This window comes from Sorghum bicolor, chromosome 1 (assembly GCF_000003195.3).
Source record: "Sorghum bicolor cultivar BTx623 chromosome 1, Sorghum_bicolor_NCBIv3, whole genome shotgun sequence".
Lineage (NCBI taxonomy): Eukaryota > Viridiplantae > Streptophyta > Magnoliopsida > Poales > Poaceae > Sorghum > Sorghum bicolor.
This window is the reverse complement of record NC_012870.2, coordinates 64,752,842-64,818,607: the sequence shown is the minus strand read 5'-3', so window position 1 is coordinate 64,818,607 and position 65,766 is coordinate 64,752,842. Positions and strand designations below refer to the sequence as shown.

At 42.5% G+C, this 65,766-nt stretch overlaps 5 protein-coding genes and 1 long non-coding RNA gene across 9 annotated transcripts; 2 read left to right on the top strand and 4 right to left on the bottom strand.

The window, feature by feature from the left end:
* On the top strand, positions 10,758-15,328 carry LOC8080488 (transmembrane protein 64). The gene is made up of 5 exons (XM_021450741.1): positions 10,758-11,139; positions 12,440-12,707; positions 13,393-13,629; positions 13,743-13,960; positions 14,514-15,328. Exons 1-5 carry the CDS (start codon positions 11,093-11,095, stop codon positions 14,776-14,778), a joined length of 1,035 nt encoding a protein of 344 aa, XP_021306416.1. The 5' UTR covers positions 10,758-11,092; the 3' UTR covers positions 14,779-15,328.
* On the bottom strand, positions 16,594-19,721 carry LOC8080487 (IQ domain-containing protein IQM2). Its single transcript, XM_002465169.2, has 8 exons — positions 19,562-19,721; positions 18,750-19,396; positions 18,532-18,620; positions 18,344-18,434; positions 18,100-18,246; positions 17,913-18,005; positions 17,700-17,801; positions 16,594-17,594 (listed from the first exon to the last, which is right to left on the bottom strand). The coding sequence occupies exons 2-8, from the start codon at positions 19,359-19,361 to the stop codon at positions 17,004-17,006; spliced, it is 1,725 nt and encodes a 574-aa protein (XP_002465214.1). The 5' UTR covers positions 19,362-19,396; positions 19,562-19,721; the 3' UTR covers positions 16,594-17,003.
* On the bottom strand, positions 31,869-35,194 carry LOC110431866. Of its 3 annotated transcripts, none has more exons than XR_002449340.1 (4): positions 33,927-35,194; positions 32,559-33,790; positions 32,338-32,423; positions 31,869-32,220 (listed from the first exon to the last, which is right to left on the bottom strand). It is a non-coding gene; the product is annotated as an uncharacterized LOC110431866 (long non-coding RNA). The 3 variants fall into 3 exon arrangements; XR_002449341.1 differs by having other exon boundaries at positions 32,559-32,669; XR_002449339.1 differs by having other exon boundaries at positions 32,559-35,194.
* LOC8080764 (serine/arginine-rich SC35-like splicing factor SCL33) lies at positions 39,756-43,128 on the bottom strand. Of its 2 annotated transcripts, none has more exons than XM_021453929.1 (6): positions 42,994-43,128; positions 41,771-41,922; positions 41,188-41,265; positions 40,459-40,623; positions 40,221-40,349; positions 39,756-40,112 (listed from the first exon to the last, which is right to left on the bottom strand). In XM_021453929.1, the coding sequence occupies exons 2-6, from the start codon at positions 41,914-41,916 to the stop codon at positions 39,989-39,991; spliced, it is 642 nt and encodes a 213-aa protein (XP_021309604.1). In that variant the 5' UTR covers positions 41,917-41,922; positions 42,994-43,128; the 3' UTR covers positions 39,756-39,988. The 2 variants fall into 2 exon arrangements, with proteins under 2 accessions (XP_021309604.1, XP_002465213.1); XM_002465168.2 differs by having other exon boundaries at positions 42,881-43,107.
* Positions 51,343-56,658, top strand: LOC8080486 (glucan endo-1,3-beta-glucosidase 1). Its single transcript, XM_002467747.2, has 5 exons — positions 51,343-51,701; positions 54,121-54,250; positions 54,822-55,730; positions 55,828-55,855; positions 55,973-56,658. The coding sequence occupies exons 2-5, from the start codon at positions 54,184-54,186 to the stop codon at positions 56,328-56,330; spliced, it is 1,362 nt and encodes a 453-aa protein (XP_002467792.2). The 5' UTR covers positions 51,343-51,701; positions 54,121-54,183; the 3' UTR covers positions 56,331-56,658.
* Positions 56,591-61,979, bottom strand: LOC8080485 (probable polyamine transporter At3g13620). Its single transcript, XM_002465167.2, has 2 exons — positions 60,881-61,979; positions 56,591-57,320 (listed from the first exon to the last, which is right to left on the bottom strand). Exons 1-2 carry the CDS (start codon positions 61,917-61,919, stop codon positions 56,752-56,754), a joined length of 1,608 nt encoding a protein of 535 aa, XP_002465212.1. The 5' UTR covers positions 61,920-61,979; the 3' UTR covers positions 56,591-56,751.

Sequence of the window (65,766 nt, the reverse complement as noted above, 5' to 3'; positions counted from 1 at the left end):
TCCGTCCATTTTGAAGCCTAACGGCAGTTAAGTGACCTGGCAATAGACTTGAATGTCCCTGGGCTACTTGGTCTCGACAACAAAATTTTCTTGTCCCCAGTGCCACTGACTGCCAATTTTAGATACCGCCATGAAAGAGCCCATCAAAATACTGTGTGCCACTAACTGCCTATTTTGGAAACTAAAAACCCGTCGCTGCTAGAACATGACCATGTTCATCACGAATTACCACTCTAGTAGCACCTTGTCGACTTTCCATCTTGAAAGCGCCATCCACATTGATCTTCACAAAGCCAGCAGGATGTGGCTTCCATTTCATAATTTGTGTATTGTCCTTGTTTCTTGTCATAGATTCACTAGAGATAATTAGATCCGAAGATAATTCTCTCACCCACCTGCAAACCTGAATCAGATTTATTTTTGTTTCACCATGGCGTCTTCCATTGTGCACTGTCCAAACTACCCATATTCCACGCAAAACGGGGCCACAGTTTGCAGCAGGGCAAAAAAAATTATCTAGTAAATCAAAGCACCAGCAGGGCAAAACGAAGTGATTTTTTTTTAAACTAAACATGCCCTTGTCTCGTCGGCAACATGGAGAAAACACGCGTACCGCGTGCGTGCGCGCGCCCGAGCGGAAACAGACAAACCAGCAGGAAAAAGCAGCCAGATAAGGGTACGGGCGAGAGCAACCGGACGCATAGGCACGGCCGCACGGGCACCGTTCCGCCTCGGTTCTCAGCTCTCACCCGGCAGCAGGCACACCACAGTTGCGAGCTGAGCAGCGAGCCGCCGCGGTTGTCGCGCAGGCGCACAGCAACGGGTTCCTGGCGCCACCAGCAGCCTGGTCAGCCTCGTCGAGGAACAGGTCCTCAGGCACGCGGCACGCGCCGTGGGCACACACGACCGCCGCACCCAGCGCGAGCGCGGAGAAGATGAGCGAGCCCACAGACGTGAAGAACACGACGAACGCGGACGCGGCGACAAGGCCATCCAGCACCTCGCGGTCGGAGAAGGTGCGGCCGAACGCGGCGACGGGAGGCGCGTCGGCAGGGCGGAGCATGTAGAGGAGGCACCACGCCGCCAGCAGCACGGCCAGCGAGAACGGGTGCGCCAGGAGGGACGCGGCCACGCACAGCGCGGTGACCGCGGCGTAGTTGACGCGGAAGTAGGCGCAGGTTCTTCTGGAGGCGGGAGGTGGCCTCGGCCAGGGTGTCTGGGCGGGAGAGCGCGGAGCAGTCCGCCAGCTCGGACCACAGGCAGGCGGAATCGGGCGGTTGCTGCAGCGCGAGTGAAAACAGGGCAGAGCGACTCGAAGGGCGGCAATAAGGACATTGTGTTACCTGGGACCCATTTGTCAGACACTGTAAACGGAAGAAAATGAACGGAACGAGGACGGAATGGCACACGGGTATAGCCGAAGATAAAGTTGGACATAGCGGTGCGAAACAACTTTTTAATGGCTTCCTGGTTTGGTCGATCTTTCATAATGGCATACAGGTAAAAGGCTCTTGAATCTATGAAAGTATTTTAGTTGAAGAGCCAAGCAGAGGTGTCTGTTAGATAGCTTTTCGAGGCTGTTAGATTTGGTTGCCTAGTGGTTAAGGTTGTTGCTTGGCAACTAACCTGTTGATAGGTAGCAAACCAAATAATACTATATAATTAACATCTCTATACAGTCTTCTTTAAGTAATTGGCACCTTAATTAACGACACAGAAACCATCTAGGCTCATAGTGGGGGGTGTCCTAACACACCTAACTCTATAAGGTGGAACTAAACTCTTAATGCAGCATTAATAAATTTACATATCAACCACCATGGGCCAAATAACTTTGATGTAAAACAAGGTTTTTTCTATCTTAAGTGAAATTATTTTGAGCTTACAATAGTTTCATGAGAATTTCGTGGGTTAAGAACATGAAGGAAAGAAAAGTTTAAGCTAATATTATCAATCTAAACAAGTTTGTCCATGATCCTGTAAGTAGGACACTTTTAGATGAGCTTTTATTTGAAAAACTTTTTGTGCATTCGTGGATAAACCCACTCGTATCTCTACTAAATGCGTAAAGGGGATAAACAATCGACTGAGTTTAAGTTCATGTTCTTATGCTGCCGAACAAACCTCACTTACAAAAAATGGCAAAAAAAAAATCCGGTACAAGCAACGAGGACTTTTCTAATATTATCTCGATATCAAAGGCAACTATTGTGTGTTTTCATATCTCCAACAACATATATTCGAAGTCTTTACTGTAGCAGCACTATATAAAGCAAAGAACAATAACTATGGCCACTATTGTATAGGAGTATAGTTTTCCAAATGTGCGGCACTGGCACTACACGATACGACACTGACACTATTAGGCAAGGTACTATCAGGCACAGTGGGCCTGCCGTGTCGTGCCGTGTAGTGCTACCGTGCCTACACTCTGGCCCAGGCACTACATTAAAGCCCTCAGATAGTGTCATGACGTGCCACAAGGCATGGCAGCCCAGTGGATTAGTGTTGTGTCTTGGCACTAAAACCACATCACCACTTCAAAAGAACATCGTCCTCATCGTCTCCAGTCATCCCGCAAAGGCGTAGCTCATCGTTGATGGTCATGGAGTGACCGATGTCCTCTTGCTCGTCCGACATCTCACTGTCGCCGACCTCCGGTCTCTCGACGACTACCAAGAAGAATGTTGTGTCGTGTGCTCGTGCTGTCAGCCGAAAAGCAAGAAGAAAAGAGGAGATCAGGAGCTACGGTTTCCATTGGAGAATGGAAAGCAAGAGAGCGCATGAGCTAAGGAGACGCAGCGAGTGAGGAGAGAGAGAGAGAGAGGGTGAAGATGCGAATGAGCTAGGATTTCAGGTCTAGGGGGAGTAGCGAGCGACGACCTATCGCGCAGATCCAACGGTTGGAGGCAGGAGAAGACCGATCCAATAGCTATAAAGTCGTGTCGCCCCCGTGCCAGCCGCTGAAGCGGACCATGCCCATATCATGGATGGCATCGCGGCCCAGGCACGGGCACGGGGCCATGTCGTACTTGGCATTGGCACTAGAGAGACCGGGCCGGGCTGTTTTTGTACCGGGCCAAATCGTCCCATGGCCATGTTGGCCCAGCAGGCTTGGCCTTTGAAAAACTATATATAGGAGCATAGCCCAGCATGCCCATTGATTCTTTAACACGGTTCTCATCTACATTGTATTGACTTGCTTGGCTAACCTCCAACTCCAGTAATTTTTAGCTATGTACAACTATGGAGACATGGAGTAAAGCAATGTTGGAGACGATCGAAGCCTTAGCTTACCACACGTGAGTAAAGCAATGTTGGAGACGATCGAAGCCTTAGCTTACCACACGTCGTATAAAATCCCAATCGCACGTAAGTTTCAATAATTTTGATGTAATTTGTAACCACACCAATGACTCCCCCCTCCCGGCCACAAATTTCCTATGTTTCTGAAAAAATTAGATCCCTTATGACATGTGTCTACAAGTCCGATATAACTTGTGTGGGTTATCTTGGGCTCTCTCTTGGGTTAATCCCCGTGCTCAAGGCATCAAAACCCAATTAGGCTTCCTACATATGTCCGGTACAGTAACCATTAATGGTGTCCTAGATTTAGCCTTGTTGGTGTCCAATGCTAGAGGCGACTCAACTAGTTCTCGGACTCTAGCATTGTGAGGATCCACTCCCCATTGTATAGTTATCCAACCAAGTTGCCTACTGTAAGCAAAGTCAACCAGTAGAGTTTGTATACATTTTTTAGATAATGGATGAAACATCCGGCTTCATCTATCCAAAGATAGAATCAGACCAATAATTACAAAACTTTCACAAAGGGCAAAAGTAAAAGCTGCGACAAAATTGCAGCCCACAAGAAGAAAAAGGAAACATTCGAAGTAAAGTTTGAAACTAAGCATGACCAATGTAACTTGACGATAACCACCCATTGGAACTAAAAAAATACAAGGCCGACGTTTCTAGGACCTGCCCCACGAGATTTAACTGCTCCCGTTGATCGTCATGCCGCTGCAAGTGTGCCCACTGTCGAAGCCAATGTGTTCCCCTGAAGAGTACCTGCAAGAAAGATTTTGGTCTGCATCTGTCAAAAACCACTTCGTTTCGGGTTATCCAAATTGCCCAACAGAGCGATACGGCTGCCGTTAATAACAATGAATTATACTTTTTAGTGCCTAATTTTGTCCATCTTAAAAACAAATCATTTATATTTGTTGGCGGTGGCAATCCAAAAATTATATGAACAGCGCGCCATAAGAATTTGGCATAAAAACAATCAAAAAAGAGATGATTAATTGTTTCTGGAAAGTGACAAAAACAACAACCTCTGTCACCACTCCAGTTACGTGTAACTAAGTTATCCTTAGTTAAAACCACTTCTTTTTTTAAATACCAAAGAAAAATTTTAATTTTTATTGGTAACTTAGTTTGCCAGATATCTTGTGACACTCGAACCTCATTGTTAATCAACGCAGCATACATAGACTTGACTGTAAAGATCCCAGACGCATTCAACCCCCAGACAAATGCATCCTTCTGGTCTACCAAGTGAAGATCCTGTACAGACGCTACAATTCTGTGCCAAGCCAATAGGTTTGCACCCACTAGATTTCGTCTAAAAGAAATATTAAATGGAGTTGAACCGAGCACTTGTGCAACAGAATCATCCTTTCTCCGTACAATATTAAACAATGAAGGAAATTTATCCTTAAGGGGTTTATTTCCCAACCAAGTATCACTCCAGAACCTGGTTTGAGATCCATCTTTAATCTTAAATGAGCCAAGTTCCAAAAAAGAATCTTTGACATTCATTAGGCTTTTCCAAAAATGCGAATCCAATGGTTTTTTAACATAACTTCCTAAAGTCTTATTTTTAATATACTTTTTTTCTTAATAATTCCTGCCACATGTCGTCCTCGTTCAAGAATTTGAATAACCACTTACTTAATAAACACTTATTTTGCGTATCCAGATTTTGAATGCCAACCCCACCTTGACTCTTTGGCTGACATAACACCTCCCACTTTGCCAACCTATATTTTCTTTTATGCTGATCATTTTGCCAATAGAATCGAGATCTGAAGCAATCTATTTTTTCTAACACACCACGTGGAACTTCGAAAAACGACATCATAAACATCGGTAAACTAGACAGCACCGAGTTTATAAGAACCAGTCGCCCTCCTACAGATAACATTTTCCCTTTCCAGCCACTCAGTCTCTTCTCAATTCTATCTTCGATAATCTTCCAATCATTATTATTTAACTTTCTAGTGTTCATAGGAAGTCCCAGATAATGGAATGGGTAATTACCGACCACACAACCAAACAGTTGCGAATAGAACTCCTCGTATTCTTTTGCTTCACCAAAGCAAAAGATTTCACTTTTATGAAAGTTTATCTTTAGGTCCGATAATTGCTCAAAGGTTGTCAATAACAGTTTCATATTGACTGCCTTCTCAATATCATGGCTCATAAAGATGACTGTGTCATCCGCATACTGAAGGATTGACAAACCATCCTCGATTAAATCAGGAATAACCCCCTCGACCTGACCTTCCTCTTTCGCTCTGGCAATTAGAATGGCTAACATGTCGACTACTATATTAAATAGTATAGGCGACATAGGATCACCTTGTCTAAGGCCTTTTTGGTCTGGAAGTAAGAACCTAATTGATCATTCACCTTAATGTTAACATTGCCTCCTTCAGTAAACCTCTGTACCCACTGACACCATTTTTGTGAAAAACCTTTTATTCTCAAAGTTTGTTGTAAAAAACTCCATTTAATCTTATCATAGGCTTTTTCAAAGTCTATTTTGAAAATCACGCCATTCTTCTTTTTTGAGTGTAGCTCGTGTATTGTTTCATGCAAAATTACCGCTCCCTCCATAATATTCCTTCCTGGCAGAAAGGCTGTCTGAGTAGGTCTAATTATTTTCTGAGCTATGGAAGTCAATCTGTTGGTTGCAACTTTAGTGAAGATTTTGAAAGATACATTCAGTAAACAAATAGGTCTGTATTGCTGAATGACTCTCGCATCCTTCTTTTTTGGCAACAAAATTATAGTTCCAAAATTAAGGCGATTCAAATGCAAATTACCTTGATGGAATTCCGAGAACAAAGCCATCAGATCATCCTTTATAACAGACCAGAAAACCTGATAAAACTATGGAGGAAAGCCATCTGGGCCGGACGCCTTATTATGTTCCATCTGGAAAATCGCAACCCGCACTTCTTCTTCCAAAAAAGGTTGGGTTAAAAACTCATTTTCTAGTTCGGAGACTTGTGGAATATCACCGGTTTGAGTCTCATCCAGCTCGATCGGAGTGATCTCTGGTGGACCAAACAAATTCTTATAATAACCAGTAATATGCGCTTTTAGTTGTGCATCACCAGTTATTAAATTAACCCCATCCTCCAACTAAAAAATTCGAGTTTTTTGATGTCTGCCATTAGCCAGTAAATGATAATATTTTGTGTTTGCATCTCCTTCTAGAAGGTGTTTTAATTTTGCTCTTTGGTACCACTTTATCTCCTCTTCCCTCAACAGCTCAGACAATCGTTCGTTGAGTACATGTTTTAAATCCACCTCCTGCTGAGTAAGGAGCATTATTTCCGCTTTTTTATCGAGGGCATCTAGTTTATTCAGAATTGTTTCTTTTTCCTTTTTATACACGCCACTGACATTTCTTGCCCATCCTCTTAGATATTGACGAAGCCTGCTTATTTTGGCTTGCCACTGTTCTATAGGCGAGCCACCGACTATTGTACTTTGCCACACACCCTTAACCATCTCACAAAATCCTTCCCTTAGCAACCAACCCAATTCTAATTTGAATTGAGGCTGATAATTTGAGGACGGATTATTTGTAGAAAATAGCAGGGGTGTGTGATCCGAAATTTCCCTAGTCAGTGCTTGAACAGTGATATGCGGAAACTTAGATTCAAAATCTGTACAAACTAGAACTCTATCTAATCTCTCAAAAGTCTGAATTGATAAATTATTTGCCCAAGTGAAATTACGCCCGGACATCTCAATCTCTCTCAAGTTTAAAGAGTCAATCACCGCATTGAATAAAAAGGGCCACCTATTATTAAAATTAGCATTATTTTTCTCTTGTGGTCGCCGTATGATATTAAAGTCACCCCCTATAATTATAGGTAAAGCTTCCTTAGAACATACATTGACTATTTCAGATAAGAACATAGATTTATGTTCTACTTGCGCCGGGCCATAAACTGAAATCAAATTAAACTTAAAGTCATCCTCTCTCCGCCTGATCTTAAAGCGAACAAAAAAATCTCCTTCCTCAATCTCCCCTATATCAAAGTTAAGAAGATTAATACCTAGTAACATACCCCCAGACCGTCCCCGTGGAGCCATACAATGCCATAAATAATCTCTGCCAGCACAGATATTATTTAAAGTGGATTGTGGAAAATTTGCTCTACCAGTTTCCGACAAGACAATGAAATCTAGGTTCTTCTCTTTTGATAACTCATTCAAAAATCTATACTTTTTACAGTCCGCAAATCCATTACAATTCCAAAAAATACTCTTCATTACGACCGCCTTTGTGATTTGCGATTCTTCTTCCTAGAGCCTTTTACAGATGATAAGGGGATTTGAAGACCCTTAGGGTCACAACCTCCATCACCTAAACCCTCTGCTATCTCCGAGCAAATTAAATTAAGTGCATCCAAATCTAGAGAATCTTCGAAAGAACAAGCTGAAGCATCGTCCAAAATCTCTTTATTCGAAGTATCAATTGTTTTAAATTCAGCTATACGTTGTAATTCTAAATTTCTTAAATTTTCTAATGAACTATGAATCTGAGCAGTATCATCCCCTAACCGAACCCCTATAGAATTGACTGAAAGTAAAAGACTAGTGTCATCCCGGGAAATAAAAGAAAGTGTAAGGGGATTTTTACCTTTATCATTAGCGATCTCCAGGTTGTGGCGCGCTTTCAACTTTGTTGCCTTCTCTACCGAGTCTTGATCTGAAGTTGCGGCCTTCCTCTTACTTGATCTCACAGGAGACACTGTCCCACCTTTCTGGCCTTTCAGCTTATTAAGCTTGGCAGAGTCATTATTTGGGTTCAAAAGCTTGGCATTCCAATCACCAGTTGGCTCGGCGGTCATCAATATCACTGGATTTGGTTCTCCAGGCTTACTGTTATTTTTTGCAGCTTCAACAGAGGGGCTATCCTGCTGACTTGTTCCACCAATACCAGCCTTCTTTGTAGGATGTGGTGCCTGATCCGCTTTTTTTTTATCTATGTCCATCAGAGTTTGTATACATATCAACACCTGTGGGTACAATTAAGGCCTTGTTTGGATGTAGTCGGATTCACATTAATCCACATGTATCGGGGCGGGTTGGAGTGAAATTTGAACTAAATTCCACCCCAATCCACTCCAACACATGTGGATTGAAGTGAATCCGACAACATCCAAACAAGGCCTAAGGGCAAAGCTAGCTCAAAACCGACCCTGGTACACACTTATCGAATACAAAGAAGTGTATACAAATACAAAAGAAAATACATGAAAAAAATAGAGGCAGGTATTAGCAAACTTTTGTGTGTTACCATGGTGCATGTGCACCATGGAAAGGGAAAGCCGCGGCTTCGCTCCTGGTGGATGCAAATCAATCGAGTAACTTGATTTGGTGTAACAATTTTTACAGCACTTGTATACTCGAATCATATCCATTCGAGACAAGATTAATTGCAATCATATGTACTTAGGCAACAACGTGAGCGTGCTTTGACCATTATCCTGTATCGATTACACACACTTTTGGGCCACGTGCATTTTGGTTCGACGCGACAGGAAGATTGGAAGTAGTAGGCCTAGGCACGTTCGTTTACAATCCATGGCTCCCAAGTCAAAACACGGCAATGGTCAAGCCGTATGGCTGCTCGCCATACTAGTCATCAGCCATGCCCATGAGGACGCCGTGCAAAGAATACTTAGACCTTGTTTAGTTTCTAAAAAATCTCAAGATTTTTCGTCAAATCAGATCTTTGAACATATACATGGAACATTAAATATAGATAAAAATAAATAATTATATAATTTACCTATAATTTACCAGACGAATCTTTTAAACCTAGTTAATCGATAATTAAATAATAATTATCAAATACAAATGAAAGTATTATAGGAGCTAAAGTCAAAATTTTGCCCCAACTAAACAAGACCTTAACCAGGAGTGACGGGATGGAGATGGAGTCAAATGGGGTAACCTGTCTAGATGGATGGCGCTGGACTTTCTAATCTTCTAGAACTGAGCAGTTACCGAGTAATTCGCTTTTCCAACTTTTCAAACATCAGAAAGATAACTCACAAGTCATAACGTCATGTTCAACTGGCTGAAAATTTAGTTGCTGTTACTGATGCTAATACTAATTTGCTATGAAAAAAATATTTCATAACTAAAAATAGTGCTAATAAATTTAAATAAGGCCTTGTTTAGTTCACCCAAAAAAACCAAAAACTTTTCAAGATTCTCTGTTACATCAAATTTTATGGCACATATACGGAACATTAAATATAGACAAAAAATAAAAAACTAATTACACAATTTATCTGTAAATCGTGAGATGAATCTTTTGAACCTAGTAGTTTATGATTTGACAATAATTGTTACATAAAAATGAAAATACTACGATATCTAAAATTTTAAAAAAATCGGAACTAAACAAAGCCTAAATTTGACCGACCACGAGAGACGTCTGCAGGCTACGTTACACGAGTACATGTACGAGTATCCGATACAATATGTATCGGATACGTGGATACACACTTTCTCAAAAGAAAACCTACTAAAATGGTATATCCGAGTATCCGTATCCGTGCATTCGACGAGTATCGGACACGGATACATGACCCTCTTAGAGTATCCGTCTAACATAATCTGCACAGATTACTTGCTTCCCTTTGAAGCAAGCAAAGTAGTAGCCCACCAACTAAACATAGATTCACCACGTGACAACTAACTTTTTTTTTTCGTTTGAATTTATCACTCAATTTTATCAGTCATGTAATTTTTCTTTCTTTCATAACAAATTAGTCAACAGTACTTTTATACAGACTTTGTTTAGTTGATGAATTTTTTTTGAGTTTGACTACTGTAGCACTTTTATTTGTATTTAAAATTATTATCCAATTATAGATTAACTATACTTAAAAAATTTATCTCACAAATTACAGATAAACAATGTAATTAGTTTTATCTATATTTAATACTTTATATATACATCTAAATATTCAATATAACGAAAAATTATGAATTTTTTGAGATTTTAAAGTAAACTAAACGAGGTCATAACTTTATCAGGCAAAGAAACGAGGCGGGTCTCTGCCGGCTGCGGTGGGCCGGTGGCGCTCGCAGCTCGCTGCATCTGACCGCGCCGGCGGGGCCCAGGTGCCAGCGCCCGGCGGCCGATGAGCTTTGGAATCCACGCGTCTCCTCTCCTCCCCTTTTGCCTCGCAAAGTCGTTCGCAACTCGCAACGCAAGCCTCTCACGACATTCGGCGATTCGAATCCCACTCCCACCCACGACCCCGCCGTGCCGTCCGCCGCTGCCACCACCAGTTCACCACCACCCGGCAGAGCAAAGCAAAAGCGCCCGCCACCGAGAGACCTCCGCCGCCCGCGCGCCTCCGCGCGTCATTGACTCCCGCCCGCGCGCCGGCGAATATTCTCATCCCGTCCGCCGCGGCCGCGGGCAGGGGCAGGGGCAGTTCCGTCCGACGCGCCGCAGGAAGCCCCCGGGGTGCAACTAACGCGGGGGGCGGTTTGGTCATTCCCCCTCAGGCTCCCCCTCCCCACTACGCAGCAGCAGGCCAGCAGGCAGCAGCGTAGTACGGCCTTTTTCTAGTTCCGTGTGCGGCTGTGCGCTCGCGCTTTTCTTCTCCTTCGTTCCACCGCGTGAAAGCTTCCAGAAACAAGGGAACCGGAGAGGCGGAGACCAAGGAAAGGAGCCGAGTCGCTTCAAATGCTCTGATCTCCGGCCGAGGGCTCTCCTCCCGGTCGATCCTCCCTCCCTCCCTCCCTCCCTCCCTCCATGGCGCGCGTCCTCCCGCTCAGCATCGAGGCGGGGGAGATGGCCAGGTACGCGCGCAGCGGGGCTGCTTCAGTTTCTTCCATCAACTTCAGAGTTCAATTACCTCTTTCCTTTTTCTCTCTCCCCCCCTGGAGATTTTGCTTCAGGCGGTAGGGATTGAGAGAATCTGGTCGGTATTTCTGTTGTTTTATTACAGTTCTTTTTCGTCTTTTTTTTTTTTGATGATGAGGTGTAGTGTAGCTGCCGCTTCGCAGGCACAGGTGGATTTCGCTTGTTTAGGAGGTTTCGTTCATCCGTCCTAAAGTCCGGTGTAGTTTGTATCGCCAGCTGCTACAGATTGCGTTCCGGGGAGGAAGATGCTCTTCTTCCTCCCTTCCTTGCGCTTGGTCGGGAATGTCCCGTGGCCCCCACCTTTGGCTTGCTCGGTGCGTTGAAGTTTCCAAGAATGGAGGCGGTAGGTGCTGCCTTCGGAGCAACGGCGGCCGCCGCCGCCGCCGACCACCCACCGGAGCTGCCGGGCGTTTGTGCCACGCCACGCGTCGCCGTGTGGTCGGTCACCACGGGTGCACGCCACGCGTGGATCTTTATCTTATTTATTAAAACGTACTGTACGGTCGTTAGGTTGATCGAATTTGGGAACATAATTATTACTGCTAGTTAACGATGTTCCAACTTCCAATCATATGTCTCCTTCCTAGAATATCTCGATTGAACCACTGGCCGTTGCACTGTACCAATCGGTGGGTGGTTTTTCGTAGACTACTTTGGATGTGGATGAGCAGATGAACGAGAGCAAGTGGATGTCTTTGACAATCTTGCTAGGCGTCAATGTTTACACTGATGGAGTTGGAATATTACGTCAAACAAAGAACAGAGTAGAACTTTTTGTGTGGGTGATTCAACTTTGTTTCACTAGGGTCGTCATATGTGACTTTGAAATAAAGAGGACAGGAAATGCAGGTATTGTTTTACTTCTAATTTTAGCCAGAGAGTACCTGCACTTCAACTTCCAAAGAGACTTCAGCTGTGTATCATTCTCGGATGGTAGAGGCTGGAACTCTGTTCCGTTATCTAAAAGAACTTCCAAAGAGACTGCAATCTAGAACCTATGTTCCCCTCATTCCAGGGCCAGGGATTTTATTGTGCATGTGTGAATACCCTTGAATTGTATATATTGCGAAATGAGATCTCATTAGTCATTAGAATAATATGTGAGCCATATGAGGTTCCCTAGTTTCGCTTCTTGGATAGATGCTACATGCTAGCACACTGGCACTGTTTTGTATGCTATTCTAGTAAATTGATATGTTAATAGTTTTCATAATGTTGCTTTTGGTTGATAAACAGAAGCGAAGAGGCAGTGACGGACATGCCAAGGTCTTCAGCAGGGGCATCATGCACAGCAATTGACCATTCTGAGCAGAACACAAAGGATGATGAATATGAGAGGCTGGTTATACGGGCTCAACATGAAACATCTGGCACGGCAATTTTATCTGAGCAAACAAAGTCAAGATCCTTCATTTGGTGGATGAAAGTTCTGCTTGGCTGCTTCCTTCTTATATTAGTGGGTTATGTCTTCGTGAAATGGGGAGTCCCCTTTGCCTTTGAGAAGGTGAACACCGATACTCTTTATTACCACTTTCGCAGGCATTCTTTTCTCTAACCTGAAAGGTCTTGTCATCCGCATAGATGAATCAGATCCTTCGGATAATGCTAGGAAACAATTAGCCAATTAGGTTTCAGAGATAAACTGAAATATGCTACTTGGAAAGCTCTTAAAGGATAGTTACAAACTCTTTGCCTGATAGCTTGCTTGCTTGATCTGGTCCCTAGGGCTCAAATCTACAAGAATATATGTTTCTTACACTGGCTCGTTACTTCAAACTATCATGATAAACAACATGCACTTAAATATCTTCCATACTATTTTCAATAAGAAACAAGTAGATTTTAGATGTATATATGCCCTAAAGCTTGTAGTTCAGAAATTGTTACTCAGTGACAAACACATGGTATCAGGGCCCATGTCTCATTGTATCATACAGAACTTGTGATTCTTCTCTTAAAAAGCAGTGGATATGTTGTGCTTTTAATTGGCAAACATCCTAGCACACTCTTATCATTCTATAAGAAGCAGTTTATATGTTGTAGTTTAAGTGAAATATAATTTGTGGCCTATGTCTTTATGAAATTATCGATTGTGCCATTCTTCTTGTATGCTATTTGTGTCCGTCCGATGCTTTCTCTCAGCATTTCCCCAATGTTGACACATAATGTACTTTGTCTGTTTGTTGTAGGTTCTCGTGCCAATCATGCAATGGGAAGCAAGTGCTTTTGGGCGTCCAGTATTAGCTGTTGTTCTTGTTGCATCTTTGGCTCTCTTTCCAGTTATTCTAGTTCCTTCTGGACCTTCTATGTGGTTAGCAGGAATGATCTTTGGATATGGTTGGGGTTTCTTGATTATAATGGTCGGGACTACTATTGGCATGGTGGTACCATACTGGATTGGCTCATTATTCCGTGAACGTCTGCATGTAAAATTTCTCAGCCTTATGTTCTGTGATGTGTAATTTAAGAGGTAGATCTTTTCTATGACAGGATTATTCCCTAATTGGCTTTTTTTCTCTACTTCTTTTAAAAAATGCAGGTATGGTTAGCAAAGTGGCCTCAGCAGATAGCATTAATAAAACTTGCAGGTGAAGGGAATTGGTTCCAGCAGTTTCGGGTTGTTGCGCTTTTCAGAATCTCGCCATTCCCATATACAATTTTTAATTATGCCGTAACTGTGACTGAAATTAAGTTCAACCCTTATCTCTGTGGTTCTGTTGCTGGAATGATACCTGAGGCCTTCATCTATATTTACAGGTTAGACATGATCTCTAATACACTGCAGATTATTGATCCATTCAACTTAGCATGGTTTTTTCATCCATCATCTAAATCTATAGCCTCTACTTGTGTGCTACTCCCTCTATTCCAAATTGTAAGTTGTTTTGGCTTTTCTAGGTAGATAGCTTTTGTTATGCATATAGATGTATGTTGTGTCTAGATACATAGTTAAATCTATGAATCTAGAAAAGCCAAAACGACTTCAATTTGGAACAGAGGAAGTAATTCTTTGCACATGATTCACATACTAAAAAAACTAGCATGCTGAGTTTCTGACCATGAATCTAGTCAATCGTTTTTTCTTATATGAGTTCACCAGTTGATGGACATCTCGCTGTACTCTTCTTATAAGCTATAATCTGACCATGTAGAAATTAGTTTATTTGAAAAAGTTTCCTGTAGGTTTTTTTGTTGACAGTAAATTCGACAGCTTGCCCAACATACTTACTTAAGTTATTGAATGCACTCATATGCTTTATCTTAAATAGGTACTTTGTGATTTGCTTATTTCGCTATGTGTTTGGTGCAGTGGGCGTTTAATACGGACATTGGCTGACATGAAGTACGGCAACTATAAAATGACACCAGTGGAAATAGCATACAACGCCATTTCCTTGGTTATCGCCATCGTCCTCACAGTCGCCTTCACGGTGTATGCCAAGAGAGCTCTGAATGACATTGAAAGTTCGGACGGTATCACTAAAGAAGATCACAGCCCAAATGGCTCAGGGGCGCGTGTGAGTCATCGTCAGGAGCGCGCCGATGCGCGTTCCATACAACTAGATGTTGTATGATGGTGTGTTGACCGGGAGGTTGCTTGGAATTGGAAGGAGGCTGGTAGGTCGGCAGGTGCAGCCCAGGTAGCTAGCTATAGGTTACAAGAGGAGGTTAAAAAAAAACAATAACACACACCCAGCTGACGTGGGTGGTCTGATTCATTTCGTGTGCTTTGCCTGCACGGCCATACTGAATCTGAAGTCACTGACCGAGCGATGCTGCTCTCAGCGATGTTTTTGTTACCGTTATGCTGTTAGTGATGGATCCATTGAACTTTACGTAGAGTGAGAAGCACCGGCTTGCAACGAGCTACCACAGCGGGCGGACATTCGAAGCAGAACCAAATCAATCTTGTCCTTGATCTGAAACTTACACTAGAGCTTCATGTTTGTTGAAGCATACTACATTGGAGTAGTACATTTTGTACATAATAACATAGCTGCTGATATAGTTAGCATTATGATCTAAGTTCGAACAGGAACCTCATGAGGTCCGTTGAGCGATGTTTGGCACAGTATTTGGGAGCTTGAATCTGTGTGTGTATATGCAGAACAAAACTTTCCCCAATTGGTTGAACCTTTTTGCTTTGCCGGAAATGCTAAATGCAGAGGAGCGAGAATAGGGAGCAGCGGGGCGAGCCAGCCCCTGCGCTTCGCAGCATTTGTTTGGGCCGGACAGCAAGCGGCGGCGGCTGCCTAGGCCGCTCAGTCCACTGGGCCAGTGGGCACGAAATGGAAAGGAAATCCACGGCGGCGTAGGCCTTGGTTTGCATTTGTGCCGTGCGCTCGCACTTTTTAGTCCCAAACCGCTTTGATAAAGCCAGTGGCACTAGGCAGCGCTTCTATTTATGAGGGCTCACAGCATATGAGGAAGCCCACGCAGCTGCGCAGTGGGCACAGGGTGAACTATTCTTTCGACATCTACTTAGGCCTTGTTTAGTTCCTCCCCCCCTCCTCTCTCTCTCTCTCTCTCTCTCTCTCAAAGAATACGCCGTGTGCCCGCTGCACCAAGCAGCATACGCCAATTTTTGGAGGGTTCTCTCTGTCAGGAGGGGCCCAACAAATGTAACACAAGGTTTTTTTTGTCAGTCCACTGAGGCCTTGTTTAGTTCCTAAATAAAAACTAATTGTACAATTTGGTCGGAATTGACGAGACGAATCTTTTGAGCCTAGTTAGTCCATAATTGGATAATATTTGTCAAATACAAATGAAAGTGCTACTATTCCTATTTTATAAAATTTTTTGGAAGTAAACAAGGCCTAAAGGAAATTTTCTTGGAGAGACCTCAATCGATGGGGTTCTTTCTCCTTGATGAGTAGGGACCCAACAATTCGGACTTTTTCTAATCAGCCGTAGAAACGATCTGTCGAATAGGGTTATCAACCCATCTAAAGAATACAGTGCCAGTGTGAACTACAGTGAGGAGCCTGGATTGAAGTTTTGTTGTTTTTTTTCAGTTCAACAACTAATGAACTGCACTACAGTAATCTTTCCTTTGATCAGTGCTTGCAGCTGGAACAAAACAACAAGAGTGAGTGCTTCATCGAGCGATACAAGTAATTCAGAACCGTCTGGAGAGACTGTCTACATTTGTTAGTCTGTCTGATGAGACTGTCTACAATTGTTAGTCCGTCTGATGAGACTCTCTTTTAAAACACTTCAGCTGTCGATGAAACACAAGCGAAACCATGCTCAAGTAATAGGTTTTTTTTCCCTCTCGGTCACGCAGAAGATCAAGAAAGTAATAGTTTAAACAATGTTCAAGAAAATTTCAGCTGCAATGCAACCGTTTGCTTAAGCAGTTTGAGAGGTTCGTTTGACTGAGACATTTCTTTCCAGATCAGAGTTTTCTGATATGATAGATAACTTAATGCCAACATACACTTGTACAAAATTCCACGCAATACATGTCAAACCATGCTTGCTTCAGTACAGCTTTTTTTAAATACATGTAAGGAATGAAAGAATTTGCATAAAACCTTTGTGGTTAACTACTAGTATCACATCCTTCAGTGAACAATGTGTATTAGTATATGTATATACTACTACCTGCCCTAATGACATCTACTACTCAAGCAGTATGTTCCATTATTTTTTTCATGGCCCCTACCTACCTACTATGCACATCTTCATCCATCGAATTGTCTGAGGATTCTTCAAAATTTCCACACCATCCATCGAATTTTCTGAGGATTCTTCAAGGAAAATTTCAGCTGCAAGCCTGCAACTGCGCACTTGAGTCTCAGTCAGCTGTGGCTGCCAGTGCAAGTGCGCCGTGCTGCAGAGGCGACCGGAACGCCTCCCTCGGCGTGGACGACGCCTCGCACCCCCTTGTCGCTGTCGCTGTCGCTGGCTGGTTGAAGCTTCGCCTAAGCGGCGATGCGAACCGGGAGGCGGCGGCGGCAGCGGCGCTGCACCTCGGCGAGAGGTTCACCTGCTCCAGTGCCTGCAGCTGGAGCTCCGACGGGTAGTCGCGGACGCACCCGATCCGGGGACCCGCCCCCGTGGTCCACTTGAACGACAGCTGCTTGCCCAGCTGGTACGACTTCATCTCCTTCTTGGAGTTGATCCGCTGCAGGATCTTCTCCCGCGGCACCGGCGCCTGCTGCTCCTCGGCCGCCTCCTGATCGACGACGCCTTCTGATGGTTCTGGCCGCGCCGTTGCAGTTTCTTGTTCGCATTTCTGGGTTTCTGTGCTGCCAGCTTCAGGAATTGCTTGGCAAGGGCCGGTTTCTTCAGGCGCAGCCGTTGTGTGGTCTCCAGTTTTCTCACTCTCTGAAGTGATTCTCCTGAGGCTGCCCCAGAACTCCTCATCCTCCTCATCTGGGCTCATCTGCAGAAAACAAGTTCACAGAAAAGAATTAACCTCACATGAACTAACTATAGAGATGAGATGTTCAGTTAACTTTCTGAATGACCAGGGTTGCGATGTGCGAACCTTAACATCGGTTAGATCAACCAAGTTGTCCCTGAGGAAGCTCTTGAACTCTTGGAAGTTCTCCTCTGTCGGCCGGTAGTGCCCGCTGTGAGGCCAAATAGCCTGTCACACAAACATAGCAGATTTGCCTCAGCATGACATCTAAGAAGTGGTAACTGAAAAAGTACAACTGAATATCTGCTCATGTTAGAATGATAGTAGATTGATAGGTACCTTCAGAGTTCCATTCTCAACAACCAATCGCCCAGCAGCAGAAGTGGCGCCTCCAGCAAGGAAGCTAGAGTGTTGAAATGTCCCCTTTTTCTTCTGCATTTGGAATTACAGGACAATGTTACACGACGAAGAGAGAATTCTAAGGTCGAGTGAACTTTTCCCAATATGATGGCATCAGAATATTTACCTGGCCAACATACAAGTTCTTAGACGTGCTAAGAACAAAGATCCACTTTGCGTCTCGCGGTCCGCAAGAAGTGTCAAGGATTCGCCCACTTTTCTTGTACAAGAACTTGCCGTCCTCGATTACAACTTCATAGTCCTCTCTTTCTTTCTGCGCAAATATAACCATGGTACATTAGCCATCTTACAGTTTTTTTTTCAGTTTGCTCAGTCGATCTCTGCGTTCTGTCTGAATACTGAATACTTACTGGACCAAGGTACTTGATGCACTGGCTGAGAAGCTTTGATCTTGAGCACTTGCCTTCAAGATTGATCTCCCTGCCTTCTCCCACATCAAGCCTGCATCGCCAAATCAAGACCATCAGCTTAAGCTATCATTGCAGCCAGCGGCTGAAACTATGAAATCCGAGTTAGAAACAGAGTTAGTCCTACTAACCAGTAGAAGAAAGGCTGCTTGCTTTCGGAGTGGAGCCAGCAATCATAGTAGTAGTGAAGGTTATGGCCGTACCGGTGCCGCGGGTCAATCTGTTCATCATAAAACAACCAAATTTCAGTTTCAAAAGTTAGTACTTGGCTGCAAAAAGATCGAGTAGAAACTAGTACAAGACTGTTTAGATTCGCAGACATGTAAAAGCAACCGAGATGCACACTCACCGCTTCGAGCCAGTGCTGCAAGGCAAGCTTCTGAGCGTTGTCGTCCTTGAGCAACCCCTTGCCAACCTTGGCGACGCGCGTCCTGGCCCTGGACCACTTGGACATGGCGGTCTCCTGCTTCTCGATGTCGAAGAAGGAGACGGAGCTGCGCTTGAGCAGCGCGAAGTCGAGCAGCTTCCACCAGCTCTGCTCCACGAGCACGGCGCAGTCGGCGAGCTGGCGCCGCGTGCGGAAGCTCTTGTACACCTTCTGCAGCCGGAGCGCCGCCGCCTCGTGCTTGGGGCTGTCCGAGGCCGCCGCCGGCTCGGCGAACCTCGCCCTGGTGGTGACCTCCCTCTCCCTGTCCCTGCAGGGCAGGGACAGCGGCCCCGGCGCGGCGGCATCGGCGGTCCGGATGGAGATCTCGGTCTCCACCTGCAGCAGCGCGGCCTGCGCGCGCTTGAAGCTGAGCGACCCCTCGATGCGCAGCTTTCCGGAGCTCAGCGACGCCCTGAGGATGGCCGGCGCCGGCTCCCCCGCGCCCGCGGCGGAGGACGTCGCCGGCGCCGGCGCTTCCTCCTGCACGTCCAGCGGGTCGTAGTCGTCGGCGGGGCACGAGAAGAGCACTCCCATGGCGACGACGACGGCGGCGACCTTGTTCGTAGCGACTGCAGGAGACCGCGTGCAACAACCGATTGAGAGAGATGGCAGGAAATGTCGCCAGGCAGAGAAGGACAACTAGTAGTACCAACTACTATACTACCAAGCAAGAAGATTGGAACGCGAGCAAGAAATGGAAAATGCAAGAGGCGAGAAAGAAGCAGCCTCCCTACCCTGTCACAATGTATGGCGCTGTTGGAGCTGGGTTCGTCTTCGCCTCCGGCCTTGTTGGTTCCTTCTTTCTACTCCTTGTTGTCAGACAGAAACAGAACAGAGAGCTGCTGAGCACTGGGTGAAGTGGTGGTGGCTAATTATGTTGTGTGAGAGGATTCGTGTGAGACAAGGCCAATATATAGACAGGGCGGGAGCAGCTGATGAGCTGGGCGGCGCCGTGGCAGGGTTGCTGGCGGTGTGGACTTTCTGCCCAAGAAAATGCGATTAGTTTTGTGGCGGTTCCACGTGTTGTCGGGGTCTCCACTAGGAAATCGGGATCGCGGTGGCGCTAGGCTGCCCCTGCCCCCGCCACGGTCCGTCAGTGGCTTTGGCTGGCAATGGCAACCGTGCCCGTCGGGCGGCAGTCCGTGTATCAAAACCAGCGACGCTGCCCAGTTTACTCTATTCGCGTCTTCTCCCGACGAAGGACTATTTAGTAATTATTATTGTTTAATTACAGATTAATTAGATAAATTATATAATTAATTATTTTTTATTTATTTATTTTTAATGTTTTATGTATGTACCATAAGATTTGATGTGATGAAAAATTTTACAAACTAAACAAAGTCGAAGTCTCGAGTGAGAAACGACAAGACTTGAAGCCCCGATGATTTCTCCCCCAATTTACCAGAGCCGACGCAACGGTTTACCTCAACAAGACTATTATGTGCTTTGCAGTTTCCATGAACTAACGTTGTTGGCTCTGTTACAGTGTAGATAGAAGAGTAATAATCCCCTATTCCCCACTTTATTAGCAAGTGAAAACTCAAATGCCCTGGCCAACTGAAAGTCAGATCACGACAAGCGTGCAGATTACAGAGAGGAGTGACGACGATGCCGACGCTCGAGAGGAAGGAGATCTAGGGACAGCCTACTATAGTAGTTTTTTTTTTCTTTTTTCTTTTCTGATATGGTCGGTCCGACGGTGCAAACCTCTGTGTCCACTTTGTTTGTAGTTTGTGCGTTGTCCAGGATGACCTGTTTACTTGGAACGCGGTGAAATCCGCGGTATCGCGCCAACCATCATTTTCTTTTTAAAAGATGAAGGGAATAAACAAAGATATGCGTTTCAACCCGTTGAGGAATATATACTTGAAAAAAAAACAAATCCTTTGCTCAATATGGCACCACCATCAGTTGAGTGAAGAGGAGGATGCATATGCATGGTTGGGGCATGAAAAAATCAAGACAATGGTCCATGTATAGAAATCTAACTTTCCGAGGAATTTCTAACAAGAGAATGGTGAAATTACGGATAACAAGACTCCCCTGAAGGTGAGAATCTTCATGTGGTTGGTTGGCAATTCAAGATAGATATCGGTGAGAATTTAAAGAAAAGACACTGGAAGGGGAACAAAAAATTGTGTTTGTGTGAGGTGAAGGAAATAACCACCTTGGCGGGTTCTATTGAAGTGGGGCGATGTTAGATACTCCCTCCATCCTAAATTATGACATTTAATTTTTTTTTTTTGACCTTAAGTTTGGCTACTTGTTTTATTCAAAAAATTTATGCACACATAGTCAAATTCAAGTCATTTTGAAGAACTTTTATTAATAAACCAAGCCATAACAAAAGAAGTAATGTTTTGCATAAATTTTTGAATCAGATGAGTGGTCAAAGTTGGTGTCAGAAAAGTCAAACGTATTTATAATTTGGGATGGATTGAGTACTTGGAGACAAGATCAAGTCAACGAAAGTTTAGCGTGAATGCAAATTGAATATAGATGGAAGTGGAGTGGAAGGGTTGATTGAAATGCATGTTTTTTTTTGCAGAATTAGAGCAAGTACAATAATTGGCTTATAACCAAGCTAATGCTAATGTAGAGGAGAGAAGAGAGAGATGAGAACTTAGCTCTCATGCAATCAACAAGCTGAGTATAGAAGCTTATGCCCTTAGTGAGACCCAATTAGTAAATGTTGTGAGTAGAAATAAAAAAGTAGAACTTTGTTAAGACTAATAAGAGACAATTGTTATATAACTTGGCTTTTGTAGCTTGACTTATAGCCAAACAACTTACCTCTATTATTGACCTTACACTTAGTTGTAGTTAGTTTCTACCTCGCCCTATCTTGGAGCTTTCTTGAACTTCGCTCTATCTTGGAGCTTTCTTGAACTTGTGCATAGTAAGCAGATATCCCCATCGATGGAGTATGTATGTTTTTAATACTTTGTAAACTTCATTTTGCTTTCTATAAAAGCAGAATCGTTCCTTCATTAAAAAAAAGAGAAAGTTAACAATCAGTTAATTATATTTGGCAACAATTATAGGAATCTTGATTGGACTAGAACATGTATTTATACACCTCGGCTCCACGAGAAATGTCATGGCCCAACAGTCGTTTCAACTTGAAGTTTTCAATAACACCCCTTGAAGTCCGAAGCTCTCACCAATTCCTCCATAGACCCTAACCTGCATGACCGCATCTTTGATACACATCACAATCTCAAAAAAAAAAAAAAACTTTGTATCACGAGCTTCACCGACCATGGCCTTGTTTAGTTCCCAAAATATTTTACAAAATTTTCTACATTTCCCATCACATCGAATCTCGTGGCATATGTATGGAGCACTAAATATAGATAAAAAATAATTAATTACACAGTTTACCTGTAATTTGCGAGACGAATCTTTTGAGCCTAGTTAGTCCATAATTGGACAATATTTGTGAAATACAAATGAAAGTGCTACTATTCATATTTTGCAAAAAAAATTAGAAGTAAACAAGGCCCATGGCACAAAATCCCAAACCTTTCTCAGCTCTTCTCTAGCAATGGATGACCTTATTGATTCAATGGAAACATTTGAATCTAGTTCTTAAAGGACAAGGACTCCAAATTCCAAGTCTCATTTCTCATGATCCCAATCTATTGAAGAAGTCAACTAGGGTCAATGTTGGTTAAGTCGATGGTTGACTTAATAAAATCCTCAAGGCTATCGCCCAAGAAATGATCTTTGGACCTATAAATGGTTTCTTACAAGCTCTATAGGGTGTATTAAAGGCTCCAATATCAATCTCCTCTCTCCACACCCAAACTTTTAAATATTTTATCTCGACCATCCGATGATCTGACGGACTGTCTGCCAGATTATTTCTCCAACGTAGCTTGTTCGTTTAAACTTATCAACCGAATCTGTCAACCATTCAACAATATTTTTCTCCCACAATAAATCAGCTATCGGTACTTTCTACCATGGCTAGCTTATCATGACCAAACGAACCTAAGTTGTTTTCCTCTCCTTTCTCTTGACCCCACCTGTCAGCTCGCAAATCGGGATCTTCCAGGTAGCTGTTTCAGCTCTCTCCCCACGCCACCACTCGTGGCTCGTGGGTCATTTGGCCTGGATTTGAACTCGTACACGTAAGTTACTTCCAGTATATATTTTAGTGCAAACAGTTGGATATACGAGATCTTTGCATCCTCCTCTTACCACGTCACCGTTTAGTTTATTTCGCTTTAGACACGTCACCGTATTTTGCTAATCATAAGAAAATAGGGTAACACACGTCAGAGGATTCGTATTGTCAACGACATTCTAGTTCGTGCGTCATTTGGCCTGGACACAGGTAGTTACAGTTGCTCTTGTTTTAGCTGAATTTTGACCTCGAACAAAACTGGTCGGTCGGTTGATCTGTCATTGTGTGTCGTGTCAAAATGGCATTGGGGCCACGAATCTCCCGACAAAATTGCTTGGTGAGCTCTCTTGGGACAGTATAATTCATCAGCTAAGACCGTTTTTTCCCCTTTTGCTCAAGTTCTGAAAGATATGGCTAATTAACCAAACTTGCCGCGCGGTATCAGCTAAGACTTTACTGTTTGTGAAAGAAGAAATGATATATAGGACAGACTCAGTGCAGTTTGATGTTTTTTTTAAAAAAAAAATTACACAGTACAACTTAGATGGTCATATGGTCATAAATACACGCACATTTCTCATATGAATTGACGATCGATTTTCGAACGTAAAATTGAAAAAACCATCTTACTCCAAATTGTGGTGAACGAGCAGATTCAATAGCTTTTAACTACATTTTAAGTCACCCAATTCACATAAATTAGGAGAGATTAATGTGGAAAATTAAACTCTCACGCGTATAGCTACACTCTAAACAACAAAAGTGTTCCATTGTACTGCAGCCCATACTCTTATCATCTATATGGGGAAGCATCAGAGATAAATGGTACTCCTCCTGTGCTAGAAAAAAGAGAGTACATTTATGACATCATATAGGTATGCTATAAAAAAATTATATAAATAATAATTCTTAATTGATACCACAAAAAATTTAATTACTATTATTTTCTATAAACCTAGCCACACTTAAGATGACCTGACCTAGGAGGAAGCTAGAAATGCTCTCCTTTTTGACCGGAGTGTGCATTTTGTTTTCTATGAAAATGGTATTCCTACTGGCCTTGTTTAAATCTCTTTTTTTTTGAATTTTGACATTATACCACATTTGTTTGTATTTGATAATTATTGTCTAACCAAGGACTAACTAGATTTAAAAGATTTGTCTCGTAAATTACAGACAACTATGCAATTATTTATTTTTTATTTATACTTAATGTTCCATGCATGTGTCACAAGATTCAATGTGATGAAAAATCTTGAATAATTTTTGGATTTTAGGGTGAACGAACAAGGCCTGCAAATGTAAATTGTTTAGAGCTTTGGCTTAGTCAGCAAGGCTAAACTTCAACGGGCAATTTTTATGAAAATATGATATTTTGGATAGGGGGTATTTTTATATTATTATGGAATTACTATTTATGATGATAGTGGCACCAAACTTAATATCATGAAATGCTCTTTTTTTGCGAGACCCACTTACAGACACAGATGCTCATATACACGAGCGCACACTCACCCCTATAAACGCATGGACGCACACCCTACCCCTATCAACACCTCCGAAGAACCGAGTTGGATCGGCAAATCTTGAGATTGATGAAGTCACCACAAGTGCCTTGTTGTCGACGGTTACGTCGCCTACCACTGAAAGTACAGCGCCGTTAAATCTTGGAATAAATCTAGAAAAATACGAGCACCAATGTCAAGTCGATGACTTGAATCCAGGTGGACAGGTTCCACTACAAGGAAACCAATCAGGTGATCTATGATCAATTTCGTTTTTTACATTGCTAGCTATTGGTGGTCAAAAGTAAAAATATTAAAACGATCCACATACATTTGTATACAGTTAATAGTTTTGTAGTTGGTTTTGCGCGGAACCATTCATGCATGTATATGTGAACCTTTTTTTTGCAGGAAAACGGATAGAGTCATAACTGAAATTACTGTTGGCTGATTTATTGTGAGAGAAAAACACTGCTGACTGGTAGAAAAAGCGGGAAAAGGTCAGTTTTAACCACCATCGCCACTTTTTTCCCTCCAGTTTCATATTAGCGCCATTTTATCATTATTCATGTTCTCTTTTTTGTGCATTGAGAATAGATGAAAAAAATTGAATTAAAGGCATATCAATTAAGCTTTCGGGGTTAGTTTTATCACTCTGGATATCTTCGCCGAGAATATATGGAAAGCAACAGTAGACTTTGTTTTCTTTAAAGTGTACTCTTTTCTTTAATTTGATAATCCACACAATTGTGCTGAAACCCTTGTCACAATTGGCTCTCTATATATTGTGGAGGTTAGAATTATTCCCTTTTTATATAAAAAAAATCTGTCATAATGGGCTTTATTTATTTAATAGAAGAATTAATTAAAAAGAGGAATCATATGGGTGTCGGTTATATCGATCGATGTTCCTTAAATGAGAACAAGCACAAGGCAGAAAGAATTGGAATATTTAGACACTCACATAAATAAGAAACCAGTTATACGTACGTACGTTGACCCCTCAACGCAAATGCCGGGCAGTGCGTAGCCACACAAGCGCAAAGAGACGAATCCAATCACCAAAACCACGGACACATCATTATACGTATACACACATAAATGCATAATTCTAGTATAATTAAGAAGATGCCATGCAAGCAAGGAATCCAAAATACGATGCATGCCCCCATAGCATATTATACGGTCTACTAAACACCCTCATTAGGAGCACGGATGATACCTTAATCCCCACATGATGGACGTGGATGCGACAATTATATGTCTAAACCAGGAACGCCAGGGTGTTTCTAACAACGCTGATCGTACATCTGTGCCATGATTTAGGCCCTGTTTAGTTGTAGATGAAAAATATTACCGTCTATCAATTGACAAATAAAACAAAAATGCTACGATACTCAGACAAGCATGGATCTCTTTTTTTTTACAACAACCATATTTTATTAACCACAGCAAGCTGCTATTAAGATAGTTACATTGGTGAGGTTTACATTGAATAGAGCCTAGTAGCGGAGCTAGAAGCTTTCATGAGCCTGGGCAATCTTCATTATGCAAAACGTATTTAGCTAGTAAACTGCAACACTCTTTTTGGATACAAAAGAAATTTTCTTTTAAAAATCGCCGACAAGCCCGACGGACTGCCCGGGGTGGCGGGGCGGTGGCTCCGCCACTGGTAGAGCCTGAATGAGGGAGCATATAAATCCACATTGAAATCTATTACAATGGAAGGCTTGTGTAGAGGTAGTGGAACTTTTTGAAGAGTTGAGCTTACAAGCTGCTTGCAATATTGAAATATGACTACGTATATGGTTTGAACGGATCATTACACCAGAAGAGGTCATGTCTGACGTATGTACGTGGCTGCTGGCGAAACTGCTGCGTACGTGCACCTACAGTACGTGAGACTCTACGGACTCAACACCTTCCATGGAAGCTTCCAATGCTACTAGTAGTACGAGAAGTTGGTAGAGGGATCATTGTTAGCCCTTGTTTAGTTCAAAAAAAAAATTACAAAATTCTTTAGATTCTCCGTCACATCGAATCTTGCGACATACGCATAAAACATTAAATATAGATAAAAAATAACTAATTATATAATTTACCTATAATTTGCGAGACGAATCCTTTGAATTTAGTTAGTCTATAATTAAATAATATTTATCAAATATCAACAAAAATGCTACAGTATTTTTATAAAATTTTTTAGAACTAAACAAGGCCTTAATTTTTTGGATGCACCGATGGATAGATCTATGCAGCCGCCAGCAGAGCACGTACACGTCGGTGCACATGAGGGACAGCAAGGTGGCAAATCTAAGATGGATGACATGCATGTCTCTTTATCTGGAAATCATGGCGCGCGAGAACGACGACAGCCGGATTTGTGGGCTCCGACATGTAATTTTGTCTGTTTATTATTGTATTATTACTAGAATTATAGTACGGTGATGCACTTTCCCTAGCGGCGGCTCTGAATCTGGGGTCGGACGGGAACCACACAGGAAAGAGCCCGTTCCACCGCTACTGATGGTCTTCATCAGCACCGTCAACTGCCTTTTTCGGTTTTCTTTATTATACACTAGCTAGGGAACGCCAGGTATATCCTAGCTAGTATCTTCGTTATCTTACGAAAAAAAGTTAAGTTATTCATGGTTGTCATGGTACGGAACACGCCAGGTACGTGCTTGTGCTTTCTAAACGACGTACAAGACGGACGGTCACACTATACGGAAATGGTGGAATTATCTTAGTGGTTTTAAGCAGTAATACTAAACGGTCACTTGTCATAATATATAGGAATTTCACTAGGAGGTATTTAGTAGAAAAAAATTAAACTAAATTTTGAATACCAAAACATTGGAAAAACTCTACCTTACTAAAAGAATTTTACTATTCTGGCTGAGTGCACTCCTACAGCGCGGATGTATGCACCGAGCTACTTTTGTATAACACAATGCATTAAGGCCCTGTTTAGATTGGAGATGAAAATTTTTTGAGTGTCACATCGAATGTGTCGGGAGGAGTTTTTAGAAACTAATAAAAAAAAATTACATAACTCGTCTGGAAACTGCAAGACAAATCTATTAAGTATAATTAATTTATCATTAGCACATGTGGATACTGTAGCAGTTAAGGCTAATCATGGACTAACTAGGCTTAAAAGATTTGTCTCGCGATTTTCAACCAAACTATGTAATTAGTTTATTTTTTATCTACATTTAATGTTCCATTTATGTGTTCAAAAATTCGATGTAATGGATGAAAAATTTTTGGGTGGGGAACTAAACAGGGCCTAAATAGTTACAAACTCACTCGATGGTAGCCACGATTTTAAATTAATTAAAGCGGTTCAAGTTAATATAAAGTTTTAATAGTACATAGTAATATGAATATGATATATTTTGATATACAAAATATATAATATCAAAACACAATATAAACTGGTAACAAAAAGTCTTACTAATGTTTTGAACGAAGGAGCAACAAATTGGGGCTCCGGTGGCTAGTTGTGGAGGCAGAATTGCTCGAAGCCCCTCCAAACAAGCTCTTAAAGTAAGGAATAAACTCTGAACTTTGTTTAAAGCAGATTACAAGGAACACTTTTATTATATTGTAGTAGTGGGCTCTAAAATCTTCCCGTAATATATGCGCCTTTTATTGAAATATTATAATATATGCAAATTTTGTTACAAGAGCAAATTAAACTTGCACGTACTATATGTTTTAGAGTATATACATGCGTCTCCCTTAACGGCGCCGGTGCCGGCCGGTGATTTATGTATTTGGAACATATATAATATGATACAGTACTAATGTATGAATGAAACTTTATGCTGGAAATTAATGGAGTGTGTCACTTTCGTGTGTGGCCTGATAATGAACAGGACCCTGGGATAAGCTAAAGCTGCACTTTCCACTAATGATTGTATCGATCAGCGTCTGACTATATAGCCCCTAGTGGCCAGTGTCCACGTCGACCGGTTGGTACGGCTAGGAAAAATATATGCTTGTTTGAAAAAAGTTTGTAAGTGGAGCAAATGATTAGAATACATGCATTGTTGTGAGGCTGGGTGGTGATGAGATGGTACGTCCGTCCATCGCCAGTTTAATTGATAGTCAGTGAACCAGTGATCATACATTGTATTTGTAGTATCGGCAAAAAGCTCATCATTATCAATCTTCCTCTAATTGGCAACTACACTATTATTATATACAGTAGTTGTGTGCATTTATTGTTTTAGAAAGCATTTGGGAAAAATACTTGTCTGCGACGCGTTTACGTTCGTATATATGGCAAATTTGAAGGTATTATTGCTATTATTTCAACTGAATATATATTTTATAATAGAATGCTTGATTTCTGAAGAACCTAGCTCAGATAACACCGGCTACGATACCTGTAGATAAAAGTCTGGTTTGTCCTCTGATAAAAGTTGAGCGTGTAGTATGGCAGTAGTAGCATATAGTATATGTACGCTATCTGTCCTAAAATAACTGTCGTTAAAATAACTGTCGTTTTAAGTTTTCATGTCGCAAGTTTGACTAGATTTATAGAAAATACGTGTAACATTTGTATCTCTAAATAAATTTATTAAAAAACTAGATTCAAAGATCTTTCTAATAATACTAATTATTTTACATAAATATTAATATTTTTAATATATATTTTAGTTAAAGCTATTTTCTCGGAAAGTGAGAACGATAGTTATTTTTTTGTGAATGACAGAGAGTGAGCCTAAATTTACTCAAGTCAAGTGTGTACTTGTAGTACGAGTTAAAACAGCAGGAGGGTAATTAAGCTTTGCCGCTGCCAGGTGATGCGGCAGGGCAGGGCAGCCGGAGTCGGCAGGGGCAGTCCAGCAAAAACGCCATGGGTTGCCATACTGGCGCGGGCGCGGCGGCGCGTACCCGTCCGTGCCGACGCGGCCACGTGATGACGGCGGGTCAGTTGGCGGTGGTCAAAACTTGCAGCAGTGCCACTGCCACCGCACAGGCAGGCAGGCACAGCACTAGCAGTACCTCTCACTAGGGACTTGTTTCACTTTTCGGAACTGTAGCAATTTCGTTTATTTGTGACAAATATTATCCAATCATGGACTAACTAGGATCAAAAGATTCATCTTTTAATTTACAGCTAAACTACGTAATTAGTTTTTGTTTTCGTTTATATTTAATGTTTCATGCATGTGTCACAAGATTCGATGTGACGGAGAATCTTGAAAACTTTTTGATTTTCAGAGTGAACTAAACAAGGCCTGGTACTCGCTGTACGGTGAGTGTACGTACACGGTACACAACATTAAATACAGGGGTCGTGACTCGTGGAATCCAAGGTAGAGCTAGCAGTTTGTTCGTAGGCTTTGTTTAGTTTCAAAATTTTTTGCAAAATATGAATAGTAATAATTTCGTTTGTATTTGATAAATATTGTCTAATCATAGACTAACTAGACTTAAAAGATTCGTCTCGTCAATTCCGACCAAACTGTGTAATTAGTTTTTATTTTCGTCTATATTTAATATTTCATGCATACGTCTAAAGATTCGATGTGACGGAAATCTGAAAAATTTTACAAAATTTTTTAGAAAGTAAACAAGGCCTTAAAAAAAACAGAACTGGATGTTAAGGTAGAGAAAAAAAAAAGAGAGAAAAAAATGAGAAATAGGCTGTAATGGAGCGCGGCTGGTGGGCGGTGGCCATGTCGGCCGTCGTGGTTGTCTTTGGATCCATGGTCTACTATGAGCAAGTATTATAGTGGGCTGTAAGCCAGCTAAATATTGAGGTAAAGGAAAGAAGAGAGGAGAAAGAGGAGAAGCAGACTGTAAACTTACAACCAGCTTAGATAAAAAACCAAAAAAAACTTTATAAAAGAGATAAGTGGGCTATCAAATGAGTTGTATTATTAATCTTGTTCTACAACATATCTTTACCTTCAGGGCAGCCCTAACGGCCTGACATGTTTACTAGCTACCAGGAATACCTGACTAACCCTAACCAAACACCCCCTCATCTACTAGCACGGACACAAATCGCTGAGCTCACACACCTCTCAAAGTCTCTAACATGTTTCCTGCTATCTGCTTTTTTATTTTGTGAATAATTTTTAGCCTCCACAGCAGTTTACGATTTACAAAGTTTATTGTGGACACTATGGGATAAGAGATATACACATCTTATTCAATAAAGCTAGTCTCAATGATTAGAGTTTCATGAACATTAAATATACTAATGTGGCACTATATTAATAAAGAGAGAAATAATAAGAGTTTTATAAAAGTAGAGAGAGTTTTATCCCCATGAAATTCTTCTGCACTATTTTTAAAATATGGATGTGTTGAAAACTGTGTCATAAAACTTACACTGATGATGGCCTAAGACCTTGTTTAGATGCAATTTTTTGTGGATTTTGTCACTGTATCACTTTTGTTTGTGTTTGATAAATATTATCTAACTAGGTAAATGCCCGTGCGTTGCTACGGGAATCTTAAAATTTTCAATACAATTTAATACAATAAAAAAATAGCAAGTTAGGAACTTAAATTTTCAACAAAGTAAGAGTATCAAAAAATAGTGGGTCCAAATGCAGACAAATAAATTTTAATTTGGCTTAGCAACATAATGTTTCGAGCCTTCAAATAAATAAGTGTATGATAGATAAGTCCTCCACAACTGTCTCTTTCATTGTCTTATGTCTGTGATGCGACTAAGATATTATAATGGGTCGAAATAAAGACAAATAAATTTTAACTTAGCTTAGCAACATAATGTTTCGAGCCTTCAAATAAATAAGTGCATGATAAATAAGTCCTCCACAACTGTCTCTTTCATTGTCTTATGTCTGTGATGTGGCTAAGATATTCTCGTACGTATAGAGGAATCATGCAACACCGTGAATTCCCATCATACGCTAATAGGCCGATCACAAATTTCTTTCGTAGTCTTTGGCCATCCCGTGCACAAAACAAACATAGATAATAAGTTGTAAATACATATAAGTTGGCCATCGTGTTGGGCCACCAAGGACATGGCCCACGCGGCCGCTAGGCTGTCTGGGCCAAAAATCTCAAGCATGGGCAATCGATCTGGCAATCATGATCGATGGACATTTTAGTTTTCATTCTCAACTGACCATTGCTACCTGATCCAAGCACTCTCAAGCATGACCATTGCTTAAGAGTGCTTGTGCATTGCTACGAGAGACTACTCATTGTGTATACATGCATTATCAGCTAAAACAATATCGATTCAATCTTATGGTGTTTTTTTACATCATCAAATGTACCAGACATATTTTCATTTAAATAAAGATCTATTGATGACATATGCTCTTTCAAAAGTATTTGTTAGGATTTGACATGAAGCAAATAAAATTGTTTAAAATAATGAGATGGGATGGCATTACCATTCTACAAATTCAGACCACAATTAAGCATTCACAGTCTAGTTATTTGATACAAATTAAATATAATGCAAAAATATTAATAGATTGAATACACACATAAAGAGAAGTTTTGCATGAAACCACACCAACGAGATGAGGGTCCGCCTGCCAAGGCTCTAAGGATGATGAGTTGTGAGTTGAGCGAATGAGGAATGAGCGTTCAATTCTTATATGCTCAGCCATAGTTTATAAAGTGGTTGTTGTCTGTCACTGGCAGCTTGCCGTGTGTCAGGCCAGCAGGTGTGGCCCGAACAGCACCGCTTGGCTGTACGCGTACTCTGGCCGGTCATCTGAAATGAAAGCTCCATTTCAACCTATATATAGTTCAGAGTTCAGAAACATTTGTTTTTGTTCAGGAAAAGGGAGAACACTCTCTTCAATCTCTACCTAGCCAATACATTCAATGCCAATATTTTTCTAAGATTTCCTACCTTTCGGTTCCTCAGTTCTAAGGGTAATGAAGAATTGGAGGTCAAGCTATCATCAACTCAGAGTTTGGTCACCATCAAGAAAGCACCTGCAACAAAACAAAACATGAAGCAAGTTATAGGAAACACATTTTTTTCATGAAGGAGCATGAATCACCCTCATAGCCCCGAAAGAAATAGTATCAAATTTGATATTTTTAAATCAAGATTCTCATATACCATACTTGAGTTGCCATAGGATGTCAGATTGAGTTCCTGGCTATTCAGAATTGCCATTGTGCCATCTATTGATGTTGGGATCCTAACATTCACCTTTGCTCTAGCTGCGCACCTCCCTGAGTATTTGAAATGTCAAAGAAACAATAATATAATGCTTACCCTTGCAACCAACAATGGAGCCTGAAGATCATGGCTGACCGACAATTTAATTCTTGAGAAGCTGCCTTCACAGAAGTGGTGAATGCAACTTTGAAAAAGGGGTCCGTTGATTACATATCGTTGGAATGATTTTCCACAGCCTTAACATTAATCCTTTGATCCAAACAAATAGAGAAAGCACAACGGCTTATTTCACCTGATTGGACAACTGACTTTTGAACTTTGGATGCAATTTTCACTCGGAATGAAACACATATAAGACACTTGGGCATCCATTCCTATAACAGAACAAAGAATCTCTTCCAAACTGCATCAACCAAGGGGAGAGTTTCTTCTGACCGGTTAAGAATAAGCTATAACATATAATTTTTTGAAACTTGGCTACCTACTGTTACAGCTCAATGTCATTGCCTTTTTTCCTGCTTGATATCCTTTTGTCCTTCAAATTACTGAGCACAACAGTGGAGCAGCATGGGCAACCTTAAACTAAAATGGTTAGGGAATTCTGTCAAGAATAGGCTACGTGACTCAGCAATGAGGTATCTTTGGGGCTGGAGGCCAATAAGGAAACTAAAGCTTCAAAGAAACACATTCAGGTATTGCCCCCTTTTCCACTGTTTTGTGGTTGATCCAAGTTTAAAATGCCTCATTACTAAGCAAAAATACTGTGATGTACATCTAGAACCTAGAACTGAAGCAGACAGTAGTAAGGCTGAAATTAACCACATTAGTTCCAGGCTTCACTAATTCACAACATCTAGAACCGGAGTGCAGGCAATGCGATGCTCACATATTACAGACCTAGGAGTATCTACTTACAGAATAGATCAGTGCACATGTAAACTATAGTAGCAGTAATTGACAGTTAAGAATGTTTATAACTCGAGATGGGCTCAATAGTGGAATCCTATCATCACCAAGTTGAGTCACCCCCATTTGGAGACAAAAAATGTGGGTAATAACACCACAACAATCTACATGAAGGAGATAAACATACTGATTGGCATATATTTGGTCAGACTCAAAATGGCAGGAATTGTCTTCATGGCTAATCCCAACAAAGAAACAGGTCACTTGCCTACAAGTAAGGACAGAGCATTGACACCTTTATAGAAGAAGCTAAATCAATCTATAGGTAAGGATGATAGAGCATTGACATCTTTATACAAGAAACTGAATAAGAAATAAATAATTTGTTGCCAAATTCACCGTACCACTTTAATTTTTCGGATGCACATATTGGGTTTGGTAGACAACTGTCTGCCATCCAAATATCTACACAAATAAGTTCTCTGTCTTTGTGCTCTCCAAATAGCTGCAGAACAAAATGAGTAACATGTTAGTTCTCTAACTATATGCAGAAAGTGCAGGATAACCAATGCATCAGGAGGCCAAGAATAGGTTACATATCAGGATGAGGGATATACAAATGGAGAGTTAATGATTTTGGTCCTTAAGTGATTCAGTATCAGAATCCAATATATATACATAAAGTCACATAATTTGACACTTGTTAGCATGGCAGTTTAGTAATGATAAGGAGACTTGCACCGCCATGTAGGAATAGGCACAATCTGCAATTCACACAAACCAAGCTTCCTGCATCGAGATCCTGCCTCGCGAACGGCCGCCGGGGCTGGGACTGGTGATCTATTGCCGACGAGGGGCAATGGCGCAGGCGAGCGAGCGAATAGGCTGGGTGACGGCGCGACGCAGCACCGCCGAACGAGTCAGAGGTGATGTTCAGCCCCCGATGTCCATCTTGTCCTTCTGTAGGTGATCTTGGACATGGTCTTCACGATGGCCGATGGCGCCGCCTCCTCCTCCACCCAATCCTCATCTGAACCCTAGCGCCGCCGCACGCCACGTCCCACCTCCACCAGTAGGCAGCAGCTTGCTCGGCTCTAGATCCCACGCTGCGACAGGGCGCCACACCACACCACATGGCGGTGGACGCGGCGCAGCAGGGCTCGCGTGCCCATCGAAGGTGCGGCGGCGGCGCGCCTCATAGCCATGACCTTCGCCCGCTCTTGTCCTCAGCCGCGTCCTCCGCGGCGGCGGCGAGGAGGGGAGGAAGTTGCCACCCAAGTCGCCCTCGTCGGCGGCGTTGTCATTCTACGGCTCGCCGACCTCGTCCAGGCTGGCCGGACTCGGCGGGCTCATCGACCCGCGTTGTATCCTATCGCCCGGCCACGTCTCCCCCATCTACCCTGATGCTGACACGGTCCCGCCGCCGCCACTCTCGCTCCCTTCTCCTCCTCCTCCGCCTGCTTCCTTCGTTGAGGATTCACCAGTTGTACGCCCCGCGGAGCAGCCGATGGTGGTGCTGCTGGCGTCGACGGCATTGCCATTGGCCACGATGGCGCCGCCGCCGCCAATGGTGGCCATGCGCGAGGAAGCGGAAGCGGCGACTCTGGATCTGAGGCTTGGTGGTTTGCGCGGTGCGCGTTGGTTGCGTCCCTGCATGTGGGGCCCACCTGTCGGCGCGAAGGAGTCCGGGCGATGCTTGGTCGCGGGCGGAGCGAAGGAGTCTGTGGACGATTGTTGTTTGTATGTTTTAGTTGTAGAGATTATGGACTAACTAGCTAGGCTCAAAAGATTCGTCTTGCAAATTACAGATAAATTATGTAATTAGTTATTTCTTTTATTTTTATTTAATGCTGTGGCGCAAGATTTGATATGATGAAAAATCTAAAAAAAATGTGTAAAATCTTTTAGAATTAAACAAGTCCTTAAAACAAGTCTACAAATCCCGGACCGTTTTGCATGTATTGACCTTTGACCGCCGGTCTTGTTTAGTTCCAAAAAATTTTGCAAAATAGGAATAGTACCACTTTTGTTTGTATTTGACAAATATTATCCAATCATGTACTAACTAGACTTAAAAGATTCGTCTCGTCAATTCCGACCAAACTGTGCAATTAGTTTTTATTTTCGTTTATATTTAATACTTCATGCATGCGTCTAAAGATTTGATGTGACGGAGAATTTAAAAAATTTTGCAAATTTTTTTGGGAACTAAACAAGGAAAGCGAAATGAGCATAAATGCTAGCGAAACCATTTTGGTGAAAAAGTCAAGGATTGCACTGACTTGTTCACTTTGAGAGTTTATGAGCTGAATCTATCAGTATTTATTGTTTTTTTCTCACAATAAATTAGTCAGTAATATTTTTTGCTATAGCTTATCAGCCAATCGAACATATGGCGTGGGCGCTTATGCGCGCGCTAGTATTCGCAATCACCAACTGCGTGCCGTTTGATTTGATCTTAATCTGCTTCATTAGTTAGCCATAAGATTGATTGAGATCGGGTGTTCCAGCACGGAGTACGCGCCGTGGTCGCCAGCTGCACACCGTACCGTACCCACCCACGACCGATCCAGCTGCTTACTATAGTAGTATACTACCTCTCCTATATAATTTAATTTAATTTAATTTCAGGTGATCCTCCTTCGGTTGACCGCCGGTGCTGGTTGTCGCCACTCAGTGCTCGATCTACTGCTCTACTACCATTAGTGGTCTTAATAGCCAGTGAGACAGCTAGCATATTAGGGTTTCCATATGGGCCTTGTTTAGTTTCTAAAAATTTTTGCAAAATTTTTCAGATTTCCATTCACATCAAATCTTTAGACGCATGTATGAAGTATTAAATATAGACGAAAATAAAAACTAATTGCATATTTTGGTCGGAATTGACGAGACGAATCTTTTAAGTCTAGTTAGTACATGATTAGATAATATTTGTCAAATACAAACGAAAGTGATACTATTTCTATTTTGCAAAAAATTTTGAAACTAAACAAGGCCATAGTCAGCGTGTGACCAGCCGGTGGACCGAGTGTCGGAGTGTGAACTGGTGTTTCGATCCAAGACCACTCCTACCTGCTACATACTCTCTCTATATCCATAAAACAAGTTATTTTGGACAATGACACGGTCTCCCAAGTCTAACTTTGATTTCTTATTTTTATAAAAATATTTATCAAAAAGTGCTATAGATATATTTTTATCAAAGTATTTTTCAAGACAAATCTATTCGTGTGGTTTTCGTATTTTCAAGCTCAGCAGCTTAAAAGTTATTTATGATTTATATTCCTAATGTTTGACCCAAACCTTGTTCAAAACGACTTGTTTTATGGGTATGGAGGGAGTACAACATTATTTTCTAAAAGCAAGTATAATAGTAGGCTGTAAGCCGACTAAATGCTGAGGTGGAGGAAGAGAAAAGAAGAGAAAATAGAAGCAGCCTTCTCGGACACAAGAACCAAAAAAGTTTATAGAAAAATAAATGAATCATGTATTGTTAGTGATGAGCTAACCATTATATAAGTGGGCTATAAAAAGGCTATAAAAAAACCTTATTAAAACTTATTTTATTATTAAAGGTACTTTACTAATAATTTATTTATTTTATAATTTACATATAATTTTTTAATAAAATGAACGGTCAAATACAAAGTATGAAAGTCAAAAACATCCTTTTTTTTAAAAAAAGGGGAGTAGACATCTAATCGTATGTTGCTCAGCCATGACGTACCGTACCAGTACCAGTACACTGACCAGTGACCACCGATAGATATGATGTAGACCCGGTAGATTTGATAGTAACCTCGTCCTGCTTAGGCTTTATTAGTTCTATTTTTTTGGTTTTATGTAATGTATCACTTTCGTTTTTATTTGAAAACTATTATCTAATTATAAACTAACTAGATTTAAAAGATTTATCTCATGATTTACAAGTAATTATAGCTAGACGTAAAATATTCATTTTGCGTTTATAGGCAAATCGTGCAATTAGTTTTTGTTTTTATCTAGATTTAGTGTATATGCCGTAAAATTTGATATAATGAAAAATTTTATTTTTTTTATTTTTAACAAATCAGAAAATCTCGTGGCCCGACCGGCCGGCCCCGTTTCCTACGCCTACACCTACGCGGTTCTAACACGTACTGTACTCTGCTCCTACGGCGCACGCGCGCGCACACACACGACAGAGAGAGACAGACACACTCGCCGTGCGCCGACCGGCCACTTGTGGCAGCAGAGGGAGCGACCCACGTAGTACTACGATGTAATAAACCATGCATGGGACCCACCGCGGACTAGCTAGATCCATCGATTAATCGCATATCATACAATTAATTAGTTCGTTCTCCTCAAAAGTAATAATCTTAATCTTATATTCCTATATATATGGATCGGCTCCCTGTTCTGACCCAAAAACAAATTACTATAATATAAATAATCCATCCACGCTTAACCGGAGCAGTTGAGGTTTTGGATAAGCGTCGATGGAGACGCTGATGGCCCAACTAACCGAAGCCTTTCCGAGTTGAAAACAAGCTCAGACTAGAATTAACCAGCCAGTGAGACAATAAGAGAGCTCGCCGTCCTACCAGCCAGCTACCCTCAAAATTTCCATTCTTTTGTCAAGTACGTACAAGTAGTAGTGGGCATTTCCCTCGCTCATCTCGATCCGTAAAACATTGAAGGTCAACACGGTTTGTATGCAGAAGGTGTATAAATAGCGTTTACTCCTTGACCTCGCAATGGGCCTTGTTTAGTTCACCCCGAAATCCAAAAAGTTTTCAAGATTTTCTGTCACATCGAATCTTACGGCACATGCATGAAGCATTAAATATAGACGAAAATAAAAATTAATCACACAGTTTAACTGTAAATCGCGAGACGAATCTTTTGACCTTAGTTAGTTTATGATTGGACAATATTTACCACAAACAAATAATCCGAAAAATTTTCGGTTTTCGGAACTAAACAAGGCCCAAGACCGACGATCTGAGCACGCAGGGCCCCAGTCGAGCCAAGACCCAATGGCCACAAGCACCAGCAGGTCGCCTCTCGTCTTGTTGTATGACTACAAGGGGAACCAATGCCTCTTTAGCTAAAGGGTCAAAGTGACTCACTCCACGAGTCTGGTCTGAACTCGACCAACGACGGGCCAAACTCTTCGTTGCGTGTTCGTTTATCTGAACAGTTGTGGTTAAAAGTATTTTTTATTGATTTGCTGCGAGAGAGAAAAAACATTGTTAAATAACTGATAACGAATAGACTCATAATTCATGCCCCGGTATAATTTTTTTGCAGCTGTCGTCCGATTTTCCACAACGGAAACCCGCATGGTTCTTGACGTCCAAGCAAGCCCAATTTGCAGTCGTCTTCAGTTTTGCTCCCTCTGGCAGGGCAACGACGCGTCATGTTGAAGCAATTCACCCAGTCATTGCTGGGCTATTTTCTCCCAATCCGCTCTTCACGTTGCCCCAGACTCAGGCATGTTTGGTTCCCGACCAGGCAAAGCCGTTGGCAATTTTGAGCACCTGAATTCACCTACCTGGGCAAGAGCATCCCGGGCTCCCGGCGGCTGGGGCGCCATCCGAACACAACAGCCCCTAAGCCTCTACTATACGCAAGATGAGTTCAAAACTCTATTTGTCCAGCTACAATTTCAAAACCGTGGGACAAATACCTATGATATTCATGTTTTCAAAGAATTAGTTTCCGCTGAATAAATAGCAAAAAATTTTTTCAAAGAAACCGTTGCTAGATTACCAGCCTGTTATGGCACAGCCTGTTCGTTTGGCTGATAAGCCAAATAATGTTTGCTGATTTGTTGTGAAAAAGAACATTGCTGAATGGCTAGGGTATTCAATAGACTATTCGTTAATTTGTTGTAAAAGAAAAATACTGCTAAATGAAGCTCAAACGGCATGCACTTCGTTCCCTCACAAAAATACTAGTATCTTGAAGTGGATCCCAGTCTCAGTGATGGGTTCTCAGCCCTGCGCCTTCCGTTCCATCAGCTTCAGAACAAGGAGCCTACTTCTGGGCTCAGTGGGCAAAGTACATCACAACTCACTAGGGCACCATCACAAGGATAAATAAACCATACAAAATCAAACATGCAACTACAAACTACATAGCAACACTTGAGCACTAGTTTATATTACTGTAATTCAGAATCAGAAGGGAAATGAGGAACAGCAATACGGACCGAGAAGCTCACCAGCTCCAAAGAGACATGCGACTGGATGAACACTGCCATATCAGTTGCAGAAAAAAAAACTTCATGTCATATGGGCACCTGTGCAGTGGTTCAACAGGTCAAACATCAAGGTTCGTTGGTTCACAATCCACTTCACTCATCATAGATGTCGGAATACAAAATACATCATACATGTTCAAAACTCCTAGAGTACACGAGGGTGCTGACAAAAATAATCTGGAAGATATGCGGTTCAGCATAACAGCGACTAGATAGTCACACAGAGCCCTGAGATCTCTGCCTGCGAGGAGACCTGCTAACACTGGGGCTCACACTCCTTGATCTGCTGTCAGCAGGTGAACGCGACATAGATCTCTCTCGAGGTCGAGGAGACGGGGACCTGTCAAGAAGGTAGGAAGGTGGGCCAATCAATTGAACTGGGACATTAACATTACAAGCACATGGAGTTTTCACCAGCACATAGGAGGCGGATGGATGTAAGTCGTACCTTGAATAGTGCTTTCGCTTAGGTGCTGGCGAGTGGCTTGGGCTGTGCGACCTTGATCTACCCCTAGGAGAATCACTGTAACCAGGTGACCTTGAGCGCAACCTCCGATCATAAGAACGGCTTCTGCCACTACAGAAGTAACAAAATGCATGAGTAAATTAGCTTTTGCCTCCTAAAATGCTATTAGCACACGCACAGATGCACAGTTATAGAATGGGTATCATAAGGGGACTAGTACCTCATTCTTTCCCTGGCCCTCATGTCAGAAGGCTTCTTCCTGTTTTCCTCTGCAAAAACAACAGTAATTTCCCTTCCAAGCAGCATCTGCCCATCCATATGGTACTTCGCATCAGAAGCATCCTCAGGATCAAAGTATTGGATGAACCCAAATCCTTTAGGTTCCCTGAAACAGAAAGCAAATTTTAGTATTTTTACTAAAAAAATTGCAATGGTTCAGAATCATTAATGAGAACCCCTGCATAAACAATCAAATCAAGATGCTGCGAACTCTTACTTCCAAGAATGGTGATACACACAAATCAATTCCAATTGATACACAAATCAATCTCAAAGGTAAAGCAGGCACTAAGCTGCTGACCTTGCACTCATCAGTGTTTAGATACACTTGAAACTCTTCATAACTTGCATATCTCTTTAAACCTCTATTTCTTCCTTTTCTTCAATAGTACTCTTAAGACTTGCGTCTTCAAAAAAGTTATTTTCACTGTTAAACTCAGGGGGTGGGTAAAGCAATCCAGTGTAAACCAAAGGAAACAGAGCATAATAATTTAAAAAATCTGTAAAGAACATATTTAATAACATGTTAAAAGCAAGCAACACCAATCATAAGCCTGTTCTGGAGCAAATAATACTTTAGTGTACTAAGCTCAGGTAGTCAGGTAGAGATCGCCAAGTTGCACGTAGTGGGCAAACGCCCACTTACAATAATTAAGACGAGGTGCCTTACCGAGTGTAGTAATCCTTTGGCAGATATATGTCTTTAACGCGGCCAAATTTTCCAAATGGTCTACGAAGGTCATCAGGCCTGCAGTTGTGATAACAGCCAAGTTACAGTTCTCTAGTGTCAAAGAATAATCCATTGTCATCATTGTATGCAATAGGAAGCACCTCATAAACATGGAAAACAAAGGACTTGCAACCAAAAAACTCAGTCAAATCAGGGAAGGGAGAGGTACGCTTCATTGAGACAAATTACGAAGTAGAACACATTGCAAATCCCTCAGAATAGCTAGACAGAACTGTATATATTTTCAATTTCTATCTGTCCTGTACGGGAGCTACATTCCATGGGACTAATTTGAAAAACAAAAAAGATCATGCTTTTTTTATTTGCAATAACAAAAAAGATGCTAGAAGTCTTAATAAAAATTAAGAATTCAATCCTCACACGCCTGCTAATTCTATTCCCTTTGACAAATACCAATATTACAATGAATTACCTATTTTCTCTTAACCAGTTCCATAACTATTGACAGCAGCACCAAAGAAAATCCATTCTCCTACTGATCCAGGAGCAGGGGCAATCTTACCTACAATCCCGACGAAGATTCCTCACCAAAAGACTAGTTGGGAGGTCCCTACCACGGCCTCCATAACGACCACGAGGACTTGGGCTGCGAGTTCTTCTCCTGTAACCTCTTGGCGGCGAAGGACTGTAATCGTAGCTTCTTCCCATGTTGTTCTAAGCATCCAAGAGAAAATAATAAGATCCATTAGAAATGGCACAATAGCAATTCCGTTTCATCAAAATCATGCATTTACATTTCAGACCATCTTCAAACAAAAAAGAATCAAGGCCATGCAGAAAATATATCTACTCAAACAGGCACCAACGTATAAAGTTCTTCATAAGTAGGCTGCACTAAAAGTGAATTGCACAACAAGCGAAACAAAACAAAAGACATTCTGTTATAAACAGCTTGCTTCTTTAGTTGTTTATATATATATATATATATATATATGCAAGGAATCCAACTCCATCCCGTATCTAGAATCATGTGACCAATAGAATCAGTTTTAGAAACTGTTGATTAAGACGCGCTCATGCACATGTCATCTATCATGAACTTAATGCAGTACTACAATCCATAAACATAGGAACAAACAGGTAGCTGTAGATCTGTATGAGCAAATACAACTAATAATGTCTTAAGTGTTGTGCATATTTTGTTTGATGCAGATAGTAAGCACACCAAAGATAGCAAAGTTTTCCTATCTTTACTTCTCACAATTCTACTACGATATTCTACCAGCACGCATCTACCGCCGTCCATCCCACCCTCCCCCAGAGGGAAGTAACAGCTTCAACACGCACACGGCCCTCCACCAAGGCTGTCGCCCCACAAACGACCAATCCCAAAAAAAAAAAAAAACTGAAGAGCTTCCCCTCCCCCTCTGCGCAATGAATGAAACCACTCAATCCGCTCGCCACTTTCAAAATTGTGAGCGGAACACGCCCCTCAGGCCTCAGCCCGAGGCCGACAACGCTCCACCTTCCGCGACGCGATAACGAACTAGGGTTCCTCGACAGGGGGAAAACGACCGAATCGAATTAGACAAAACGCACGCCGAACATCATCCAACCGCGCGCCAGATTCGAAGCGGGGAATGACCACGGGGGAGTACACGGCAGCGCTCACCTCGGCGGAGCAAATCAGACGAGGCTAGGCCTGTCGTGGCGGCAAACAATCAGCAATCAAGGGCGGCGTCCGTAATCCCCTCTTCCCCTCTCTGGAATCGGAGGGAGGCGTACCTCTTTTTGTCTAGGGCACGGGGAGCGGCGGCGGCGGCGGCCGGACGGGTCCGTGGTCTCCTGTCTCCGGAAGCTTCCGAGGTCCGAATGCGACGGGTGTGTGAAGAAAGACAAGGAGCGCGGGGTGGGCGGGGCCGTGAGGTTTTTATTGGAGAAGGGAAACGACGATTGGATTCGGGCCGGTGCAAGAGTTGGGCTGCGGATGTGGAGGGCCACGTTGTTGGGCTATATACTCGTTTGGGCTCGGCGTGGGCCTATAGATCATGGGATCAGGCCCAAAGTTGGGTCAAGGTCTCTGGAATTGTTTTCTTCTTCCCTTGCCAAATGACTCTAAGAGGAAAAAAATGAATTTCAAATATCTATCTGATTCCAAATGTATGTTGCCTCGAACGACGACGCGACTCCAATATAATGATTTGACTGAGATTTTTAAACAGTATACTATTTTATATATACTGAAAGCTGAGTATTATGAAAGCTTTTTTCTACAATCACTCTAGTGATGTCAGTCATATGCATGCTATCAGTCTGTGTTGTGTATTGACAGGTTAAGATGGAAAAATAACCGACTAAAATATGAAAACAAAAATTACGTTCAGAAATGGAGAGTTTATGGTTTTTCTAGTGCTAGCCACTTTTTTAAAAATAAAAAACCGCGAATGGAGCAGCAGTTCAAGCTTTCAACTTTTAACTCGGAGCCTGGTGTGCCCGGCCTTAAGGTGAAAATTTAACATTCACCAACCAGTTACCACTGCAGGAAACTATGTTTCTTTCGAAACTGCTGTTATTTTTCTTCTTTGCATCTTTAACTACTGTGTCTTATGGATGAAGCTAGCCAAGTGTACATACTTGATGCAATTGCCATTATTAATTAGATTGTCAAGTGTACATGATACTTTAATTACTGGAAACTATGTGTATAGGGACCACCGTGGTTCAAGCAAACAAACACGTCCTATATACTACCAAGATAAGGTAAGGTAGGGTGGTTTTGTTTAAAAAAGAGGTAGGAGTGAGATGGAGATAGATAGGAGGGAGCAGCAACAGGAAAGAAGGATATCCAGATGTCACACACAAAATCAAAGACAACTGAACGAACAGCAGACGACGGCTACAAATCATCCAAACAAAAGCCTAAAATAAAATTAGACAGAATCTTCCCCATATTTTTCTCTCACGGCAGCGAGTTTTTCATATATTTCTTCTACGCGTTTCCCCCACAACAGAGGCGTCGTGCCATAGTTTGGACTCCTGACGACACTTTCTCTCATTTCTTTTTAATCCTTGTTTTCCCTTTGATTAAGTTTGGTATATAGTATATTGGTATATAATCGCGGCCAGTCCCTCTTTGTGTGAAAAGGTAAATGAAAAGCAATCAGGTTGGTATCCTGCGGGCAAGAAGACAAAAAAAAAAAAACCTTAAAAAAGAGGTCGAGCCATATGCTCACGTACACCTGTTCATTCATCATCGTCATAAATAAAGTTCGACAAAAAGAGGAGTGCAGCAACGCAACGCAGGTTCCAGAGTCCAGACCAGAGGAGGCTACCACGTTCGGATTGCCATTTGTCACCAGCAAATTGCGATTTGCGAAGCAAACTAGTACTCCGCTATTCGGCCCGGCCGAGCGGATAGTGTACACGTGCGTGCGCATGGGAGGAACCAAAGTTTTTTTTGTCTCCCACCTCTCGTTCCGCTCTGGGAGGCGCAAAGTTTCCTTTGATGGCAAACAAAGCATCTCGCGATCCAAAGGCTCTGGGATGAACATGCGTGATGCGCTGCCCGTAGACGTCGCTGCCTTTTTTTTTTTTTTGTTTGGCGCGACAATGTTCTTACGTCTTCGCCATACCTTTGACGGCGATCGACTGGATGCGTACCACGTAGTATTAGGAATACTCCGAACGCGGTTTTTTTTTTTCCCTCTTAAGGCATATGCCCTCACTCTCCCACCCATTAGATTCGCATTGAGAAGTGTGCAAACACACATCTCAAAGCAGATTCGCATTGAGATGCGTGTTTGCACACTTTTTAAAGCGAATCCAATGGGTAGGAGAGTGGGGGCACATGCTCTCAAGGGCAAAGAAAACTTTACCGATACTCCTTTTATTTTGGGACTAACACACAAACAAGCTAGACTGGTCGATGATTATCCGCGAGAGATGCTAGATATATATCTTTATTTTTCTTAATTACTAGAAAATATGCGTGTACACTGCAATAATAGAAATATTATTCTTACAATAAGTCAGTATTTTTTGCATGATATAATTGAGCATCTTCGTTAATTTGTGACAAGTTAGAATTCCTTTGTCCAACCATGGCTTTTTTTTAGACCAAGGGGTGGATTGGTTCGTGGAAGAAGTAGTTTATCAACATCTAACTCTCTAGTTTTTCTGTTTGGGTTATGAAGCATAATGGGTTGATCCATTATCACCTCAATCTGGGCCTGTGCATTCGGTATTACTGAGCCAATTGATTCGGCACTTCGGTTCCTCGGTCAGTTCCTTTTAAAAATCGGTACCGAGAAAATCTAGTTTCGATGTTTTCAGTTCGGTTTTCCCATTAATCGATAAAAAGACCAAACTGATCATAGAGTCATGCAATAGCAGGCTCAAAAGCCAATTTTGACATGGTTTTATAGAGCATAATAGTGACAAATACATATATTTAAAAGTCCATAAGACTATAAGAGTAGTGTCCCATAAATACATAGGTAGATGTTTAGTTCGCGAAAAGAAAATTCTTTCGGTACTATAACACATTTGTAACTATAGCAATCAGTATCCAATTATGGACTAACTAGACTTAAAAGATTCGTCTCGCAAAATATATACAAATTATACAATTAGTTATTTTTTAATCTATACTTAATGCTCTATGCACATGTCTAAACATTTGATGTTTTTAGGTGGGAACTAAACAAAGCCATAATGTAATAGTCTACAATAGTACAATCAATAATAAAACAACACTTACACTCAGCATATTTCACATTGTTCGGTAAATTCGTTTTACCGAAATAATTCTTGAATTAGGAATTGAACCAGGTATCGAAAAAATTGGTTTTCTGTATTTTCGGTTTGGTATTTTTTGCCAGGCCTACTCAATTCTCACAAGCTATTAATTAGTACTAGTACTAGGAGTGTAATCATTTCCCTAAATTTAGAAATTGGCTCATGATTTGTCATCCCATTTAAAATGGGTTAATTCCCTACTAAACCAAACACTCGTTAGGTGATCACAAAATAGAAATTTGATTTTATTTGATTCTAAACCACTCACTTCTTCCATTATATAAAAAATACATAAAGTAATTAAACCCCCTACATACACATCTAATTTATTGACTTATGCTATCAATACAAAAGTAAATTAAAAATTCTCTAATCTACCTTAATTATCCATCTTTGTCATTGTTATAGTAACTTTAAAAAACTTCTAAATCTATATTTAAATTACTCAAAACTGTGAAAGGTCCTAATATGGCTAGAGGGGGGTGAATAGCCTATTTAAAAAATTCTACAAAATCACTAGAGCAAGAGGTTAGTCAATAACAAAGCGAAGCTTTTTGCTCTAGCTCTAAAGGGGTGTTTGCAAGGCACCTATCCAACAATTCTAGTTGATATGATCACTAGGCACACAAGAGCTATGTCTTTACTTACACTAGAGAGCTACCTAAAGTTTCTATACAAGTATGTAAGCTACTCTAGTTTGCAAGAAAGTAAGAGAGATAGTTTGATCTTTATACCAACGCGTAGAGGGGATGAACCAATCAATAATATGAAGTCCAATCACTGGGAGAAATTCAAAGTACAATCACAATGGAGACACACGATTTTCTCCCGAGGTTCACGTGCTTGCCGGCACGCTACGTCCTCGTTGTGTCGACCAACACTTGGTGGTTCGGTGGCTAAGAGGTGTAGCACGAACCTCGTCCTCACTAGGACACCACAAGAACCTACCCACAAGTGAGGTAACTTAATGACACGAGCACTTTACTAGAGTTACCTTTCGGCTCTCCGTTGGGGAAGGTACAAGACCCCTCACAATCACCGGAAGATGGCCACGAACAATCACCAACTCGTGCCAAAGCTCCTCCGCTGCTCCAAGCCGTTTAGGTGGCGGCAACACTTGGTTGGTGGCGGCAACACTTTCTGCTCTAAGCAAATGCACTTGGAATCACTCCCAATCTCACAAAGATGAAAAATCTATGAAGGAGATGAGTGGGAGTTCTTTGCTTAGGCTCACAAGGATGTCTAGTAGTCAAGAATACCAAGAGAGTGAGCCCCAAGCCGGCCAAACACGTATTTATAGCCCCTCAAACAAATAGAGCCGTTGGCTCTTTCACTAGGCAAACTGCGGGGTCACCGGACGCTCTTAAAGGGGCACCGGACGCTCAACACCTGCGTCCGGTGCTCCAAAGTCAGCCACGTGTCAGGGTCCAACGTTACCTGCAGAGCAACGGACGCTGAGCAAGTTTCCACCGGACGCGTCTGGTGCACACCGGTCTTAAACACAGAGAGGTCTGCAAAACGCGTAGGTCATCGGACGCACACCACCGGACGCTCCAAGCTGCGTTCGGTGTTCACCGGACTTAAACTCAGAGAGCTCTGCAAAACGCTCAGGTCACCGGACTCACACCACCGGATGCTCCAAACTGCGTCCGGTGCCTGTCCCTAGCTGGACCAGGCACTGTCTGCACCGGACGCTCAGACTCAGCGTCCGGTGCTCCAGAAGCCAGCGTCCGGTGCGAGAAACACGCCCGCGACTTCTCCCAATTTCCCACCGGCGCAATAGAAAATATGCACTTCAAACTCCACCTCCTTCTCAAAGTGTGCCAACACCACAATGTGTAAACCAACATGTGCACGTGTGTTAGCATTTTCACAATCATTTTCTTCGAAGGAGTTAAGTTAGCTCACTAGGTTCTAAATGCATGCACATGAGCAATGACACCTAGTGGCACTTGATAACCACTTAGCCAAAGAATTCCCCTCTTTATAGTACGGCTATCTATCCTAAATGTGATCACACCCTCTATGGTGTCTTGATCACCAAAACCAAAACCCTAAGCAATACCTTTGTCTTGATCTCCATAGGGTTTTGTTTTTCTCTTTCTTCTTTTCCAAGTTGAGCACTTGATCATCTTGTGGTCATCACCATCATCACCATGATCATCACTTGCTCCATCACTTGGCATGTACCAACCTCATTAAGTCTACACACTTAGCATAGAGGTTAGTACTAGGGTTTCATAAATTATCCAAAACCAAACTAGGGCTTTCAAACTGCCATTGTGATAAAATAGCTATTAAGTAACATTATGTTTACTTAAAGTTTTTTTTAATAATGGCAAAGGTGGATACATTAGATACATATTGATGGGATTGCTTTAGATTATCTTTCCTAAAGCTGTAGGTAGGTAATTTCGATACTAGTTTAGGCATTGCTCGTTTCTTTCCCAAGTCAAGGGGGTTGGAGAGGATTGGAGGGAGATTTTTGTAATAATGACATGTGGGTAAATTTTGGTAAACATAGTAGATGATCCAACAATGATTATTATTATTATCAACGATGAATAAAGCTAGTCAAATTCATGACCGAATTAATGTTTCTGATCTTTATAGAGAAAATTTTTCTCTTTTTTCCCCCTAGCGTGTATTCATAAGGATTAAGGCGAGGTTCTGTTGAAAAGCATCAATTAGTAACAGGAAGATAATATGGATGTGGAGAAGTGGGAGATTGGGACAGTTAGAGGTAAATATCGCGCTCTAACGTAACGTACAAAGTGTCCAATTAAATAATAGTATAAGACTAATCAATAACAGTAAGATATACGATGCATGGATGGCTCGGTGCGGATTATGGGGAGACAGAGGCATATCTATATCTATAGTGCAAAAGAAAGGATGCGTAATGTAAAGTACGGGCCGACAGAGTGGGTGTATATCTTTGTTGTGTGGATGCATGTGAAGAACCCCGTCAGCAACCGAAAGGCAGGACGCAGCAAGCACTCGTGACGCTCTACTTGAGGCTGAGACTTATCCATAAATCCGTAGGAAAACTAGCCTTTGGATTCCACTTATAATGATGCAATCTAAAAGTGTTATTATTAGCCCGCGGGATGGATGGGTCATGGGTCATGGGTGGACGAACGAACGAACATCCCATCATCATCATCCGTTGGCCTAGCCTAGCGTCGTCGCGCCGTCACCTGATTGCGAAGAACGAGTGGACGCAAACAACAAGCGGACGAATCATCGATGATGGATCTCGGCAGCTGATGGCTTTGCATCGGCGTTCGTGCTTGGAATGGTTTCGCTCCGGAGCAGAAGCTAGAAAGCAGAGGCGGGAGGGCGATAGATGTTGAGACGGGAAAACGGAAGTTTGCATGGTTGGAAAGATGAAAGGAAGCGGATGCATGCGCGGATGGCCACCTGCTCGGAACGGCCGCCGCGCCGATAGATAGATAGATAGATAGATGCGGTGGCCGGCCGGCCGGCCGAACTCCCTCCGATTCTGTTGGTTTGACCACATGCAGATGTGGATGGGCGGGGATCGATGGTGATGGGGCGAGTTTTTCTCCGTCGCTGGTGTGCTTTCAGCTCGGAGTTGTACCAAGACGAATCGTCTTTCTTTGGAGTAGTTTTGTGGCGCGTGCCTGTAATCGTCGACTTTAGCTTCTTCTTTTCTTTTCTTTTTTTTTTAATTATGAGGGAATAATCGTCTACTTTAGCTAGGGGGAGTTTCCGTTATTAGCTACTATCAGGCCAGCAGCTCTTGCTTCCAACTTGGAACCTCACATTGTAGGGCCCTTTAGCACGGCTTCCGTTTCGGTTTCTTCCAGCTCTCGTTGCGAAGCTGCATCAAACCATCATCTTAAAAAAAAAATTGGTTTCTTGCAAGGAGACCAAATGAGGTACTGCAGAAAGGAATACTTCTTCCCGCATTTATTCACAAATCTAAGATAAATTATTATAGAACTACCATTAAAGTCATTTAGGATAATATTTCTCAAAGCTACTTCAGCACTACTTGCGGACCAGTTTAGTAGAACTCCTAGAGCAGCTTCCGAGCTGAATCTAGGGCCTTGTTTAGTTCCCAAAAAATTTTGCAAAATTTTTCAGATTCCCCATAACATCGAATCTTTAGACACATGCATGAAGTACTAAATATAGATAAAAATAAAAACTAATTACACAGTTTGGTCGAAATTGACGAGACAAATCTTTTGAGCCTAGTTAGTCCATGATTGGACAATATTTGTCAAATACAAACGAAAAAGCTACGGTGTCTATTTTGCAAAATATTTTGGAACTAAACAAGGCCCGGAGAAGCACACTACCAAATAGTTTGTTTTTTTTTTAATTGAGATGAAGTGATTCTTGTACTGATTCTGTAAAGTGATTTTCTGAAATGAAAAAAATTCACTTCACGCACTATGCTTATCCTAGAGAACCATATGAAATAAATTTCAGATAAAGAATCATTTGTCCATAGAGAATCAGCCTCCATCCATAGAAAGTCTGAAGCATGAAGAGCTTTATGATGAGAAGCTGTTGTACAATAGAAGCCGAAGCTAAAACCCTGCCAAATTATTAACCTATATACGGAGTAATCTTATATACTCCTATAAAATGAAATCCTACTATCTATTTCTTTCAACATGCAAACTGTTCAACTAAGCAACTCACTATTACACACAATTAAAAATCTACTAGCCGAGGTAATTGTAGTGTCCGCATCAGCAAGTCACTATATATTTCTCTCAACATATAAATTGTCCAACAAAGCAATGCATTATCACGCACAACTAAAATCCACTAGTTATACAATTATAATATCCACGTGAGCAAAACGCAAAAGTGTTTTATTTGTCTATGTCATCATACCACGTAATTTACCACATTAATTCCGGTAGCAACGCGCGGGGTATTCTTGTACAACACAATACTCCTGCTGCTCGGTGTAGAAAGCATTCCATTAATTCTGCCGCATCCCGCAAGGAATGGAAAAAAGAATAGTATATGTGAGTCCACTTTCGGCGACACCGGCGGCTGTTAGTTGTGGATACGTGCTAGGAGTGGCCACCACCATTCCACGCAGTTTTTATATTACTGACTGATAAAACATCCGGCCGGGCCTGGCCGCCATCAAATCAAACATACACACACCACCTGAGAGACGCGAACACCGGGGCACTGGACACATGGTAGTATAGCAATAGCAAAATGCCGTTTTCGTTTTCTCTGGCCGCTGCACCCACCGCCTCATCTCCACACCAGCTTTGAGAGGCGAAACCGCCGCGTCACCCGCCCGCTGTGGCGTCGGTTAGCGCGCGTCACCAGACGTCCTAATCACTTGCTCGATCGATCATGTGCCGCCTGCACTGCACTTGGCGCTCGCTGCTGTGCCTGTGCGTATAAAGCCATGGCAGCCACGGCCTGAGCCTGAGCTTCCCCTCCCGGCCCCGGCCCCGGCCCATCAGAAATACTACAACATACACAGAGAGTGCTCGCTTCATCAGATCCCAGACAGTTTATAAACTGTAGTACCTGCACACCAAATTGCACAAGCATACAAGCATTCCGATCGAGGCAGGTCAGGGGTAGAGGCTTTTTCGGTTTCCGTCAGGGAGAAGCAAAGCAGTTACAGGAAGGAGATCGGATCGGAGCCAGCCAACATCGGGAACGGGGCGCTTCAGCCTGAGGTACACCCACACCCATGGCTGCTTCCTGTTTCTTGCGATCCCTGCTATTTGCTGCTACTATCCAGCTTCTCCTTTCCTTTCCGTTCATTTTCTCGTCTGTCTGTTCAATTCTTGGGCCATGTTTCCCTTCCGTCGCTTGCTACCGTACCCACGTCTCCGTTTAGTTCCGGAACAAAAGAATCGATCGCTCCGCTCCTTACTCTGTTTCCACTATTTCAGCTGCAGCTTTGCACTGCGCCCTTCGTTCATCATCGTTGTGCCATCCATGCACTGTCAGCACTGATCACAGCGCACACTGGTTGCTGCCCTTGCCCAACCGCAAATACAATCAAAACAGCTCGCTGATTTTTTTTTACTTAGCTTAAGCATATCTCCTCCCCCGGTAATTAACATTTAACAGCCACGCACCATGCTCGCAAGGAAAGCAACTTCCATCGCTTCGCTCATCTTCTTCGTTCCATTACTCCATAGGCATGGTAAGGCAACAGTCACTGCTCACAAACTACTATTAGTTCCGATTAGTAGGTGTTTCTAGTTCACCAACCATCCGGATTACACGGACGCATGGGTCCTCACCTTCAAACTCAGCCTCTGAGTGACACTTGGGGCGATGCTCGATCGTGGCCAGACATTGATGACACCACAAGACTCTGCATAGCATATCAGCAGCGACTTCCATCTCAATTCCTTCCTTCTTTCGCTTCCCTTCCCCTGTGACGTCGCACAGCAGGGACTAACTGTACATACATACTTACTGCACTGATAGTGATACACGCACGCTGCTGTTGGGTTTGTGGATTGTGGATGCTTCCGCTTCCACCTCTGCATGCAACTCGAAACATCTGCAACCTAACCTGCCTCTGATCTTGACACGCTCTGTCTCACTCACTAGCTTAGTATTTAACAGAAGCACTATTTTGGTGTCATACGACTCTCTACACAACTGCTCTGCTCTCTTAGGCCTTGTTTAGTTCGCAAAAAGTTGTGAAAAACGGCACTGTAGCACTTTCGTTTTTATTTGACAAACATTGTCCAATTATAGAGTAACTAGGCTCAAAAGATTCATCTCGCGGTTTACAGATGAACTGTGCAAATAGTTTTTGTTTTTATGTATATTTAATGCTCCATGCATGTGCCGCAAGATTCGATGTGACGGGGAATCTTGAAAAATTTTGCGAACTAAACAAGGCCTTAGTTTCAAATTCTAATTCACTCTCCGTCTCAAAAAAAAAAGTCCCAACTTTCAAGAGTCAACCGATTTTAAATTTTATCAGAGATTCATAAAATTACTAACAACTATGATACCAATAAGTGTCATTCAGTTTACTATAAAAATATATTTTATATTAAACGTGTTTGGCGGCATCAATGTTGATGTTATTCTATGAAATTGGTCAAAGTTTAAAAATTTCTTAGCTTGTTCCAAACCTAGAATTGAATCGTTTTTTGGATGGAGGGAGTACAACTTTTGTAGCTTTTTGACGAAGTGTACAAAAATAAATCACTATGGATAATATCAAATTCCCAACTACATATGCTTTCCATGTTCATGCATTCAACTTATAGATGTTTATATATTCTATTCCCAAAAATTTGATCATAGTTAGAGAAGTTTGACCTAGGGTGATTCTCAATTGAACTATAATTTAAGACAGAGAAAGTATAGAAGTCCATTGGATACATACATAAGTCAAATGACATGGTTTTATTTGGTTGCTATAGGACACCAGAATGTAAATATTACTCCATAAATGTTGATGATATTTTCTGTAAAATTGGTCACTTATTTTTTTTTGCTTGCTCCTAATCTAGAATTACATTTTTCTTGGATAGAAGCTGTAGAACTTTTCTAGCTTTTCAAAGAGTCCATAAAAGATTCTTTTAAAAAAAAGAGTCTACAAAAGTATGTCACTATGGTAATATCAAATTCTCTAATAAGTATGTTTTCAAGTTCATGTATTTGAACTTGTAGATAATATTTTTTTCAAAAAAATAGAGAAGTTTGACCTAAGTTAATTCTCAAATAAATATAATTTGAGACAGAGAAAGTATAAAATTTCATAGGATACATACATAATAAAGTCAAATGACTGATTTTACGTGGTTGCCATCAGAACGTAAACATTACTCCCTAAGTCCCAAAGGTACATGACATTTTATTTTGTTTTAGGTCAGACTCTTCTAATTTGTTCACATTTTTAGAAGAAATATATAGTATATGCAATACCAAATAAATACACTATTTGTACATGTTTCATGTTAAGTTCAACAAACTCATTTCATCCTGTAGTAGATATTATTCTCTTATATTTACTTGGTTAAATGTTGAGTTAAAATACTGTATATTCTTCAATAGAGGAGTATATGTTTTCAGTTATCTCTGCATTGAACTCTGAAACCGTGGAGCTAATAATTTCAGTTATCGGAGGAGTCACTAGCACAACACAAGGCCTTCGATTGTCACATCTTGGGGGGTGCGAAGATGTTGCAGAAACGATGGAAAGGATGCATCTTCTTCTCCCTCGCCTTCCTTCTCTGCAACGCATCAGGTATGTATGTTACCTTCTACGCAGGTTTTTGACGCCTTTTCCCCGGAGTCTTCAGTGGCACCGGGTTCCAAGTTCCTTCCTCACTTTTCTTTACCCTTTTTTGTCATCCCTAAAAACAGTTTTTTTTTCCCCGTGTCCCCAAAGATGCTTTACTTCGCTAGAAGTGCATGCATGTCATGTAGTATGCCGATAACTGAATAAAGTGTAGAGGATTGCAAGGCAACTTTTTTTTTTCCATATAAGCTACAAAGGGGGTAGGGATATGCTTGTGCCTTTTACGCCCTTTCCATGCCTTATCTTCGGTCAACAAAGGCGTAATAAGGACACTTGTGCCATGCCCAAGTTTATCTGAACGATATTCTCACTATTGTCTCGTTTTATAAATTCACTGATGCTGTTTGCCACGTCTAACCAGTAATTAATTTTGTCAAAAACTACTGCTCTGAAATACTGATGAAGTCTGAATTACAGTGTATTGGGCTGCATTGCTATTTGGGCTAAAGCCGGATTTACAGTCTGAAATACTGAAGTCTGAATTACAGTACAAATTTCTGTTTTCTCAAACCCGCAGGTGTAGTACTGATGGCTTCAGAAAACTCTCCGTCGGAGCTCGCCAAGATCGTTCAGTCTAAGCAGACGAGGCAAGCTCGCGTGTGCGGACCGGACCCTGCGCTGCTGCGCTCCCTGGCAGGCATCGACGGCGCGGAGGTGATGGTCACCATCCCCAACGCGCAGCTGGAGCACGTCGCCGAGTTCCAGGAGGAGGCCGACCTCTGGGTCGCCGCCAACGTCGCGCCGTTCCTCCCGGCGACCAGGATCACGCACGTCCTGGCGGGCGACGACGTGCTGGTGGCGAGCTCCCCTGGCGGCAGCGCCAGCGCCTACTTCCTGGTCCCGGCGATGCGGAACCTCCGGTCCGCGCTCGCCGCCGCGGGCCTCGGCGGCCGCGTCAAGGTGTCCAGCGCGCTGTCCGGCGAGGCGCTGGCCGACCCGGCGTGGTCGGGCGTCGTGGCCCACGTCCTGCGGTTCCTCGAGTCGTCGGGGTCGCCGCTGTTCCTCAAGTCACGACCGTCGGAGGCCAGCGACGCCAAGGTCGACGCCGCGATGCGCGCCCTGGGCGTCTCGCGCGTCCCCGTGATCGCGGCGGACCTCGCGGCCGGCGGCGACGTCGTGCCATACTACTACTACTACGGGTACGGCTACCCGGGTGAGGGTGGTCAGCGGCGGTCGCTGGCGACGGGGACGTTCTGCGTGGCGCTGCAGAACGCGGACCCGACGGCGCTGCAGGCCGGGCTCAACTGGGCGTGCGGGCAAGGCCAAGCCGACTGCTCCGCCATCCAGCCCGGCGGCGCCTGCTACCAGCAGAACAACCTGGCGGCGCTCGCGTCCTACGCCTACAACGACTACTACCAGAAGATGGCCAGCACCGGCGCCACCTGCTCCTTCAACGGCACCGCCACCACCACCACCAACGACCCAAGTAATCATTTGTGTATAGCAATTCATAAGCTTCTCCGTTTAATTTCCTTTTTACGTCAAGAGATTAACGCCTTCGTGTGACTGCTCATTCATTTCAGGTTCAGGCTCTTGCGTTTTCGCGGGAAGGTGAGCGCGGTTTATTTCAAATTCAAACTCTGCAATTTCAGCACGCACCCGTTCTGTTCTGACAACAACCTGACGTGATCTCGTTTTCTTGGCACGCGTTGCGGTTGCACTTTGCAGCTCGACGGCGGGCGGCTCCAACTCGAGCGCGCCGGTGGGCACGACCCCGCCGACCAGCCTCTCCCCTCCGACGGGCTTCACGCCTCCAGTCGGCTCCAGCCCCCCGTCGTCGTCGGAGTTCAGTCCTCCGTCCGGCTTCACCCCGCCGTCCGGTTTCACCCCGCCGGCCGGAGGCGGCTTTGGACCCAGCTTCGGCACCCCGCCGGGTTCCTTCAATGGCACCGGTTCGTTCGGCCCGAGCGGCACGCTAAACCCTTACAACGGCGTGTCCCGTGGGTTGTCGTTCTCGCGCGCCGGCTTGACGGCTCTGTCCGCCGCCGCGGTCGCCGTTCTCCTCGTGTCCATGGATGCCATGTGAATTATCGATGCAGATATCTGGATTATTACCTCTAGTAGAGACTAGACACTCTATCCCTTCGCGTGTGTCCATGTTCTTGATTATTGAGCTATACTGGTCATGTAGATGTCAGTGTCAGATCAGATTTCTATTATGTATAGAAGTCGTAAATATGAAGTCGTATATATATATATATATATATATATATATATATATATATATATATGTGAGCTGGGGACAGTCAGGGTGCCTTTAGTTCCGATGAGATGAGCGCATGAATATATGTATGTATCAAATGTATGACAGGACACAAAACTTTAGTTACAATGATGAATTATACATTTTTATACAGGTCTGGAATCAGAAATGCAGGATGTAGCATCCTGTTTTTCGTATTGATCCATCTGCCTGCATGTGACAGTTGAAACTTCAAAATTCAAATTCAAACTGTATGTTCTCCTTGTCCTTGCTGGCCTTCAAACCTGAGCCACCTCTTGGCCCTGCACAGCCTCATGGCGGCATGCAAGCCAACTCCAAGCGCCGTGAGCGCGCCGGCGAGCGCGAACACCTTCCACCCGGCGACCACGCACACGTACACCAGGAACGCCGACGGCACGGCGCACATCGCGGCCAGCGCGGGCAGCGACGCCAGCGGCACGCGGTAGGGCCGCTTGAGACCCGGCTGCGCGGCGCGGAGCCAGAGGAAGGCGGCGAACTCCAGCAGCGTGCCGAGGCTGTAGAGGAAGTTGGCGGCGGCGACGACCTCGTCGAACGCCATGAAGGAGACGGCCAGGGTGACGGCGGAGGAGGCGGCGACGGCGACCCACGGGGTGCGGGAGCAGCAGCAGCAGCCGGTGCCGCGGCGGGCGAAGGCGGACGGGAGCAGGCCTAGGTCCGCCATGCCCAGCAGCTGGTACGCGCCGCTGCTGAGCTGGGCCTCGAACATGCCGATGGAGGATAGCACCGCGCCGGCTTGCGTCCAGAGCTTGAGCCATGGGCCTCCGATGATGCCTGCAACGCCACAGATCGCATTCGAGGAGAATATGAAAGGCCCATGAGAATCCCCAGGAAGGCTCTTTATCACCAAATTTAGAGGGAAAAAAACGTGCTCTAATCGGACGGCCAACATTATTGTATTATTATGTCCGGCATTTTCGATCGCTGCAAATCAGCATCAAGGCAGCAGCAACCTCTGGGATAGCTACTTTGTCCGTAAGCCCTCGTGGCCTCGTGTCGTCCATCCTCCGTACCTATCTCTGACTCTGGTTGATGGCTCTCCCGCGCCTGCTGCCACCGTACCCCACGCGAAATAATTTGATTTTTTGTTGCCGTAACTACCAGCCTAGCAAGTAGGCATCGCTCATCCGCGGGCCTGAGAGCAAGGCATTCTCAAAAAAAATTTATAAAATTTTTTAAATTCTCCGTCACATCGAATATTGCGGTACATACATAGAGCATTAATATAGATAAAAATAATAACTAATTACATAGTTTTTCTGTAATTTACGATATAAAATTTTGAGTCTAGTTAATCCACGATTGGACAATATTTATTAAATACAAACAAAAGTGCTACAGTGCTCATTTTGCTAAAAATTTTGGAAGTAAACAAAGCCCAACTATAGTAATAAGATGTAAGGTGGCTAGCCTGTTTAGATTTGAAATTTTTTGGTCCAAAGAGAAAATTTTTTGTGAAATTAGGGCATGGGAACTAAACGGGGCCAAAAAATTTTAGGGCAAAAATTTTGGGCTGCAACTGTGCACGCACTCCCATAGAAGCCCACCAATGACAACTGCAAATGCATGTAGCCCAAGTTGTGTCAGAAATTTTTTTGTCAAACTAAACACCTAAAATTTTTCGCGTGTTTTGACCACAAAAATTTTTACCACTTTGGCCAAAAAATTTCAAATCTAAACAGGGCCTAAGGATCTGTTTGATGAAACTCTCTTCAACTCCGGTTCTATCTCGTCTTACTAGAGCTGTTTTGAAGAAGCCACAAATTGTGGCTCCTTCGGAGAAATTCCTCGGGAGGAGCCATGTCAAACACCACTTAGATGCTGAGGTACAGGAGATAAGAGATGTGAGAGAGAGAAAGGAGAAACACATTTTAAGCTTATAGCCATTTTAGACACAAGAACCAAGAAAAAATATATAAACTTTGTATTAATAGTAAAGAGCTAACTATTATATAGGTGAATTAGAAAAAACTACAAAGAAATTTTCCAAGTAGCCTGATATATTATTAGCTTTTCTCCAATGCTTTTGCCACACCTCCCTGTCATTGTCACCGCAGTTTGAGCGCCGCCCAAGCCATTTTCGTGGGAGACCTCAGGATTCCGGAACTCCGGATCAGGGCACCAACTACATATTCTTATTTTTTTATTAGGCCTTTGAGATATACTTCCACCGTCTTAATATATAAGATATAACCACTTTTTGTTCATGTCTTGTAATATAATACGTGCTCTCTCACATAAATTAATGTAGTAGTACTATTGTTGTGATAAAGAACTAAATACTTTTTGGTCTTTGAATCAGAAGTGGTTATACCTTATATACTAGGACGGAGGGAGTATATATATATATATATATATATATATATATATATATATATATATAATAGAAAGGATTAATATATACTCCTTTGGTAGGATTAATATATATATACATATCTATATCTATATATATATAATTTGGATTCTTTGGAATGTCTCGATCCTACTATTCGTCTTTTTTTGGACAATAACCTGCAACTACAATATAGATATAGATTGCATAAGCATTATTAATCCCTCTATTTATAAAATAACACAATTCTCATTTTTAAGAAGTTAAACATTATGTTCTTTGACCAAATAAATATGAAAAAATATTAACATTGATGATATAAAATTAGTATCATTAGATTAATTATAGAATATATTTTCATAGTAAATATATTTGGAGACATAAATACCAATAATATATATTATAAACTTGGTCAAACTTAAACAAACTTGACCGGCACGGATACGATATTTACATTCTTTTATGGATAGTGGGAATATGTAGATATAGATATAGATATAATACTCTTTAAATGTTGCAGAATTTTGCCTTTTCATTGGTAGGTATATATATATATAGATATATATATACTACCCTACTCCCTCCGTCCCTAAATAAATGTCTTTTTTGTTTTCATGCCATAAGTTTAATTAGATTTACAGAAAATATACACAATACTTATATCTTCAAATATATTTACTATAAAAATAGATAGGTCTATCTAAAAATATTAATTATGTACCATAAATATTAATATATTTTATATAAAATTAGTCAAAATTATTTCTCAAGAATAACAATTATTTAGGGAGAGATCGTGGAATGTCTGAATCCTACGACTATTTACCTTTTTGGACAACATGCAACTACAATATACAGTACTACCTTCATCCTGAAAAGAATATAATTATTACGTTTGACCAATTTTTTATTAAATAATATTCATAATTTATGGCTTTAAATTAATTTATTATGAAACTATATTTTATAATTAATCTAATGATATTTATTTAATATCATAAATAGTAATATTTTTATCTATAATTATCAAATGTAAGATACTAAAATGTGATTCTGTACTAGAATTGTATTTTTTCTGTGACAGAGTTAGTACACACCAATATAACTATTGTTGAAGGTGATATATTGTTATGAGTAAAATACACTGGCGGCCCTTTAACTTGTCAATATGTGCCACTTTGGTCCATGAACTTGCAAATCCGAAAAAGTGACCCTTCAACTCGTCCGCCTATGCCACTTTGGTCCATGAACTTGCAAATATAAAAAAGTGACCCCTGAACTTGTCGACCTGTGCCACATTGGTCCATGAACATGCAAATACGAAAATAACACCGGCTGCATGGCACTGTTCTGCCACGTGGCCGCCTCTAGTAGGCCATGCATGGCACCGTTTATGGTGCTGACATCAGCGATGATGTCAGCACTTCTTTTTTAATTTAAGAAATTGATATATTTTTATTCGTAGTGTCAAATATATCAAATAATATATCAATTCGTTGCATTTATTAATTAAAAGAGATAATTTTAAAACAAGCAAAAATTATTCGTTTTCTAGGTTTCATATTTTTTCTAGGCATAGTACATCATGAAGAGGCTACACAAAACATTTTATGAATTTAGCATTTCACTAATAATTAGTTATGAAATAAACAAATATTTGTTGACGCGTTGAAAGAGCCTTTACACGCATAGACCAAAGTGGCACAGGCCGACAAGTTCAGGGGTCACTGTTTTGCGTTTGCAAGTTCATGGACCAAAGTGGCACAGGCGGACAAGTTCAGGGTCACTTTTTCGGATTTGCAAGTTTATGGACCAAAGTGGCACAAGTTGACAAGTTAAAGACCCGGCAGTGTATTTTACTCTATTGTTATATAGCACAACCCAATAATACTAGCCTAGACGACTAGTCATCATTACCTAGCGTTATCTTATTATCTATCGCTTTTGTTCCATACCGCAGTCATATCATGCATACGTCGACACGATCGTGGCATGTACGTACCTGCAGCATCGCCCAAGTAGCCGTTCGTCCAGGCCTCCGGCGGCGCGTCCGTGGCGCCGGTGGCCGCCATGAGCGGCAGCAGGTAGCTGGCCGCGATGAGCACCACCGCCACACCCAACGCGCGCGGGAACGTGCGCTCCGGCCGCTCCACCTCGCCGGCCATGGTGCTGGCGCTGTCCCAGTAGTTGAGGTTCCAGAACACCGTGTTGAAGAAGAGTGGCCAGTCCCTGCTCCTGCCCCCGCCCTCCACCGTCCACCACCGCCGCGGCCGCACCTTGGGCACCGCCATGGCCGTCATGAGCACGGACGGCGCGAGCGACACGAGCCCCAGCGCCACGGCGCCCCACCCGACGACGCTCAGCCCCGTGAAGTTCACCAGCGACAGCAGCACCGTGATGCCGGCCACCGTGGCCGTGCGCGTCCCGCTACCGCCGGCCGAGGGCACGACGGCCTGGCCGAGGTAGTCGGCGACGAGCGCCGGGTACGCCGCCACGTTGACGACGCAGCTGAGGTATTTCCACGTGCCGAGGAGCGAGCCGGCCAGCGGGCCGAAGGCGCGGTCCGCCCACAGGACGAAGCCGCCGTTGCCCGGCAGCGCGGCGGCCAGCTCGGCCGTCACCAGCGACTCCGGGACGCCCCACGCGAACGGGAAGACGAGGAAGCCCAGGAGCGTGAAGAGCGGCCCCGCCGCCTTCACCGCGAGTTCGGCACCGTACGCCCCGCCGGCGACCTCGAAGTAGATGAGGAAAACGAGCGGAAGGAACGTGAGCTTGTTGCTGTTGTTGCTCCCGTGGCGGTGGCCGTGGCCGTGGCTGTCCGCCTCGCCGCCGCCGCCGCCGCCTTGCACGGACGTGCCATGTTGTTGTTGATGATGTTGCAGGAGCGGCGCCTGGATTGTTTGGTTTTGGTGGTCCATGGTGAGATTAATGTAAGCTAAGGGGTATAGACTCTGGAGAGCGGAGCAAGTGTGTGTGGTGCCGTTCATCGTCTTGATGAGTCCGTCCACGACGGCGTCGGCGAACGGCGAGGGTGCCTCCATCCAAGTAATTTATTTAGCCATTTTTTTTGGTGACTATTTAGCCATTTATTAGGAAGTAGTATTAGTATATATATATATATATTGGCAAAAAAACAGACATTTTAACAGTAGCATTATTATTTTTTGACAATTGCTAATTAATAACAGTATTAGCATTATTGAATGGGCCCTGGCTCATCATATTATGAATACAGACAATATGGGGTACTAATAAGTACTCTTCATTCCAAACTATTAGATATTCCAAGAATCTTGGAGAATCAAAATATTTTAAATTTGACTAAAATTATAGAGAGAATTATAAAAATTTATGACACGAAATAGATATACTATGAAAATATAATTAATAAACACTCCAATGATACTTAGTTAATATTATAATAAATATTATTATCTTATCACATAATTTTGATCAAACAACAGTCACCTTTACGAACGGAACTTTGTTATCTGTGACCTGTGGGCACCCTCGCCTCACCATTTTGGCATGGCGGTTGAGAGTAAAGATGGCAATGGACAGAAAAATATGTGCCTACCCGCGGGCACCCCACTCGGCGGACGAGGATACAGGCGCGAACCTATGCCCACGGGCGCGGGTAGGAAGTTGCGCCCAATGAAAACTAAACAAGACCTGACAAGGCGATTCCTTCGGTTCAAACGTATCCTCAAGAGTAGGGTTCGGGATTTTGGGAAATTGTGACTTCCTGCATGTAGAGGAATGTCGGGGGCGATCGTTGGCATGTCAACGGAGGTGGGTCCTGAGTGAGACAGCGAGGTAGCGAGGGCACTAGCCGCCATGGTATGGACGATGATAGTTGTTTAACGCTCAAAGCTTGTAAACATTGCTGTAATGGGAGAAAAAAAAGGACATTACCTCTTACAATTGATCTATTGTCAAGCTTGGCACTCACGGGTGTTGACGTGAATGTTTAGGACGTGTTTGATTGTCGAAGGGTTGCATCATCGTATATTATGCATGGACGGACACTGGTTGGGTGGAATCTTATTTCAGGAAGGAAGACATCTGGTGAAGTTGCATGAACTGATGAAAGAAATGGGATGCTATTTACGTAGTTGCTTGTGGTTTGACAGATTTAATTTTAGAGGCTATTTAATTCATGCACACGAGGTGTTCGATGGTATGTTTGTGAGAAATTGATTTGCTAATCTTGATTATTCCACCACAGCTTGTTATCACAATAGCCGCTCTATTTTCCCACCCAGGCAGCCCTATCTATCACGATAGTGCACATGCATCCAGGCCAACTTTTGTTCCATTACCATTGATCTGCCCTTATTCTGCAGCTTAGAGTAGTTTGGACTTTGGAGGCGCTGTTATATATCAGGTGCTTTTCTTGCCGCTCCTCAGCACCACTCTGGTGCTGGTCCTAGTCGCATTGTTGCATCGGAATTTATACTTTGATCGGAAAAGTAGCTACTAAGATTAAGCTTCTATATATTTAAAAAGAAAATGTCCCCAGCCTCTGTACAAGAACACAGCCTAGTTTGAAGTTTTCCTCTTTCCATCTAAAGCTATGGAGAACCAGAAATTACATAAATGATGAGAAATTAAAATGAAGGAAAGTTTGTACTAGGATTTAGTTGAAATAGTCTTACACACTGTGCCAGCATGGAAAGGCAGTCACACTAACCATGCGATGTCGTCACAATAAACTTCTGTTGCGTACTTTGCGTCATAAATAGTGCCACGGTTATAAAAGATGACTTCTTATATGATATCAGTATGAAATGAGTTAATATTGATATATATAGTTGTTTAGAGTAAATTTGAAAGTTGCTCCGCTCCACGAGATTTCACTCTCTGCCTTCTTGTCTCCGGCGGCACCCTGTCTCCATCTCGTGATCGGTCGGGCAGGCATCATCAGCTCTCTCTCAAGCTCGCCATCAGAGAATAATAGCGGGCACCGTCAGTCCAGATCGATCTCACTCTCAGGAATAATTTGGGCATGGCGTCAAATCAACATGGTACAAAATTCATGTCGGCCACATCCACAAGATATTTCCGTATTACTTCGCAAAAAAAAAAAAGATATTTCCGTATTAAAAAGGTATTTTGTAACCTCTTATTTGTCCCCAAGTGTCCACGTGAAGTGAGGATATTTGAGCTCATTGCTGTGATTAGAATCTTGCCCTTTACGAACTCAATAATTGAAACGGCAGCACATATTTTTGAACGACTCCGGTACGCTCCGTTCACTTTTAGGAACATCCATTCGATCTAGAGGCGTGTGTTAACTCTGGAAATCCTTTTCAAAGGCCGTACGTGCTCTTAATTGCATTTGGGGAGAATGTTGCAGGTGTTGTGTTGGGCATAAAAAACCACTTGCGATAATTATGAGGATTGAGGAGGCCAACAAAGATTAATGGCCAGCACTGCGACGTCATCTTGCAACTTTGTTTGCTGGATGATATGGAAGCATCGAAATGATGTTGCATGCCGCTTGCAAACGGCCGTCTAACTGCAGCTTGCAAAGAAACAGCACACCACACCTGTGGAAGTACAGGCTACCAGAAGAGGAGCACGAAGAATTCGACCCTTGGACCTAGCCATTGCCATGACATTGATATATTACTATGTACGAGATGATGATCCGCTAGAGTGCTTTCATGGAATAGTGTTTTTGTGTTAGCTCAGGATCCGATTCCTTAAGGAGTTTGTTTGATGTGATTTTATCCCTTTGATGCAGGAACAGTTTGTTAGGCATTTCAATTCAAAAAAAGTTTGTTAGGCATTTGTTATGAGTAGACTGAGGGCCCGTCCATTTTTGGGCTGGAATGGCCAGGAACTATTCCGGGTCTAGAAGCATTTGATATTTTATATTGGATTGTAAATGTTCTGGATCGTTCTAGATCAAAAATACCTAACCGAACAGGCTCTTATTAATGAAAGATTAGCTAGAGATTTAGAGTTAATCTCTCTTGCTCCTAGCACCCTTGCTCCAAGCCTCCAACCATAAGCCCTCGGCGCCAAGCATGGGGCCGCCAGTTCACAGCTCACCGTTCAATCCTAGGCTTTCCACCTCGTACTCCTATTCCCTACGCAGAAACCCATGTTCCAACATTTTCTCTTGAAACAATGTTTATCTCTTGGACCTAGCCATTTCCACAAACTCTATTCGCTGGAACTTATTAGCATTACTTTAGAATAATTTTTTTCTCACAACAAATGAGCCAACAATAACATCATTATTTTTTCTCTCACAATAAATTAGCATTGCTGCTTAATGCATTCTATAATTAGATGGCACTAATCTTTAGGGTCTTCACTCTTAGATGTGCATTGGATGATCTGCATGCCAGTATTCATCATATCATCCGGTGGGCTGTCTTTTTTGGCCGACTTACTAGACTCCATCAGGTGATCCAATGGGTCTGATCAAATGATCTGGTGAATGCTTCAGTGAAGAATCTTCTTTGTTCGAACTTGGATTTTGATCAAACTTTGTCATTGCATTTCTAAGACCTATTTAATCTGTCTAACACATCTTTAACACACATGTTAATCCTAGGCTTGTGTTGTCATCTAAATCACCAAAAGTAAAAGATATGATCATGTGCTAAAGAACCATTACTGCCTAAAGTATGATTAGTGATAATATTAAGAGAGATACGTTGCATGGGCCGTTACAATCTACTATATCTTAGCTGCTAATATTTGCCATTATGAAAGTAATATAAAGCACCCCTTTAATTTGCTCTAAATTAATTACCCACATCTCCCATTAAAAACATAAGCTAAATCCCTCAAATTGACACCAAAGTTACTGGTATACTCCATCCGTTCCAAATTATGTCATTTTAGGTTTTTATTTGGTATATCAGTTTT

Coding starts and splice junctions, on each gene's coding strand:
- LOC8080485 (XM_002465167.2), bottom strand. CDS start 61,919: ATGGAGGCACCCTCGCCGTTCGCCGACGCCGTCGTGGACGGACTCATC. Junction 57,321..60,880: donor CTACTTGGGCGATGCTGCAG/GTACGTACATGC, acceptor GTGGCGTTGCAG/GCATCATCGGAGGCCCATGG.
- LOC8080764 (XM_021453929.1), bottom strand. CDS start 41,916: ATGGGAAGAAGCTACGATTACAGTCCTTCGCCGCCAAGAGGTTACAGG. Junction 40,350..40,458: donor AGGGCCAGGGAAAGAATGAG/GTACTAGTCCCC, acceptor TTACTTCTGTAG/TGGCAGAAGCCGTTCTTATG. Junction 40,113..40,220: donor AAGCGAAAGCACTATTCAAG/GTACGACTTACA, acceptor CCTTCTTGACAG/GTCCCCGTCTCCTCGACCTC.
- LOC8080488 (XM_021450741.1), top strand. CDS start 11,093: ATGGCGCGCGTCCTCCCGCTCAGCATCGAGGCGGGGGAGATGGCCAG. Junction 11,140..12,439: donor GAGGCGGGGGAGATGGCCAG/GTACGCGCGCAG, acceptor GTTGATAAACAG/AAGCGAAGAGGCAGTGACGG. Junction 13,961..14,513: donor GCCTTCATCTATATTTACAG/GTTAGACATGAT, acceptor TGTTTGGTGCAG/TGGGCGTTTAATACGGACAT.
- LOC8080487 (XM_002465169.2), bottom strand. CDS start 19,361: ATGGGAGTGCTCTTCTCGTGCCCCGCCGACGACTACGACCCGCTGGAC. Junction 18,435..18,531: donor AAGCAGCCTTTCTTCTACTG/GTTAGTAGGACT, acceptor TTGGCGATGCAG/GCTTGATGTGGGAGAAGGCA. Junction 18,006..18,099: donor AGAACTTGTATGTTGGCCAG/GTAAATATTCTG, acceptor TTCCAAATGCAG/AAGAAAAAGGGGACATTTCA.
- LOC8080486 (XM_002467747.2), top strand. CDS start 54,184: ATGTTGCAGAAACGATGGAAAGGATGCATCTTCTTCTCCCTCGCCTTC. Junction 54,251..54,821: donor CCTTCTCTGCAACGCATCAG/GTATGTATGTTA, acceptor TCAAACCCGCAG/GTGTAGTACTGATGGCTTCA. Junction 55,731..55,827: donor CACCACCACCAACGACCCAA/GTAATCATTTGT, acceptor CATTCATTTCAG/GTTCAGGCTCTTGCGTTTTC.